This window comes from Triticum aestivum, chromosome 6A, assembly GCF_018294505.1.
Source record: "Triticum aestivum cultivar Chinese Spring chromosome 6A, IWGSC CS RefSeq v2.1, whole genome shotgun sequence".
NCBI lineage: Eukaryota > Viridiplantae > Streptophyta > Magnoliopsida > Poales > Poaceae > Triticum > Triticum aestivum.
This window is the reverse complement of record NC_057809.1, coordinates 565,877,735-565,949,823: the sequence shown is the minus strand read 5'-3', so window position 1 is coordinate 565,949,823 and position 72,089 is coordinate 565,877,735. Positions and strand designations below refer to the sequence as shown.

At 46.4% G+C, this 72,089-nt stretch overlaps 2 protein-coding genes across 3 annotated transcripts; one reads left to right on the top strand and one right to left on the bottom strand.

The window, feature by feature from the left end:
• Positions 1–19,436: 19,436 nt before the first annotated feature.
• Positions 19,437–21,565, top strand: LOC123128564 (E3 ubiquitin-protein ligase RZF1). The gene is made up of 3 exons (XM_044548600.1): positions 19,437–20,844; positions 21,079–21,174; positions 21,275–21,565. Exons 1-2 carry the CDS (start codon positions 19,902–19,904, stop codon positions 21,114–21,116), a joined length of 981 nt encoding a protein of 326 aa, XP_044404535.1. The 5' UTR covers positions 19,437–19,901; the 3' UTR covers positions 21,117–21,174; positions 21,275–21,565.
• On the bottom strand, positions 21,516–26,250 carry LOC123128566 (prolyl-tRNA synthetase associated domain-containing protein 1). 2 transcript variants are annotated; one of them, XM_044548601.1, is made up of 12 exons: positions 26,083–26,250; positions 25,626–25,685; positions 25,480–25,533; positions 25,331–25,391; positions 25,170–25,246; positions 24,589–24,638; positions 24,129–24,211; positions 23,801–23,871; positions 23,577–23,727; positions 22,564–22,700; positions 22,390–22,488; positions 21,516–21,774 (listed from the first exon to the last, which is right to left on the bottom strand). In XM_044548601.1, exons 1-12 carry the CDS (start codon positions 26,119–26,121, stop codon positions 21,679–21,681), a joined length of 978 nt encoding a protein of 325 aa, XP_044404536.1. In that variant the 5' UTR covers positions 26,122–26,250; the 3' UTR covers positions 21,516–21,678. The 2 variants fall into 2 exon arrangements, with proteins under 2 accessions (XP_044404536.1, XP_044404537.1); XM_044548602.1 differs by having other exon boundaries at positions 22,564–22,697.
• Between the last annotated feature and the right edge of the window lie 45,839 nt (positions 26,251–72,089).

Sequence of the window (72,089 nt, the reverse complement as noted above, 5' to 3'; positions counted from 1 at the left end):
GACCATATGAGATGTTCCAAGAGTTGAAGTTAATATTTCAAGTAAAATACCCGAGTTGAGAGATATGAAGTCTCCAACAAGTTCTATAGCTGAAAGATGGAGGAGAATAGCTCAAGCAGTGAGCATGTGCTCAGATTGTCTAGGTACTACAATCGCTTGAATCAAGTGGGAGTTAATCTTCCAGATAAAATAGTGATTGACAGAATTCTCTAGTCACCGTCACCAAGTTAGTAGAACTTCGTGATGAACTATAATATGCAAGGGATGACAAAAGTAATTCCCAAGCTCTTCGTGATGCTGAAATCTACGAAGGTAGAAATCAAGAAAAACATCAAGTATTGATGGTTAACAAGACCACTAGTTTCAAGAAAAGGGCAAAGGGAAAGAAAGGGAACTTCAAGAAGAACGGCAAGCAAGTTGCTGCTCAAGTGAAGAAGCCCAAGTCTGGACCTAAGCCTGAGACTAAGTGCTTCCACTGCAAAGGGACTGGTCACTAGAAGCGGAATTACCCCAAGTAATTGGCGGATAATAAGGATGGCAAAGTGAACATAGGTATATTGATATACATGTTATTGATGTGTACTTTACTAGTGTTCGTAGCAACCCCTCCGTATTTGATACTGGTTCAGTTGCTAAGAGTAGTAACTCGAAACGGGAGTTGCAGAATGAACAGAGACTAGTTAAGGGTGAAGTGACGATGTGTGTTGGAAGTGGCTCCAAGATTGATATGATCATCATCGCACACTCCCTATACTTTCGGGATTAGTGTTGAACCTAAATAAGTGTTAGTTGGTGTTTGCGTTGAGCATAAAAATATGATTGGATCATGTTTATTGCAATACGGTTATTCATGTAAGTTAGAGAATAATTGTTGTTCTGCTTACATGAATAAAACCTTCTATGGTCATACACCCAATGAAAATGGTTTGTTGGATCTCGATCATGGTGATACACATATTCATAATATTGAAGCCAAAAGATGCAAAGTTAATAAAGATAGTGCAACTTATTTGTGGCACTGCCGTTTAGGTCATATTGGTGTAAAGCGCATGAAGAAAATCCATGCTAATGGGTTTTTGGAATCACTTGATTATGAATCAGTTGACGCTTGCAAACCATGCCTCATGGGCAAGATGACTAAGACTCCGTTCCCCGGAACAATGGAGCGAGCAACAGATTTGTTGGAAATCATACATACTGATGTATGTGGTCTGATGAATATTGAGGCTCGTGGCATGTATCATTATTTTCTGATCTTCACAGATGATTTGAGCAGATATGAGTATATCTACTTGATGAAACACAAGTCTGAAATATTTGAAAAGTTCAAAGAATTTCAGAGTGATGTGGAGAATCATCGTAACAAAAATAAAAGTTTCTACGATATGATCGCAGAAGTAAAATATTTGAGTTACGAGTTTGGCCTTCAGTTAAAGCAATGTGAAATAGTTTCACTACTCACGCCACCTAGAACACCACAGTGTAATGGTGTGTCCGAACGTCATAACCGTACTTTATTAGATATAGTGCGATCTATGATGTCTCTTACCGATCTACCACTGTCGTTTTGGGGTTATGCATTAGAGACAGCTACATTCACGTTAAAAAGGGCACCATCTAAATCCGTTGAGACGACACCATATGTACTCTGGTTTGGCGAGAAACCTAAGTTGTCGTTTCTTAAAGTTTGGGACTACAATGCTTATGTGAAAAAGTTTCAACATGATAAGCTCGAACCCAAATCGGAGAAGTAAATCTTCATAGGATACCCAAAAGAAAATGCTGGGTACACCTTCTATCACAGATCCGAAGGTAAGTTATTCATTGCTGAGAATGGATCATTTCTAGAGAAGGAGTTTCTCTCCAAAGAAGTGAGTGGGAGGAAAGTAGAACTTGATGAGGTAACTGTACTTGCTCCCTTATTGGAAAGTAGTTCATCACAGAAATCTGTTCCTGTGACTACAACACCGATTAGTGAAGAAGCTAATGATGATGATCATGTAACTTTAGATCAAGTTACTACCGAACCTCGTACGTAAACCAGAGTGAGATCCGCACCAGAGTGGTACGGTAATCATGTTCTGTAGGTCATGTTACTTGACCATGACGAGCCTACGAACTATGAGGAAGCGATGATGAGCCTAGATTCCGTGAAATGGCTTGAGGCCATGAAATCTGAGATGAGATCCATGTATGAGAACAAAGTATGGACTTTGATTGACTTGCCCAATGATCGGTGAGCCATTGAGATTAAATGGATCCTCAAGAGGAAGACGGACGCTGATAGTAGTGTTACTATCTACAAAGCTAGAATTGTCGCAAAAAGTTTTTCGACAAGTTCAAGGTGTTGACTACGATGAGAGTTTCTCACTCGTATTTATGCTTAAGTCTGTCCGAATCATGTTAGCAATTGCCGCATTTTATGAAATCTGGCAAATGGATAAACAAAACTGTATTCCTTAATGGATTTATTAAAGAAGAGTTGTATATGATGCAACCGGAAGGTTTTGTCAATCCTAAAGGTACTAACAAAATATGCAAGCTCCAGCGATCCATCTATGGACTGGTGCAAGCATCTCAGAGATGGAATATACGCTTTGATAAGTTGATCAAAGCATATAGTTTTATACAGACTTGCGGTGAAGCCTGTATTTACAAGAAAGTGAGTGGGAGCACTACAGCATTTCTGATAAGTATATGTGAAAGACATATTGTTGATCGGAGATAATGTAGAATTATTCTACAAAGCATAAAGGAATATTTGAAAGGAGTTTTTCAAAGAAAGACCTCGGTGAAGCTGCTTACATATTGAGCATCAAGATCTATAGAGATAGATCAAGATGCTTGATAAGTTTTGCAATGAGTACATACCTTGACAAGATTTTGAAGTAGTTCAAAATGGAACAGTCAAAGAAGAAGTTCTTGCATGTGTTACAAGGTGTGAAGTTGAGTAAGACTCAAAACCCGACCACGATAGAAGATAGAGAGAGAATGAAAGTCATTCCCTATGCCTTAGCCATAGGTTCTATAAAGTATGCCATGCTGTGTACCAGACCTATTGTATACCCTGCCCTGAGTTTGGCAAGGGAGTACAATAGTGATCTAGGAGTAGATCACTGGACATTGGTCAAAATTATCCTTAGTGGAATAAGGATATGTTTCTCGATTATGGAGGTGACAAAAGGTTCGTCGTAAAGGGTTACGTCGATGCAAGTTTTGACACTGATCCAGATGACTCTAAGTCTCAATCTGGATACATATTGAAAGTGGGAGCAATTAGCTAGAGTAGCTCCATGCAGAGCATTGTTGACATAGAAATTTGCAAAATACTTACGGATCTGAATGTGGCAGACCCGTTGACTAAACTTCTCTCACAAGCAAAACATGATCACACCTCAGTACTCTTTGGGTGTTAATCACATAGCGATGTGAACTAGATTATTGACTCTAGTAAACCCTTTGGGTGTTGGTCACATGTCGATGTGAACTATGGGTGTTAATCACATGGTGATGTGAACTATTGATGTTAAATCACATGGCGATGTGAACTAGATTATTGACTCTAGTGCAAGTGGGAGACTGAAGGAAATATGCCCTAGAGGCAATAATAAAGCTATTATTTATTTCCTTATATCATGATAAATGTTTATTATTCATGCTAGAATTGTATTAACCGGAAACATAATACATGTGTGAATACATAGACAAACAGAGTGTCACTAGTATGCCTCTACTTGACTAGCTCGTTGATCAAAGATGGTTATGTTTCCTAACCATAGACATGAGTTGTCATTTGATTAACGGGATCACATCATTAGGAGAATGATGTGATTGACTTGACCCATTCCGTTAGCATAGCACTTGATCGTTTAGTTTGTTGCTATTGCTTTCTTCATGACTTATACATGTTCCTATGACTATGAGATTATGCAACTCCCGTTTACCGGAGGAACACTTTGTGTGCCACCAAACGTCACAACGTAACTGGGTGATTATATAGGTGCTCTATAGGTGTCTCTGAAGGTACTTGTTGGGTTGGCGTATTTCGAGATTAGGATTTGTCACTCCGATTGTCGGAGAGGTATCTCTGGGCCCTCTCGGTAATGCACATCACTTAAGCCTTGCAAGCATTGCAACTAATGAGTTAGTTGCAGGATGATGTATTACGGAACGAGTAAAGAGACTTGCCGGTAACGAGATTGAACTAGGTATTGAGATACCGACGATCGAATCTCGGGCAAGTAACATATCGATGACAAAGGGAACAATGTATGTTGTTATGCGGTCTGACCGATAAAGATCTTCGTAGAATATGTGGGAGCCAATATGAGCATCCAGGTTCCGCTATTGGTTATTGACCGGAGACATGTCTCGGTCATGTCTACATTGTTCTCGAACCCGTAGGGTCCACACGCTTAACGTTACGATGACAGTTTCATTATGAGTTTATATATTTTGATGTACCGAAGGTTGTTTGGAGTCCCGGATATGATCACGGACATGACAAGGAGTCTCGAAATGGTCGAGACATAAAGATCGATATATTGGACGGCTATATTCGGACACCGGAAGTGTTTCGGGTGATTTCGGAGAAAACCGGAGTGCCGGAAGGGTTACCGGAACCCCCCGAGGAAGTATTGGGCCTTAGTGGGCCTGAGGGGAGAGAGAGGGCAGCAACCCAGGAGGTGGCGCGCCCCCTCCCATAGGGAGTCTGAATTGGACTAGGGGAGGGGGCGCGGCCCCTCTTTCCCTCTCCCTCTCCCTCTCTTTCCTTCCCCCCTTCTCTCTTCCTAGTTGGACTAGGAAAGGGGAGTCCTACTCCTACTAGGAGGAGGACTCCCCCCTCCTTGGCGCACCTCAAGGGCCGGCCGGCCTCTCCCCCTTGCTCCTTTATATACAGGGGCAGGGGGGCACCTCTAGACACACAAGTTGATCTTCGTGATCGTTCTCTTAGCCGTGTGCGGTGCCCCCCTCCACCATAATCCTCGATAATATTGTAGCGGTGCTTAGGCGAAGCCCTGCGACGGTAGAACATCAAGATCGTCACCATGCCATCGTGCTGACGGAACTCTTCCCCGACATTCTGCTGGATCGGAGTCCGGGGATCGTCATCGAGCTGAACGTGTGCTAGAACTCGGAGGTGACATAGTTTCGGTGCTTGATCGGTCGGGCCGTGAAGACGTACAACTACATCAACCGCGTTGTGCTAACGCTTCTGCTTCCAGTCTACGAGGGTACGTAGACAACACTCTCCCCTCTCGTTGATATGCATCACCATGATCATGTGTGTGCGTAGGAAATTTTTTGAAATTACTACGTTTCCCAACAGATCGTATCTTCTATACGACTCATGCTCGACCTTTCAGTCTTCCGTGTTCCGAGGCCATGTATGTACATGCTAGGCTCGTCAAGTCAACCTGAGTGTATTGCGTGTGTAAATCTGGCTTACACCCGTTGTATTCGAACGTTAGAATCTATCACACCCGATCATCACGTGGTGCTTCGAAACAACAAACCTTCGCAACGGTGCACAGTTAGGGGGGACACTTTTTTGAAATTATTACGAGGGATCATCTTATTTAAGCTACCGTCGTTCTAAGCAAATAAGATGCAAAACATGATAAACATCACATGCAATCAAATAGTGACATGATATGGCCAATATCATTTGCTCCTTTTGATCTCCATCTTCGGGGCTTCATGATCACCATTGTCACCGGCATGACACCATGATCTCCATCATCATGATCTCCATCATCGTGTCTTCTTGAAGTTGTCTCGTCATATATTACTTCTACTACTATGGCTAATGCTTTAGCAATAAAGTAAAGTAATTACATGACGTTTATGTTGACACGTAGGTCATAAATAAGTTAAGACAACTCCTATGGCTCCTGTCGGTTGTCATACTCATCGACATGCAAGTCGTGATTCCTAGTACAAGAACATGATCAATCTCATACATCACATATATCATTCATCACATCCTTTTGGCCATATCACATCACACGACACATGCTGCAAAAACAAGTTAGACGTCCTCTAATTGTTGTTGCAAGTTTTTACGTGGCTGCTATAGGTTTCTAGTAAGAACGTTTCTTACCTACGCCAAAACCACAACGTGATATGCCAATTTCTATTTACCCTTCATAAGGACCCTTTTCATCGAATCCGATCCGACTAAAGTGCGAGAGACAGACACCCGCTAGCCACCTTATGCAACTAGTGCATGTCAATCGGTGGAACCAGTCTCACGTAAGCGTACGTGTAAGGTCGGTCCAGGCCGCTTCATCCCACGATGCCGCCAAATCAAGATAAGACTAGTAACGGCAAGTAAATTGACAATATCGACGCCCACAACTACTTTGTGTTCTACTCGTGCATAGAAACTACGCATAGACCTAGCTCATGATGCCACTGTTGGGGAACGTAGCAGAATTTTAAAATTTTCTACGCATCACCAAGATCAATCTATGGAGTCATCTAGCAATGAGGGAGAGGGGAGTGCATCTACATACCCTTGTAGATCGCGCGCGGAAGCGTTCAAGAGAACGGGGTTGATGTAGTCGTACTCGTCGTGATCCAAATCACCGATGACCTAATGCCGAACGGACGGCACCTCCGTGTTCAACACACGTACGGTTGGGAAGACGTCTCCTCCAACTTGATCCAGCAAGGGGGAAGAAGAGGTTGATGGAGATCCAGCAGCACAACAGCGTGATGGTGGAAACCACGCCAATCTCGGCAGGGCTTCGCCGAGCACTGCGAGAAGGAGAGGTGTCACGGGAGGGAAAGGGAGGCGCCAGGGGTTAGGGTGCGGCCGCCCTCCCTCCCCCCCCCCCCCACTATTTATAGGACCCCTAGGGGGGCGCCGGCCCTACGAGATGCCATCTCCAAGGAGGGCGGCGGCCAAGGGGGGTGGAGTGCCCCCCAAGCCAAGTGGGGCGCCCCCACCCCTAGGGTTTCCAACCCTAGGGGCAGGGGAGGCCCATGGGGGCGCACAAGCCCATCTAGGGCTGGTTCCCCTCCCACTTCAGCCCATGGGGCCCTCCGCGATAGGTGTCCCCTCCCGGTGGACCCCCGGGACCCTTCCGGTGGTCCCGGTACAATACCGATTACCCCGAAAACCTTCCCGATGGCCGAAACATGACTTCCTATATATAAATCTTCACCTCCGGACCATTCCGGAACTCCTCATGACATCCGGGATCTCATCCGGGACTCTGAACAACTTTCGGGTTACCGTATACTAATATCTCAACAACCCTAGTGTCACCGAACCTTAAGTGTGTAGACCCTACGGGTTCGGGAGACACACAGACATGACCGAGACGACTCTCCGGTCAATAACCAACAGCGGGATCTGGATACCCATGTTGGCTCCCACATGCTCCTCGATGATCTCATCGGATGAACCATGATGTCGAGGATTCGATCAATCCCGTATACAATTCCCTTTGTCAATCGGTACGTTACTTGCCTAAGACCCGATCGTCGGTATCCCAATACCTCGTTCAATCTCGTTACCGGCAAGTCACTTTACTCATACCGTAATGCATGATCCCGTGAACAACCACTTGGTCACATTGAGCTCATTATGATGATGCATTACCGAGTGGGCCCAGAGATACCTCTCCGTCATACGGAGTGACAAATCCCAGTCTCGATTCGTGCCAACCCAACAAACACTTTCGGAGATACCCGTAGTGTACCTTTATAGTCACCCAGTTACGTTGTGACGTTTGGCACACCCAAAGCACTCCTACGGTATCCAAGAGTTTCACAATCTCATGGTCTAAGGAAATGATACTTGACATTCGGAAAAGCTCAAGCAAACGAACTACACGATCTTTAAGCTATGCTTAGGATTGGGTCTTGTCCATCACATCATTCTCCTAATGATGTGATCTCGTTATCAATGACATCCAATGTCCATACTCAGGAAACCATGACTATCTTTTGATCAATGAACTAGTCAACTAGAGGCTCACTAGGGACGTGTTGTGGTCTATGTATTCACACATGTATTACGATTTCCGGATAACACAATTATAGCATGAACAATAGACAATTATCATGAACAAAGAAATATAATAATAACCATTTTATTATTGCCTCTAGGGCATATTTCCAACATGACAGTTAACATGAGCAAAAGTGCAGCCATCCCAATATGTTGCTCCCAGAAAGAGATGGACATGGTATGTGGGACTCTGGGCTGCCCAATGGGAGGTTTCCCATGCACATACTTTTTTTGGAAAAGGGGGGTCTCCCCGGCCTCTGCATCAGCATGATGCATACGGCCATCTTATTAACCAAAAAAATAAGTTCCAACAAGGTCTCAAAGTCTCCAAAAGTGAGAAAATAAAAAAGGCTCACACAGAACCAAAAAGGCTAGAAACACCAACTAGCCAGAAGAAGGATGCCACAACCGGCTGGCTAAAAATAGATAGGAAAACTAATTGCCTATCCTATTACATGACCTCCATCCAAACTGGTTGAAGATATCCCGAGCTACCATCTCCCAGCGGATAGATCCAGTAACCAAACGCTCCCTGGCCTCCGTTGGAGTGAGTAGGGACTAGGAACGGATCAGCGTCGTAGCTCTGAAGATAACCTGCAAAAAATGAATGTTTGTTGTCCTGTTAAAAACCAAATCATTCCTGCAATTCCAGAGCGCCCACACCAAGGCGCAGTCTCCTACACGAATATGTCGCGCTAACCCGGGCTCTACCCCGTTAAGCCACGTTCCAAATAATGTGTTGACTGTACTCGGTGGAGAAATATTAAAAGCAATATGGACTGTCCTCCATAAAACTTTAGCTAGTGGGCAATCAAGAAAAGGTGTTTAATCGTTTCATCCTGATCACAGAAACTACACCTAGTAGGTCCTGTCCAATTACGCTTTGTCAAGTTGTCCTTGGTTAAAATAACTTGTTTGTGTAGAAACCACATAAACACTTTAATTTTCAAAGGAACTTTGACAGCCCACACATGTTTGGAACTAGGAATCGAGCTTGAATTGATCACATCAACATACATTGATTTAACTGTAAATTCACCCGACCTAGTGAGCTTCCAGCGTACATTGTCGGGTTATTGGGAAAGTTGAACATCCATGAGTCTCCTTACTAGATGTAGCCATTCTTCCCAACGATTGCCCACTAGCGCCCGTCTGAACTGAATATTAAGGGGGATTGATTGAAATACCATTGCAACAAAAACCTCACGTCGTTAAACAATACGATAAACCGACGTGTATTGAATGGCTAGGGGTACCTCTCTGAGCCAAGTATCCTCCCAGAATCTCGTATTGGCTCCATTACCAACAATAAACTTTGTCCTATTAAACAAGGAAAGCTTTACTTTCATAAGCCCTTTCCAAAAGGGTGAATCCGTTGGTCGTACTGTGACCTGAGACAAAGTTTTGGTTTGAAGATACTTACTACGAAGGATTTGTGCCCAAGTGGCGTCAGTTCTGCTAGATAACTTCCACAACCACTTGCTGAGAAGACACCTGTTCTTGACTTCAAGATTCTCAATCCCAAGACCCCCTTGGTCCTTCGGTCTACAGATGATATCCCATTTGGCTAAATGGTATTTGCTTTTTAGCTCATCACCCTGCCAGAAGAATCGGGATCGATAAAAGTCAAGTCTTTTCCTAACACCAACTGGGACTTCGAAAAACGACAAAAGAAACATAGGCATACTCATGAGAACCGAATTAATCAGAATTAAGCGGCCTCCGTATGACATGAGCTTGCCCTTCCAGCAACTCAGTTTCTTTTCAAATCGGTCCTCGATACACTTCCATTCTCTGTTTGTCAGCTTACAATGGTGGATTGGAATTCCTAAGTATGTGAAAGGCAAAGCCCCCAAATCACACCCAAACAATTGCTTGTAGGCCTCTTGTTCATCATTGGCTCTACCAAAGTAGAACAATTCGCTTTTATGAAAGTTAATCTTTAACCCAGTCAATTGTTCAAATAAGCATAACACCAGCTTCATATTTCTCGCTTTTACCAAGTCGTGCTCCATAAAGATGATTGTATCATCGGCGTACTAGAGGATGGACACCCCTCCATCAACGAGATGAGGTACCAAGCCTCCCACTTGACCAGCCTCCTTAGCCCTTCCTATCAAAATTGCCAACATATCCACTACAATGTTGAACAGAATAGGAGACATCGGATCCCCTTGTCTTAGGCCCTTGTGTGTCTAGAAGTAATGACCGATCTCGTCATTAACTTTAATTCCAACACTCCCTTTTTGCGTATAAGATTCAACCTGGCGTTGCCAGACTTCATCGAAACCTTTCATACGCAACGCCTGTTGTAGGAATGGCCATTTTACTTTATCGTACGCTTTCTCGAAATCCACCTTAAAAATCACTGCATCCAATTTTTTCGAGTGGATTTCATGGAGCGTTTCATGCAGAACCACCACCCCTTCCAGGATGTTTCTATTTGGCATGAAAGCAGTTTGGGAATGTTGTACCACAGAATGCGCAATCTGTGTGAGCCGATTTGTCCCAACCTTGGTAAAATTTTTGAAACTAACATTGAGAAGGCAGATCGGCCTGAACTGCTCGATTCTCACAGCATCTGTCTTCTTAGGAAGCAGTGTTATTGTTCCAAAGTTTAAGTGAAATAATTGAAGCCGTCCAGAGAAAAGATCATGGAACATTGGAAGTAAATCCCCCTTAATAATATGCCAACATTTTTTGTAAAACTCCGTCGGGAATCCATCCGGCCCGGGAGCCTTATTGTTTTTCATCTGCATAATGGCATCGAAAACCTCCTTCTCCAAGAAAGGGGCAACCAGAATATATTGTCATTAGCAGTTAGTTGAGGCACATCCTCAGTCCTGGACTCATCGAGGGACACACGACTATCCTCCGGAGGTCCAAATAACTGCTTATAATACTCGGTGATGTAAAGTTTCAGGTTGTCCTGCCCTACAATTGTTCCTTCATCTTGCTCAAGCTGGAAAATTCTCTTCTTTCTGTGCTTGCCATTAGCAATCAAATGAAAGAATTGAGTGTTCGCGTCCCCCTAGACCACTTTACGAACTTTAGCTCGCAACACCCACTTCAACTCTTCTTCGCGGAGAAGTTCTTTCAACCTCATCTCCGCATCCAGCTTAACCTGGAGCTCTGCAGGTTGCAAGATCGTGGATTCGGCTCTAATATCGAGGGACTGAATCAGAGACAGGAGCCTGTCCTTTTCAATCTTATAAATCCCACTAAGGTGTTTAGCCCATCCCCGTAGGAAACTTCTCAAATGTCTAATCTTATTCTGCCACCGCTCGACAGAAGTCTTGCCTCCTCTATCTTTAGCCCATTCCCTGGCTATTAGATCGAAGAATCCTTCTCGTTCAAACCAAGCAAGTTCGAAAGAAAAGGTGTTTTTGTTTCCCACATGGTTTGGCTCATCTGATATACCGCGCGAGAGAGCCTGAACCCTTACAAGAGGGAACTTATGTTCCCACTCGACGCTCGCAAGGACTCGATCCAACTTCTCATAAGTCGGATCTGGCAAAGCGTTGGCCCAGGTAAATTATTGACCAGAAAGCTCTGTCTCTCTCAGATCCAAGCTTTCAATGATGGTGTTAAACATAAACGACCATCTGCCGTCAAAATTATCGTTATTCTTTTCCTCTCTCCTCCTAATAATGTTGAAATCACCCCCAACCAGAATTGGGAGTTGCTCAGAACCGCAAATTCGAACCAAGTCCGCCAAAAACTCCAGTTTGAACTCAGGTTGGGCGGCACCATAAACCGCCACCAGATCCCAGTTAAACCCATCAGCTTTAGACCTAACCCGAAATTTAACCGCGAAGTCACCCATCACTACACTTTGGACTTCCAGTGAATCACATCTCCCTCCAAGCAGGATCCCCCCGGATCTTCCTCGCGGGGGAAGGCAATGCCAATCAAACTTGACACCCCCTGATAGCGTGTTAAGAAACCGAGTCGCAAAATTATCTCTACCAGTTTCAGAGAGAGCAATGAAATCTAATTGATGCTCCAGAGTCGCCTCAGCGAGAAACCTTCTTTTAGCCAAGTCCTTCAGACCTCTGCTATTCCAAAAGATTCCTTTCATATGTCATCGTGAAATTTTTTGGCCGTCCGAATCCTAGCACTTCTATGAATCGCAGACGTGGGATACACCTTCCGCTTCCACTTACGTTTGGGTTTGGTATGGTCCTCCATCCGGTCCTCATAACCGGGCTCTGGCGGTTTATTCACTACATCCTCTAGGCTAGCCTCCTCCTCCTTGGATTCAGTAGTGGATGGCGCAAGGTCCGCACACAAATTATCAAGCACTCTCACCCCAACGCATCAATCTCAGCGTCATTCATAGTTCTTACTGCCAAAGTTTTAAATAGCGGGCTACGCCATTTAGCGGCGGCTCGACCAGCAGCTAAAAAAGGCTATAGCAGAGCTATAGCGGGCTATGCCCTCATTTAGCTATTTTACTAAATAATGAAAAGAAGAAGATAATAGCACACCATATAACTGGAGAAGGTTCAATATAGTACATAGCAACAAAAGGCAAACTTGCACATCACAGGAGTAGGTTCAGTCCAGCACATAACAACAAAAGGCACACTCGCACAGTAGATATCTCATACCTTACACATATTTCAGTCTAACAACTAGCAGGACTTGCACATAACAAAAGTAAGATGGCAAACTACAGACAAACCGCCATACAATTGCAGTGCATCAATCTGAATCAGCAGAGGCATAGTTAGACTCATCTCGAGCTTGATCATCTTCTGATTCCAAAGAGGAAGAACAAAGCATGGGATCTTCTTCAATGCTATTAAGAAGAGAGTGAATGCTCTTCTTCCTCTTCTTGTTGGCTACTGCAGGTCTCTTTCTTTTTCTTCCTTGTGCTTGTGATGTTGAAGTCTCTTGTTGAGCTTGGGCTTCATTACCTAAATGTTCGCCGGCATTGTCATCAGGAACGATCCCAGTAATGAACTCATTGTCTTCATCCTCCAGAATATAATTGGTGACCTTCTCTATGGGGTCTCTGTTCTTATTTTCTCTCTGATGCTGCAGCCTCGCGTTGAATTTGACAAAGACAAGATCCCTCAACCTATCACTGAGTAGTCTGTTACGTTTTTTTGTATGAACCTACATAGTGAAGGAAAATTGAGTGTAGGTGAAAAGAAATCAAGGAACACATGGTCACATGTGAGAACAGAAATCAACTATTTTGTACAGTTCTAGAGTTATAGTTTCCTTTCTTACTTGTTCAAATGTTGACCAGTTTCTCTCACAAGCTGAGGAGTTGTATGTCAATGTGAGGATCTTTCTAACCAATTTCTTCAGCTTGGGGTGCGCTTGTGCCATGATTCAACCACCATTTTATTGCATCAAGTCATTCACAGATTATTAGTTATATACTTAGACATATACAAAATGAGAAACAAAGAAAGTTTGAAACTGGTTTAAAACAAATTGCACTAACCTGGATCAAAAATTTTGTTTCTTCTCTGTCGTGTGGCAATGTCTGTTCCAAAAGATTGAGCCTCTTCTTCATACATGTTGAGTTCATCCATAATCTCCTCTTGCAACGTCTCATCTTGAATCATCCTTGTAATGCAATGGATGATGGCTGCTCTGAATGATCCATCATTCTCAATTGCATTCTTGTTTGGATAGTAATAGTAGGGATTGAGAAAGTACCCAGCCAAATGTAGTGGCGTCTTGAGTTTGTTGTCCCACCTCTTGTCAATGATATCTATAACAGCTTTGAAACGACTCTCATCATTGTCAAATCTCAAAGAGATTTCCTTTTTTGCATCTAGCATACAACCATGGAAGATTCCCATCACTGGCACATCACTATCCATCCTTCTCAGCACATTAGCCATTGGCTCAAAGAAATTGACAGCAGTGTCAACACCTTTCCAAAAGGAATCAGTTTGCACAACTTTTAGAGCCTTCTTACCCTTGTCCTTCTTTAAGTACCCCATGTCATTTAGCTCCTCTGATCTGAATAGTTTAAGCAACTCCTTCTTGTTATCTTGCAAACTTTTTAGATTCAGATAAGCCGTGGCAAATCTAGTAACACCAGCACGGACCAAGTCTCTTCCAAGTGTTTTCCTCATCAAAGCCAAAACCCTCGTATGAGCATACAAGAACACGGTAACTTGCCTAGCTTGGACAATTGTTTTCTCAACTAGAGTCAGCTTCCCAATATCTTCCAACATGAGATCAATACAATGGGCTGCACATCCAGACCAAAAAATGTTTGGTCTCTTTGCTTTCATTAGACTTGCAGCTGCTGTATTAACACTAGCATTGCGAGTCACCACTTGGACAACCTTTTCCGGCACTATATCTTCAATACACCTGTCTACAAGCTCATAGATGTATTTCCCATTTTTTGACATCCGAGCAATCAACCGAATCCGTAAATAAGACCCCATGTGCGCTGTGAACAACTAGGTTCATTACTCCTCTGACTTTCTTATCTGTATATGCATCGGTCATTACCGTACAACCTGTCTGCTCCCATGCTTTCTTATGGTTCTTGAATGAGTCAAGCACCTTCTTCTTTATTTTCTGCAGGAATGGGCCACTCATCTCATAGGCACTAGGTCCTTGAAGGTCCTTGCCAAAACGTCCAATGGCCACAAGCATACTCGCAAAGCTAGGAAGTGTCACAGTGTTGTGTGGAATGCCAGCTTCATAGAAAAACTGACAGATGTACCCACAAGCTCTATTCTTCCTCTCTTCTGTCTTCTGAGATGACAACTTTGATTGAACCTTTATGCTAAGAGTTTGCCCTTGATTCCTCTTGACACATTCTTCTACACTTGACATGCAGAACTTGTCCATAGGGCCACCTTGGGATCTGCTTCTGCTTTGTGTTGACAACACAATATCATTGTCACTGTCGTCATCACTCTCCTCTTCTCCCTCCGAGTGATCTAAGTTAACTGAACTTCTTATCTTTTCCAATTCTGTGATTTTCTTATCCTTCGCATCATTACTCTTTAGGAGCAAAACCTTCATCTCCTCCTTCACATCCTGAGGAACCTTCTGGCATGGTGTAGCAATGCACTTCTTAATGCCAGCAAGGTGATACTTTACCCTTGTTACGCCGCTAGTTAATATCTTGTCACAGAAAATGCATTGCAGAGCGTATGTTCTATTAGGATCTGGCATGGTACAGTACTTCCGTGCAGCACCATTTGATGCAACAGCACGAGCTGCTGCTGTTTGTGGTACGGAGGCTGTGCTTGAGATACCTGCACCTATGAAACAAAAAAAACAAAATTAAGTTAGGCAGAATAGAAATCAAACATAGCATCAGCCGCACTGAAACAATAATGTTTAATCTACTACAAAGTACAAACTCTACACAGGGGGCACAAACAACTCTCTAGGTAAATCAACATTTAATATATTCAGAGATTCAGTGCATATATGATTTCCCAAAACTAGATAAACCTAGGATGGAATTCGTATACATTCACAAGCTATGAGTATTTGTTTTCTTAGTCTTCATTGTCACTCCAAGTTTAGAGATTCAGAAATTTCTCGGACAACAAGCAAGCACGCACATATAAGTATATAGCCAATATTTTGCATATAACAGAGATCCCATTACAATGAAGCTTGAAGAAGAGTAGAAAAAAGGACAGATTTGAGGATAGAAATTGCATGTCGATGGGGTCTGCTGACTCATTGCAGGCTAGGACGTTGCTGCTTGGAGAAGATGGCTGAAGAGGGGGCGTCACTGGGAAAGGGCCGTCAGAGAAGGAGGTGTCGAGGTCGTGCGCACTCGGGAGAGAAGCCGCCGCTGGGAGAAGCAGGCGTCCCCGCGAGGAGGGGTTCGCCGGCAAAGGGGGCGTCGCTGGGAGAGGGGGAGTCAATGAGCCATCGCCGTCCCTGCTTAGTTGCCACCGCCGCTAGCCTCCATAGCAGATATTTTGGGGAGGAAAAGGGATACGGGAGGGTAGGAGTGCGGATGGTGGTTAGGGTAAAAGGGACACGAGGGGGCTTCACGCGTGCGATTTCCAATTTGGGCTGAAATTTTGGGCCGGGATCGCAGGAAAAAAATGCTAAACGCTAAATTTTCATAGCGCTATTGGCAATAGCGGCACTATTAGCGGGCTTTCTTGGCCGGCCCTAAATTGACCTAGCTGTAGCGGGGAGGGTCCAAAAACGCTATAGCTGGACTATAGCGCAGCTATAGCCCGCTATTTAAAACTTTGCTTACTGCTGCTAGGTTTCGAATAGTTTCTAAAGCGCGTTCCGCTTCCAAATCAAGGAGATCATTAACCGAGTTGGAGATTTCACTATTAGTACTCCCTAGCGAAACTCCTAATTGGTTTGCATTATTTATAATCTCATCCTTTGAAAAATGCAAAATAGAATTGGACAAGTTGACGGACATTCCGGTGGTGACCTCAATGTCACAAAGCTTGGCCGGCCTCATAGCGCACCTTTGCTGCATGTCATCAACCTCCGGGTGGTCCTGGAGACGAGAACTAACCCGTCGCCCCATAGATACCAGGTCGGGGATCCCACCAAAGGCAATAACCTCCTCCCGAGTAGTGCCACTCAGAGGAGGTGGTGGCGGAGGGCTCCCAAGGCGTATGGACGGATAGCCGGGGGAGGGAGGCGCCGGCGCCGCCTGCCCGAGCACCCACCCCGCCCCAACCCTCAAGCCTACTTGGGCTTGCCACTAACTCTGAGGAAACAGATGGCAGAATAGCTTCAAAGGATTGTGGACCAACTTGCAACATGCTTGCCAAACTGGAAGGCGGCCATGATGCCCAAAAGTGGTTGGCTCATCCTAATTACATCCATGCTATGCTCCATCCCGATCCACTCGATGCTTGCACTGGATTTGCCACCAAAGACGCTAACGGCCCTTGTCAAAATCTGTCGAGGATTCTTGTGGTGTGGGAAACAAGAGGCGAATGGTGGACACTGTGCAGTGGCATGGAACTTGGTGTGTACGCCAAAGTGGGCAGGTGGCCTCGGCATTCTGAACCTACATTGGCTCAACAAGGCACTACGGGCGAGATGGCCATGGCTGCAAAGATCAGACAGCTTTAGGTCGTGGGCAGAGTTCAACATACCGGTGCCGAAGGAATCCATGGCCCTATTCCGCGCAGCAACTCATGTCATAGTGGGAAATGGCAGGACCGCTTTATTCTGGGAGGAAAGATGGATCGATGGGCAGAGAATATGTGAGCTTGCTCCGGCAGTATATGAGAGGGTCTCGAGGCGTACGCGAAGGACACGGACTATTCTGGCAGCGAAGTAACCATACATGGGCCAGGGACGTCGGACCGGACCTCACAGCTGGTGAGCTCGAGGAATTCCTAAGACTATGGCACAAGATATCTACACTCCATCTCATGGAGGACTCTGAGGAGACGGTGCGCTGGGGTTGGGAGAAGCATGGACAGTTCTCGGCACGTTTTGCTTATGGCGCAAGGTTCATGGGATTGGAGGCCTCGCCGACGGTGCCCTTCACTTCGCAATCGCGAGCCCCCCTCAAGTGTCGATTGTACGCTTGGCTTGCCTTCAAGAATCGATGTTGGGCATCGGATAGACTCGCGCGATGAGGGCTCCCACACCAAGATGCATGCCCGCTTTGCGATCAAGAGGAGAAGACCATACAACATCTACTAATCAACTGTGCATTCGCACGACGGGTGTGGCATTGGTTCGTGGAGGGTACTGGTAGACAAGGCTTCGCCCCTAGGATAGACGAATCGTTGGAGGAGTGGTGCATCAGGCAGGAGCAAGACCGACAGCACCGGAAACCCACACGCGCTAAATGCCTAGTTGGCATGTGGATGATATGGAAACACCGCAGCAATGTCGTTTTCAACAGAGCAACGCCGTCTGTAGCGACCTGCATTAGACAGATCAAAGAGGAGGGAAGCTGGTGGGTGAAGGCTGGCCTGATCCAAGAGACGGAGGGCTTACCGTGGGTGGCTCCTGAGTAGTTAGATGCGTGAGTTGGGTGGAGTTAGGCAAAGCCTAACTGTAAATATCTGTACAGATGAACACTTTGGGGAGTCTTTCCCTCTCTTCTATAATAAATGATATGCATGTTTGTGCGTATTTGAGAAAAAAAATAACAATTCGGATTTTACTGTTCACTTGAGCTTATTTGAGCTCGAGCTAAGATACTTCGCGTCCCTTTAATGGGTGTTTACCTTGTAATATTTTTTGTGCTTCACACTTGTTATAATGGCTCATTGAATTTGCTACTTTGACCCGTCATTTATTTATTTATTTTCATTTAAAGAAGCACACATGCAGTTTCACCGAAAAAAGAAACAAATAGTTACTCCTTCCATCTGACTATAAATTTAACTAATAAAATAAAACTATATGCTTCAAAAATTATACCATGGGAATCCTCTTTGACCCGTTTCATAGGCTATTTCTCCTCGCTTTGGGGCGGGGTGCGCTTATGGGGAGGTCGTCGGGCTTGCAGTTTTGTTTGAGTTTGTCCCGTTTCGTAGGCCATTGCTCATCATTTTGGGGTGTTGACATGATTTTCACATTTTGGGAAAGTAGATGGTTACCCGTCAAAACCATGTTGGCACAAAAAACATCTGTAATAGACCAAGAAATGAAAAGTAGACGATTAATGGTCAAAACCATGTCGGCACAAAAACCATCTGTAATAGCCCAAGGGATGAAAAGTAGACGGTTAACAGTCAAAAAAATGTCGGCGCAAAAACCAACCGTAATAACTCAAAGGATGAAAATTAGATTGTTTCGATAGACGAGGGGCTTGGTTTTCCTTGTATTGGAGTTGAGGGACAATTTATAGACTATCAGTAAAGTTGAGGGATGAAAATGTACTTTTCTCTATAAAAAACAATGGACTAGTAAAATGGTGGTTGTTGCAACGGGCAACAATGTAGGTAAATAATTAAATAAATGATACAAATACAATCTTCAAAACATAGACATGCCATATGATAATCATGTTTATGCAATTTTATTGAACAGACGGTGAATAATTAATCAATACCATAATTTTGTGGACCAATCAATGATTCGAGAACAAATTTCACACAAGAAAGGTATCATACAACATTTGCGTTTAAGAAATTCCATAGACCAACAAATACAGAATTATTTGATACCATGATTGGTTCAATTACTCTCCGTGAAATACGATTACCAAGCCATAATTTAAACACACATGACTCCAAAAAAACAGCTGGATCAACCGGTTTTGTCCATATGTTTGCATAACTGTCTTATTAGCTTATAAAACCGCTGAGGCCGCCGGTTCCGGATTTTTCTGGTCCGACCGGTGGTCCGGTCTGTTTTTTAAAACTATGATCCTTATCCGGTTGTCTTTTTCCTTTCTATTTTTTAGCAACCTGATACGGTAATTCGTGGCACTCCTCCCGCGGTGGCCCAAAGGCTAGAGCCATTTCTGGGCTTCAGCCCATCCTAGCCTGTTTCAGCAGAGCGGGCGCGAGCTCGCTCGGTTGCTCTCGGCGTTTCCTTCCTTCCCCTCCTCCACGCCCCAAACCGAGCCGTCCACAGTTACTTCCCGCCACCGCCACCGCCACCTCCTCGCTCCGCCCTTCATCCTCCTCTTCCTCCTGGCCGGCAAGCAACCACAACCAGCTCCCCCTCCCCGAGGTTTGCACCACGCACAAGCCACAGCACAGCCTCGCTTGCACACCACCAGCCAAAGCAAAGTGGCAATCGCCGCGGAATCGCTTTCTTCTCCCCGCAAAGCCATCCTTTAATTCCCGCCCGTGTCACGATCTCTCGCAGTGCCTTCCTTTAAAACCATGCAATCCTCCTGCTCCATGCACTCCGACGACGCGGTCTGTCAACTTCCCAAGACCTTGCCAGCACTCAACCTAGCGGGACGATGATGCCTGTGTACGGCGGCGGTGGCGGGGGGCAGGCGCGGCAGCGGACGTGCCGCATGTACTGGTGCTACGAGTGCGCGCGGGCGCTCCGCATCATCTCCTACCCGGCCACCGACGTCTTCTGCCCGCGCTGCTACGGCCGCTTCCTCCACGAGATCGACCCGCCGCCGCGCCCAGCGCTCCCCCCGCCGGGCTACTTCCCGCACCACTTCGCGCCGCACCCGTACCCGCACCCGCACTACCACGACGGGAACCCGCGCCGGTGGGTCGTGTACGGCGCCGCGCCCACGGTGCCCGGGCGCCCGTTCCGGCAGCTGCCTCCGCCGGTGCGGGAGCCGACGCGGGTCCATGCGCCGGCCCCGACGCCCCCGCCTCGCCGGCGCATGCCCTCCCCGCCGCCGGCGCCGGTGGCGCGGCGGCCGGCCACGCCCCCGGCCATCGACCCGGGGGACTACTTCACGGGGGGCGACCTCAACCGCCTGGTGGAGGAGCTGACCCAGAACGACCGGCCGGGCCCGGCGCCGGCCCCCACGTCGGCCATCGACTCGCTCCCGACGGTGCGGATCGCCGCGCAGCACCTGTCGGACGACGGCGGGTCGCAGTGCCCCGTGTGCAAGGAGGAGTTCGAGCTCGGGGAGGCGGCGCGGCAGCTGCCGTGCAAGCACGTGTACCACTCGGACTGCATCGTGCCCTGGCTCCGCCTCCACAACTCGTGCCCCGTCTGCCGCTTCAAGCTGCCCGGCACCGGCGCCGCCTCCAGCACACGTCGCCCCAGCGGCAGCAACGGTGCAAGAAACAGAGACAGGGAGAGGGAGCCGGCGACGACGGTGAGGTGGGGGCCGTTGTCGTGGATGGTGCCGGCGCGCGGGACGGAGGACGCGGACGACGGGTGGGAGTACGGCCGGCGCGGACACGGCAGGCCCGAGGATGGCGACGCCGGCGGTAATGACCTGTCGGCCCTCCAGTCTTTCGTTCTCGTCGCCACTTGCGTTTTCTTCTTCTCCTTCTTCGCCTAACAAGACCTATACTGTGATAACTGACAACTCTAATGTACTCCTAGTAATAATAATCAATGGAAGAACAGATAACGAGTTTATTTGCATTCTTGACTTTCTTTGTTGGACTATATAACAGCATGCTTGTTTTAAGTTGTTTTCTTCTGAATTTTTCTTTCAGCTTTCTACGCGTGGTGGCGCTCTCTGTTTCTCCTCTAGCCGTTTCCAGCCGGGATGCCAGTCCCTACGCCAAAGACAACCTGAACCTGTTTGCTCAGTTAAGTCATCTGATCGATGCCGTGCTTGCAACTCATCAGAACACTGCCCCTGCAAATACGCGCTTACTGACTTGACATTTTGTTGGCTGTTACTGGCAGGTAAAGCATGACAGCCGCTGTAAATATTTCAACGGCAATGGTGGATGTACCGGAGAAGCAGAGCACACTGGAAATAAAATAGGAGAATGTAATAGTGCAAAGAACGGCCAAAATGTAATCGTGCCACCCACAATGTAAACGATACAAAGAGTTGTGATTTTCATTTTTAGCTCAGTTGAGCGGATTTATCTAGCGGCTGAAGCAATCTGCGCAGCAATCTCAAAGCAATACGTGAAAGCAATTGAGCAAATCCAAAAGAAAAGAACTATCACAAAGGCTTAAGGTGATACATTCGATCGAATCATTCAACATAATAAGTATGTATGGTATGGTTTGATTTTACTCCGAGGGGCATACAAAAATCGACTGAATCAGCTCACTGTCTCCTATATCAATGTAACCGACTATTTCCGGGAGGGCATCCCACCTAAACCCGACTTGAGCATGGTATCAAAGCCAGCATGAAATCCTGCAGTGTATGCTGCGTTTTTGAACATATTCTGCATTAAAAACATTTGCATTAGACATTTGCCGTAGCAACGTATACATTATGCACCAAATATCGACCTCCCCTGTTTATTTGTTACACTCCCTCCATCCGGAATTACTTGACGCTCAAGCGGATGTATCTAGCACTAAAATACGTCTAGACACATCCAGTTGAGCGCCATGCAATTCCGGACGGAGGAAGTATTATATAGGGGCAAATTAGCATTCTGGATCAGGTTAATCAAAATCTAAACTGCAATAATACTACCACAAAATCATACAAGCAAGGGGAGCTAATTTTATCTTGCGACACCAAATGAGCTAATTTTCACAAATACAATTCAGACACCAGGAGGTTAATCTTAGATCAGCAGATCACTGCAAATGTTCACAGGTCTCGAGGAGATTCCAGGTTAATTCATCATATAGCCTTTTAGCACAACTGCACAAGGACGGAGGTAACTTGGGCATGAGTGAGGCTTTCAAGCTAACATTGGGATTTTTCCATGGAAAAAGCATAATGAGATGTATTTCTACCAGGAGATTCAATTTTCTCTACTCTATGCTTGCTTCAAGATATTACTAAGAATTGCTAACTACTAACAAATATCACAAGAGAAACTAACCGTTACACTCTCCAGATCTGGAGCAGCTCGTCGTTTAAAGTCATCTAATTTTAAAATTTGAGTAAGCTCTTCCTGTTTAATATTCAATTTCTTTGATGCCTGCAAGAGAATACTTATCAACACAAGGGGCAGGCATCATATACGAAAACTAACATGGTAAGGTCACTAGATTACCTCAGACAGGAACAATGGGAAGATGACCTCAAGCACATCACTTGCAAATATCTCAACATTTGCGCCATTATTAGTAGGAACTTTACTCTCTGAACTTTCTGCCCCCTTCTTCTGAACTTTGGGCTTAGCCTTCACTTCTGATGAAGAACATGCCATGTCATATTTACCGTTGAAAGTTGAAACTTGAAAAGCTCCATAAAGCTTATAAATACATAATGGATGTCTAAAAGCTTGGATAAACAACAAGGAACGAAAAATGATGTTTACTCCCTGTACAGTATTCAATATTCCCATCCTAGAAAATTATAATTGACATGCTACTGTTGGTTTGTCTCTATCCTGATAAAAAATGTGTAACAGGTGGTGTATTCTCTTGCTGGTAGCCAGACAATGGTCTATGACAAACAGGGTGCTTGTTTGCTCTGATGGCAGCAACAAACATTGTCTTGGCAGCTCTCAACCCTAGTTCTACAGCCATATCAAGTGTTTGTTCATTCTTTTTTTTTATGTCATGCTCTTAGGCATAGTTCAGAACTTCAGATTTCCCAACATGACTTGGGCATAGTTCAGAACTTCAGATTTCCCAGCATGACTAACTATGATACTTGTGCTACACAGTACCATCACGTATCTCCATAGCAAGATGACCAACAGGCCAGGTCAAATAAATTTGGTTGATTCAATAGAACACCATAAAACTGAAACTGCAAAAATGAGTGAGTACAATGACGAAGATGTTACATCACAATACTACACAGCACCATTACGTTTCTCCATGTTATTTTTTAGTACTTCCTCCGTTCGGAATTACTTGTCTCGGATATGGATGTATCTAGAACTAAAATACATCTAGATACATTCATTTCTGCGACAAGTAATTCCGAACGGAGGGAGTACATGCTACAGAAATGCTTTGCTCGCACTCATTAACAACCACACCAATCAACGGCAGGCATAGCAAGATGACCAACAGGCCAGGTACAATGAGGAAGATGTTACATGTCAATACTCACCTGGTAGACATGTTTTCTCTTTGGGTACGTTGACTTGAGGAGCATCTTTAGGAGTCGGATTCTCAACTGATTCTTCTGAGGAACAGAATGCACCAGAAGGCACAAGATCTGCTAGATCAGGGGGATTATCTTTACCTACCACTGGTGAGGCCTGAACCAAAACAATAATGTTAGTCGCTCTCAATTATTTCTAAGAAATCATAGACTGATGATCCAAAGATTACCTCCAAGTCTACATAAGCTGGTTGCTTCCCAATGGAGAGGAGAAACTTGTCCAGGTTGCTTGAACTGAGGGCTGAGATGAAGTAATCAGGAATTAGCAAGTGCATAAATAAAAGATTTCGGTGTCAAGTGTCCCTTAATTGTTTGCAGAGCGCATAATATTAGCCAGGTAAAGAAACATCATCTGTGCAACCTTCGCACAAGTGTGCATCATGGGAAGGCAACACAACAGTGTGTGATTCAGTAACTATAGTATGTATTTATTAACAATAATACATGAAAGCGATGAAACATTTTAAGTGAAGGAAGTGATGGTAGTATCTGTCATACCAATAGTCACATCATTTGTCAGTGGATGGAAGTAGCAGCTCTGTTTAGACTTGAACCCTTGGTCCAGTAATAATGAGACGGCACTGCCATAAATTGCATGAATCAGTAACAACATATTATACTTGGGAGTGCAATAAAAATAAAGATACCTATCAAACAGTAAGTGAACACACAAAAATCAAAGCACATTGAAATAAGCTTGCATATGGCTTTAAATATTTCAGCAGGTTTCTAATATTCAAACTTAACCATGGGGAATGGAGTAGAAAGGTCTGCCATGCTCATGATGACATAATGGCACGGACCATCATAGCGATGAACCATTTACTGTTTAGGGAAGCGGGAATTGGACAGCTCTCACTATCCCCATCAATCTGTCAAAATTATGGCTTGAAAGTAGAAACAAGATTATGGCTAGCAGAGGGAGAGGGAATGGTACAGTCAAAGCAAGCTACCATACCTCGCGGACTCATTGAATAGCGCAAACGGAGTAACACATCCTAACGGTACCTGGGCATAATCAAGGAGCAAAGACCACATTAACATAAAAAAACATAGATTTTTAAAGTAGAACAAGTGAGCTAACCAACAAGTAGGGTGCAATTATGCATTAAGTCAATTTAGTACTCCCTCTGTAAACTAATATAAGAGCGTTTAGATCACTACTTTAGTATTCTAAACGCTCTTATATTAGTTTACGGAGGGAGTACTGACTAACAAATGATGTGATTTCGAGACATCTTGCTTTCTGAGCTCAACGCTATTAACTATAGAAGTAAAGTTTTTTTTTTCAAATTCTCATACTTGAAGAAAGTAAACCTCCAATGGTAAACAACATTACGGCACACACATGTTGTAACGATGGCAATTTAAACAATGAAAAGATCTTCTAAATTAAGCAAAATATTGTATCATCCCTTCTTGACAGGTTTTTCAGTGAACCTCACAAACTACCAGGGAAGTACTTATGCCACATAAGATCCAAAATTATGGAACCAAGAAGAACAGTGGTGCCTAAAACAGCATCATAAGCAGGCAGACCTGAAGCACTTGACACAAATTCTCCTCAGGAGCCATCCGCACGCCACCTTTTCCCAAACCAAGACGCTGGGACAGAACTGCTCATTTTAGAGAAAAGAGATTAATTGTCCTGATGCCCAAATAAGCTAGAAAAAACTGCAATCATCAGTAGATTCACCTACTTTTCATGTCAACTTTGGTGTCAGCAAGTGCAGAAACGATATACAACCGGTGCTTCTTGTCCTGAAACCCACAACTCATATCAATACATAAATACTCAGTCTATCAGGCTTCCTAGAATTAACCGTTCATTAGTTGCCAACAAGCATACCTTCAGAAGTAGATTCTTAGTCAACGCGCCTCCGAAATTTCCCACATGTTTGGCCTGTCATAACAGAAGTTCAGTTAGCAATCACATTACATCATATCGAACGGAAGCCATCGCAGAACCAAATACGGACTCGGTGGTTCACAAACCTGCTCCTCGACCGTCAGCACAACCGGGTGGTCGTAGCGCTTGAAATCGATCTTAAGCTCCTGCAGAAAAACAAGACAGCAAGCTTAGCCGTAGGCCCTAGCTTCGTTGTAAGTTTTGTACACTGCTAGAAACCAAGCATTGTATGTTGGAAGTCACCGGGGGACGCAGCATATCGTCGTGGTCACGCGATATAGCTAGTGGTGGATTTAAAACCCTAACCCCTTCGCTGACACCGCAAAACTAAATTTCAGCAACCAACGACGCCTTCTCGCGCCAGGATTTCTAACCCAGCTAGCTTCCGCACTAAATCTGTATCGACTGCAGCACCTCGTCGGCGCTACAGCCAGGGGCGGCAGGCAGGGGGAACGAGGCCCAGTCCAGCCGATCTCCGCGACCGGGAGGTGGCTACGCAGGGGAGGGGCAACCGGAGAAGGAAGGGAGCGAGAGAGCACGGACCTCGAGGCGCGCGAGGAGCTCGTCCTTGGTGCGACCCATGGCTGGCGGCGGCGGCGGCTGCGAGGCGAGCAGGGAAAGCCGGGACTGCTAGAGCTGGGAGCGTGTCGGATGCGCATGCGGATGCGCGGATGCTATGGGCGACGCGGGTCGGGTGCGGGCAGCGCATACGGTCGGGACCCGAACCGCAATCCATACACTTTTTTGGAAAATTTATCGTCTCTTTCTTTTTTTACTGTACTACCTTGCTCTCCACATCGTGTGTCCGACGGATGCTCCAATTAATAATTAATCTCGTGTGATAACCAGCTGTTTTACATGACAGCGAGGGAGCTCCGTTCTGTTGCTTTTGACTGGGAACCCTACTCGATGGTGACCGCAGCATCGATCTCAGCTCACATGGATTCAGTTAACAGTTCAACTCTCGCGGGAATCAGGGGAATTACCCCGTAGATTAGGTTTTCATGGCATTTAAGAAAGGAAACTGTTTGGGGACGGTGCACCGGCCGAACATTGGGTCGGACGCATCCACGCACGCTTCGCCTCAGTAATACACCAAACGACACGTATGAAACGGGGCCACTCTCGCAGCCTTCAACCTTGTGCGGATCTCGCCCCCATGACGCCGCATCTCTACCCGTCTCCTCCTTCAACGCGGATCTCCTCCATTGCAGCGCGTGGAGCAGCTCGCCGTCGCCCATGGATGTAGGTTGCGGCCCCGCTCGTCTTCGCACCTCCTTTTTCTTCCTTCTCCCTCTCTTCCTTCTCCTCCGCCTCCTCTCTCCCTTTTTTGATGCAACCGGCGACAGGCCAAACGACAGGAGGACCGAGGTGCCTGTGCTACAACCATGGCGACCCAGAGGAGCTGCAACCGCGGCACTGGAAAAAGTTGCAAACGGCGTTTTCCTGTGCTACAACCATGGACACAAAAAGCTACGTCCAGTAGATAAAAAAGCTTCAACCAGACAACGGAATATAGGAAAAGTTACAACCGTTTTGCAAAAAAGCTTCAACCTGTAGATGAAAAAGCTTCAACCAGAGATTGAGAAATCTTCCTCGACGATGGCTATGACGTCTCTCCATTTTTTTGCTACAACTGCAGAGTTAAAAGCTGCAACCCCGGCGATGTAGAATGCTTAAACCGGCCTTGCAAAAAGCTTCAACGGCGAGCTACGACGAGCGGCTACGGCGGAGCTGCATCGTCATCGCCGTCGCAGGGGTCACAGGTAAGACATGAAGTTTGAAGCTTTTTTCACTGCCGGTTGTAGCTTTTTGTAACCGTTGTTTGAAGCTTTTTGTTGACATCCATGACTTTCGTCGTCTACGGTTGAAACTTTTTCCATCGACGAACGAAGCTTTTTTGCTCGTCAGATGAAGCTTTTTTTTGTCACCGGTTGCAACATTTCGTGGTCGTCCATTGCTTTCGTCGTATACCGGTTGAAACTTTTTTCATCGTCGACTGAAGCTTTTTTTGTTACCGGCTGTAGCTTTTTGGTAGCCGATTGCAGCACTAGGCATCTCTCCAGACGCTCAATTTTCGCCAGAAACTGGGCAAGAGAGCTACGGCAGGCAAACTCGGCGGTGCTACGACGGCGGCGACTAGGTGCTGCAACTACAGAGAGATCGGGGGGCGGGGGGGCGTGCTGCAATCCAGTGGCGTGATTCAACCACGGCGCTCGCCTGACGAGGAGTGGCAAGCGCCACACGCGCAGGTGTTGTCGGGGCCGCCACCGCCGACGAGCACGACTGCTGCAGCTTGAGAAGGACTGCTCGACGACGGGAAGTGGTGCTGCCCACTGGACGATGCATGTCTTTTTTCCTCCGCTGCTCGCGTGCGGGGGTGGAACGTTGAGGAAGATCAAGAAGCGATCCGATGGCTCGGGGAAGCTAGATCTGACGGGCAGGGTGCAAGCGGCCCGAATTTGGGTCGGCGCACCGGCGCAGATCACTACCCTTTAAGAAAATAAGACAAGTGTAACGCTCTAACGGTTAGCAAGTACTTGATTCATCCGGATTTATTAGTCCACTCATATTTTGTGTCACATTTTGACAACAAATTTAACTAGCAAAATATAAGTCATGTGCCAAAAAAAGACTATCATTGAAAAATTATTTCAAATATGAATCTAACCATATAATTATTTATGACATACAACTTAAATTTTACTTTTCAAATATAGCAAAATAGAATATGACATAATAAATCCAGATGGAGAGAGTACTTCGTAATGGACTAATGCAGTTCATGAGGCATCATTACATGGTTGATCTCGTGATTTTTTATGACACCTTGAGAGAGGCAGGGGTTTCTGCATTTCATTAAGAAGAAGAGAATCGCCCGAAAACCTGACACACACACACACACGACACACCCCCTACCACATGGTTGATTAAGGGACAACCGTGCAATAACCCCGACCACATGGTTGATTAAGGGACGATCGTGCAAAAATTCCGACCATATAATTGATAAAGGGATAATCATGCAAAGACCCCACAAGCATGACCAACCAGGCCACCCACAAAGCGCCAGAATGGCACCAACACGGAGCAAAGCCACAACTCCGCCTCATAGGGCCACTGCCACACCATAGCCCGGGGCCGCTACCCCCGCATCCAACTAGCAAACTCGAGATCGTCATCTCAACTTCCTCCACCCGGCCGACAAGACCAAAAATAGCAAGACAATAGCATGACCATAAGACGCGGGCTAGGCCTCCAAAGGTAACGCCCCCAAGAGGGGAAACAATGAACGCACCGTCTGAAGGAAATATGCCCTAGAGGCAATAATAAAGTTGTTATTTAATTTCCTTATATCATGATAAATGTTTATTATTCATGCTAGAATTGTATTAACCGGAAACTTAGTACATGTGTGAATACATAGACAAACAGAGTGTCCCTATTATGCTTCTACTTGACTAGCTCATTAATCAAAGATGGTTAAGTTTCCTGACCATAGACATGTGTTGTCATTTGATGAACGGGATCACATCATTAGAGAATGATGTGATGGACAAAACCCATCCGTTAGCTTAGCATTATGATCGTTTAGTTTTATTGCTATTGCTTTCATCATGACTTATACATATTCATCTAACTATGAGATTATGCAACTCCCGAATACCGGAGGAACACCTTGTGTGCTATCAAACGTCACAACGTAACTGGATGATTATAAAGATTCTCTACATGTGTCTCCGAAGGTGTTTGTTGAGTTGGCATAGATCAAGATTAGGATTTGTCACTCCGTGTATCGGAGAGGTATCTCTGGGCCCTCACGGTAATGCACATCACTATAAGCCTTGCAAGCAATGTGAATAATGAGTTAGTTGCGGGATGATGCATTACAGAACAAGTAAAGAGATTTGCCGGTAACGAAATTGAACTAGGTATGATGATACTGACGATCGAATCTCAGGCAAGTAACATACCGATGACAAAGGGAATAACGTATGTTGTTATGCGGTTTGACCGATAAAGATCTTCGTAGAATATGTAGGAGCCAATATGAGCATCTAGGTTACGCTATTGGTTATTGACCGGAGATGTGTCTCGTTAATGTCTACATAGTTCTCGAACCCTTAGGGTCCGCACGCTTAACGTTCGATGACGATTTGTATTATGAGTTATGTGTTTTGGTGACCGGAGTTTGTTCGGAGTTCCGTATGAGATCACAGACATGACGAGGTGTCTCGAAATGGTCGAGAGGTAAAGATTCATATATTGGAAGGTTATATTCGGACATCGGAATGGTTCCGAGTAATTCGGGTATTTTCTGGAGTACCGAGGGGTTACCGGAACCCCCCGGGGAAGTATTGGGCCAACATGGGCCTAAGGGAGAGAGAGGGAAGCCCGCGGGGGGTGGCCACGTGCCCCCCTCCTAGGGAGTCCGGATAGGACAAGGAGGAGGGGGCGGTGCCCCCCTTCCCTTTCCCTCTTCCTCTCCCTCTCCTTCCTATTCCCTCCGGTGGAGAAAGGAAAGGAGGGGAATCCTACTTGGACTAGGAGTCCAAGTAGGACTCCCCCAATGGCGCGCCCCTCCTGGCCTCTGGCCTCCTCCTCCCCCCTTTATATACGGGGGCGGGGGCACCCCAAAGGCACACCAAGAAATCTCTTAGCCGTGTGCGGTGCCCCCCTTCACAGTTTACTCCTCCGGTCATAGCGTCATAGTGCTTAGGCGAAGCCCTACGTGGATCACATCACCATCACCGTCACCATGCCGTCGTGCTGTCGGAACTCTCCCTCGACCCTCTACTGTATCAACAGCTCGAGGGACGTCATCGAGCTGAACGTGTGCTGAACACAGAGGTGCCGTACGTTCGGTATTATGATTGGTTGGATCGTGAAGACGTTCGACTACATCAACCGCATTAACCCAACGCTTTCATTTTCGGTCTACGAGGGTACGTGGACACACTCTCCCCCTCTCGTTGCTATGCTTCTCCTAGATAGATCTTGCGTGATCGTAGGAATTTTTTTGAAATTGCATGCTACGTTCCCCAATAGTGGTATCCGAGCCAGGTCTATGCGTAGATGATATGCACGAGTAGAACACAAAGAGTTGTGGGTGATAATAGTCATACTGCTTACTGTTGGGGAACGTAGTAATTTCAAAAAAAATCCTATGCACAAACATGATCATGGTGATGCATAGCAACGAGAGGGGAGAGTGTTGTCTACGTACCCTCGTAGACCGAAAGCGGAAGCGTTAGCACAATGCGGTTGATGTAGTCGTACGTCTTCACGATCCGACCGATCCAAGTACCGAACGTACGACACCTCCGAGTTCAGCACACGTTCAGCTCGATGACATCCCGCGAACTCCGATCTAGCAGAGCTTCACGGGAGAGTTCCGTCGGCACGACGGTGTGGTGACGATGATGATGTTGCTACCGACGCAAGGCTTCGCCTAAGACCGCTAGGATATGATCGAAGCGGAATATGGTGGAGGGGGGCACCGCACACGGCTAAGAGATCAAGAGATCAATTGTTGTGTCTAGAGGTGCCCCCTGCCCCGTATATAAAGGACCAGGGGGGAGGAGGTGGCCGGCCAGGGAAGGGCGCTCTAGGGAGGAGTCCTACTCCCACCGGGAGTAGGACTCCCTCTCTTCCTTGTTGGAGTAGGAGGGGAAAGGAAGGGAAGGAGAGAGAGGAAGGAAAGGGGGCGCCGCCCCCCCTCCTTGTCCAATTCGGACTAGAGGGGGAGGGGTGTGCGGCTTGCCCTAGCCGCCCCTCCTCTTCTCCACTAAAGCCCATCTTGGCCCATTAAACTCCCCGGGGGGTTCCGGTAACCCCCCGGTACTCCGGTATATGTCTGAAACTCCCCGAAACCATTCCGGTGTCCGAACATAGTCGTCCAATATATCGATCTTTATGTCTCAACCATTTCGAGACTCCTCATCATGTCCATGATCACATCCGGGACTCCGAACAACCTTCGGTACATCAAAACACAAAAAATCATAATACAATCGTCACCGAAACTTTAAGCGTGCGGACCCTACGGGTTCGAGAACTATGTAGACATGACCGAGACATGTCTCCGGTCAATAACCAATAGCGGAACCTGGATGCTCATATTGGCTCCTACATGTTCTACGAAGATATTTATCAGTCAAACCGCATAACAACATATGTTGTTCCCTTTGTCATGGTATGTTACTTGCCCGAGATTCGATCGTGGTATCTCAATACCTAGTTCAATCTCGTTACCGGCAAGTCTCTTTACTCGTTCCGTAATACATCATACCGCAACTAACTCATTAGTTACAATGCTTGCAAGGCTTATAGTGATGTGCATTACCGAGTGGGCCCAGAGATACCTCTCTGACAATCCGAGTGACAAATCCTAATCTCGAAATACGCCAACCCAACAAGTACCTTCGGAGACACCTGTAGAGCACCTTTATAATCACCCAGTTACGTTGTGATGTTTGGTAGCATACAAAGTGTTCCTCCGGTAAACATGAGTTGCATAATCTCATAGTCATAGGAACATGTATAAGTCATGAAGAAAGCAATAGCAACATACTAAATGATCAAGTGCTAAGCTAACGGAATGGGTCAAGTCAATCACATCATTCTCCTAATTATGTGATCCCGTTAATCAAATGACAACTCATGTCTATGGCTAGGAAACATAACCATCTTTGATTAACGAGCTAGTCAAGTAGAGGCATACTAGTGACACTCTGTTTGTCTATGTATTCACACATGTATCATGTTTCCGGTTAATACAATTCTAGCATGAATAATAAACATTTATCATGATATAAGGAAATAAATAATAACTTTATTATTGCCTCTAGGGCATATTTCCTTCAGTCTCCCACTTGCACTAGAGTCAATAATCTAGATTACACAGTAATGATTCTAACACCCATGGAGTCTTGGTGTTGATCATGTTTTTCTCGTGAGAGAGGCTTAGTCAACGGGTCTGCAACATTCAGATCCGTATGTATCTTGGAAATCTCTATGTCTCCCACCTGGACTTGATCCCGGATGGAGTTGAAGCGTCTCTTGATGTGCTTGGTTCTCTTGTGAAATCTGGATTCCTTTGCCAAGGCAATTGCACCAGTATTGTCACAAAAGATTTTCATTGGTCCCGATGCACTAGGTATGACACCTAGATCGGATATGAACTCCTTCATCCAGACTCCTTCATTTGCTGCTTCCGAAGCAGCAATGTACTCCGCTTCACATGTAGCTCCCGCCATGACGCTTTGTTTAGAACCGCTCCAACTGACAGCTCCACCGTTTAATATAAACACGTATCCGGTTTGCGATTTAGAATCGTCTGGATCAGTGTCAACGCTTGCATCAACGTAACCATTTACGATGAGCTCTTTTTCACCTCCATAAACGAGAAACATATCCTTAGTCCTTTTCAGGTATTTCAGGATGTTCTTGACCGTTGTCCAGTGATCCACTCCTGGATTACATTGGTACCTCCCTGCTAAACTAATAGCAAGGCACACATCAGGTCTGGTACACAACATTGATATCTACTACACAACCTTCTTCTTGTAGACGTTGTTGGGCCTCCAAGTGTAGAGGTTTGTAGGACAGTAGCAAATTTCCCTCAAGTGGATGACCTAAGGTTTATCAATCCATGGGAGGCATAGGATGAAGATGGTCTCTCTCAAACAACCCTGCAACCAAATAACAAAGAGTCTCTTGTGTCCCCAACACACCCAATACAATGGTAAATTGTATAGGTGCACTAGTTCGGCGAAGAGATGGTGATACAAGTGGTATATGGATGGTAGATAAAGGTTTTTGTAATCTGAAAAATATAAAAACAGTAAGGTAACTAATGATAAAAGTGATCACGAATGGTATTGCACTATGTTGAAACAAGGCCTAGGGTTCATACTTTCACTAGTGCAAGTTCTCTCAACAATAATAACGTAATTGGATCATATAACTTTCCCTCAACATGCAACAAAGAGTCACTCCAAAGTCACTAATAGCAGAGAACAAACGAAGAGATTATGGTAGGGTACGAAACCACCTCAAAGTTATTCTTTCTGATCGATCTACTCAAGAGTCCGTAGTAAAATAACATGAAGTTATTCTTTCCGTTCAATCTATCATAGAGTTCATACTAGAATAACACCTTAAGATACAAATCAACCAAAACCCTAATGTCACCTAGATACTCCAATGTCACCTCAAGTATCCGTGGGTATGATTATACGATATGCATCACACAATCTCAGATTCATCTATTCAACCAACATAAAGAACTTCAAAGAGTGCCCCAAAGTTTCTACCAGAGAGTCAAGACGAAAACGTGTGCCAACCCCTATGCATAGGTTCATGGGCGGAACCCGCAAGTTGATCACCAAAACATACATCAAGTGGATCACGTGATATCCCATTGTCACCACAGATAAGCACGACAAGACATACATCAAGTGTTCTCAAATCCTTAAAGACTCAATCCGATAAGATAACTTCAAAAGGAAAACTCAATTCATCACAAGAGAGTAGAGGGGGAGAAACATCATAAGATACAACTATAATAGCAAAGCTCGTGATACATCAAGATCGTGCCAACTCAAGAACACGAGAGAGAGAGAGAGAGATCAAACACATAGCTACTGGTACATACCCTCAGCCGCGAGGGAGAAATACTCCCTCCTCATCATGGAGAGCACCGGGATGATGAAGATGGCCACCGGAGAGGGATTCCCCCTTCGACAGGGTGCCAGAACGGGTCTAGATTGGTTTTCGGTGGCTACGGAGGCTTCTGGCGGCGGAACTCCCGATCTATTCTGCTCCTTGAAGTTTTATGTGGATATATATAGGAGGAAGAAGTACGTCAGTGGATCTCTGGGCTGTCCACGAGGAAGGGGGCGCGCACAGGGGGGTGGGCGCGCCCCCACCCTCGTGGGCAGCACGAGACTCTTCTGGTCCATCTCCGATACTCTGTGGGCTTCTTCTGGTCCAAAAATAAGTTTCGTGAAGTTTCAGGTCAATTGGACTGCTTTTGATTTTCCTTTTCCGCGATACTCTAAAACAAGGAAAAAAACAGAAACTGGCACTGAGCTCTAGGTTAATAGGTTAGTCCCAAAAATCATATAAAATAGCATATAAATGCATATAAAACATCCAAGGTTGATAATATAATATCATGGAACAATAAAAAATTATAGATACGTTGGAGACGTATCAAGCATTGCATACATGATAGAGCCTATGGCTAAAGCATAGGGAACATCTTTCATTTTCTCTCTATCATCTGAAGTGGTTGGGCATTGAGTCCTACTCAATTTCACACCTTGTAACACAAGCAAGAACCCTTTCTTTGCTTGATCCATTTTGAACTTCTTCAAAACTTTGTCAAGGTATGTGCTTTGTGAAAGTCCAATTAAGCGTCTTGATCTATCTCTATAGATCTTGATGCCCAATATGTAAGCAGCTTCACCGAGGTCCTTCATTGAAAAACTCTTATTCAAGTATCCTTTTATGCTATCCAGAAATTCTATATTATTTCCAATCAACAATATGTCATCCACATATAAGATTAGAAATGCTACAGAGCTCCCACTCACTTTCTTGTAAATACATGCTTCTCCAAAAGTCTGTATAAAACCATATGCTTTGATCACACTATCAAAGCGTTTATTCCAACTCCGAGAGGCTTGCACCAGTCCATAAATGGATCGCTGGAGCTTGCACACTTTGTTAGCACCCTTTGGATCGATAAAACCTTTAGGTTGCATTATATACAACTCTTCTTCCAGAAATCCATTCAGGAATGCAGTCTTTACATCCATTTGCCAAATTTCATAATCATAAAATGCGGCAATTGCTAACATGATTCGGACGGACTTAAGCATCGCTACGGGTGAGAAGGTCTCATCGTAGTCAACTCCTTGAACTTGTCGAAAACGTTTTGCAACAAGTCGAGCTTTGTAGACAGTAACATTACCGTCAGCGTCTGTCTTCTTCTTGAAGATCCATTTATTCTCGATGGCTTGCCGATCATCGGGCAAGTCAACCAAAGTCCACACTTTCTTCTCATACATGGATCCCATCTCAGATTTCATGGCCTCAAGCCATTTAGCGGAATCTGGGCTGATCATCGCTTCCTCATAGTTCGTAGGCTCGTCATGGTCTAGTAACATGACCTCCAGAACAGGATTACCGTACCATCCTGGTGCGGATCTCACTCTGGTTAACCTACGAGGTTCAGTAGCAACTTGATCTAAAGTTTCATGATCATCATCATTAACTTCCTCACTAATCGGTGTAGGTGTCACAGGAACCGGTTTCTGTGATGAACTACTTTCCAATAAGGGAGCAGGTACAGTTACCTCATCAAGTTCTACTTTCCTCCCACTCACTTCTTTCGAGAGAAACTCCTTCTCTAGAAAGGATCCAAATTTAGCAACAAAAGTCTTGCCTTCAAAAGGAAAACTCAATTCATCACAAGAGAGTAGAGGGGGAGAAACATCATAAGATACAACTATAATAGCAAAGCTCGTGATACATCAAGATCGTGCCAACTCAAGAACACGAGAGAGAGAGAGAGAGATCAAACACATAGCTACCGGTACATACCCTCAGCCGCGAGGGAGAACTACTCCCTCCTCATTATGGAGAGCGCCGGGATGATGAAGATGGCCACCGGAGAGGGATTCCCCCCTCCGACAGGGTGCCGGAACGGGTCTAGATTGGTTTTTGGTGGCTACGGAGGCTTCTGGCGGCGGAACTCCCGATCTATTCTGCTCCTTGAAGTTTTATATGGATATATATAGAAGGAAGAAGTACGTCGGTGGATCTCTGGGCTGTCCGCGAGGAAGGGGGCGCGCACAGGGGGTGGGCGCGCCCCCACCCTCGTGGGCAGCCCGAGACTCTTCTAGTCCATCTCCGATACTCTATGGGCTTCTTCTGGTCCAAAAATAAGTTTCGTGAAGTTTCAGGTCAATTGGACTGCTTTTGATTTTCCTTTTCTACGATACTCTAAAACAAGGAAAAAAAACAGAAACTGGCACTAGGCTCTAGGTTAATAGGTTAGTCCCAAAAATCATATAAAATAGCATATAAATGCATATAAAACATCCAAGGTTGATAATATAATAGCATGGAACAATCAAAAATTATAGATACGTTGGAGACGTATCAGCATCCCAAGCTTAATTCCTGCTCGTCCTCGAGTAGGTAAATGATAAAAACAGATTTTTTTTGAGGTGGAATGCTACCTAACATATTTATCCATGTAGTTCTCTTTATTGTGGCAAGAATATTCAGATCCATAAGATTCAAGACAAAAGTTTAATATTGACATAAAAATAATAATACTTCAAGCATACTAACCAAGCAATTATGTCTTCTCAAAATAACATGGCCAAAGAAAGCTATCCCTACAAAATCATATAGTCTGGCTATGCTCTATCTTCACCACACAAAATATTTAAATCATGCACAACCCCGATGACAAGCCAAGCAATTGTTTCATACTTTTGATGTTCTCAAAACTTTTTAATCCTCACGCAATACATGAGCATGAGCCATGGACATAGCACTATAGGTGGAATAGAATGGTGGTTGTGGAGAAGACAAAAAGGGAGAAGATAGTCTCACACCAACTAGGCGTATCAACGGGCTATGGAGATTCCCATCAATAGATATCAATGTGAGTGAGGTGGGATTGCCATGCAACGGATGCACTAGAGCTATAAGTGTATGAAAGCTCAAAAAGAAACTAAGTGGGTGTGCATCCAACTCGCTTGCTCACGAAGACCTAGGGCATTTTGAGGAAGCCTGTCATTGGAATATACAAGCCAAGTTCTATAATGAAAATTTCCCACTAGTATATGAAAGTAACAACATAAGAGACTCCCTATCATGAAGATCATGGTGCTACTTTGAAGCACAAGTGTGTAAAAGGATAGTAGCATTGTCCCTTCTCTCTTTTTCTCTCATTTTTTATTTAGGCCTTTTCTCCTTTTTATGGCCTCTCTCCCTTTTTTTAGTCCGGAGTCTCATCCCGACTTGTGGGGGAATCATAGTCTCCATCATCCTTTCCTCACTGGGACAATGCTCTAATAATGATGATCATCACACTTTTATTTACTTACAACTCAAGAGTTACAATTCGATACTTAGAACAAAATATGACTCTATATGAATGCCTCCGGCGGTGTACCGGGATGTGCAATGAATCAAGAGTGACATGTATGGAAGAATTATGAATGGTGGCTTTGCCACAAATACGATGTCAACTACATGATCATGCAAAGCAATATGACAATGATGGAGCGTGTCATAATAAATGGAACGGTGGTAAGTTGCATGGAAATATATCATGGAATGGCTATGGAAATGCCATGATAGGTAGGTATGGTGGCTATTTTGAGGAAGGTGTATGGTACCGGCGAAAGTTGCGCGATACTAGAGAGGCTAGCAATGGTGGAAGGGTGAGAGTGCGTATAATCCATGGACTCAACATTAGTCATAAAGAACTCACATACTTATAGAAAAAATCTATTAGTTATCGAAACAAAGTACTACGCACATGCTCCTAGGGGGATAGATTGGTAGGAAAAGACCATCGCTCGTCCCCGACCGCCACTCATAAGGAAGACAATCAATAAATAAATCATGCTCCGACTTCATCACATAACGGTTCACCATACGTGCATGCTACGGGAATCACGAACTTTAACATGAGTATCTCTCAAATTCACAACTACTCAACTAGCATGACTCTAATATCACCATCTTCATATCTCAAAACAATCATCAAGTATCAAACTTCTCATAGTATTCAATGCACTTTATATGAAAGTTTTTATTATATCCCTCTTGGATGCCCATCATATTAGGACTAAATTCATAACCAAAGCAAATTACCATGCTGTTTAGGACTCTCAAAATAATATAAGTGACGCATGAGAGTTCATCTATTTCTATAAAATAAAACCACCACCGTGCTCTAAAAAGATATAAGTGAAGCACTAGAGCAAATGATAAACTACTCTGAAAGATATAAGTGAAGATCAATGAGTAGTCAAATAATTATGCAACTATGTGAAGACTATCTAACATTTAATAATTTCAGATCTTGGTATTTTATTCAAACAGCAAGCAAACAAAAGAAAATAAAATGATGCTCCAAGCAAAACACATATCATGTGGTGAATAAAAATATAGCTCCAAGTAAAGTTACCGATGAACGAAGACGGAAGAGGGGATGCCTTCCGGGGCATCCCCAAGCTTAGGCTTTTTGGTGTCCTTGAATATTACCTTGGGGTTCCTTGGGCAACCCCAAGTTTAGGCTCTTGCCACTCCTTGTTCCATAATCCATCAAATCTTTACCCAAAACTTGAAAACTTCACAACACAAAACTTAAATAGAAAATCTCGTGAGCTCCGTTAGCGAAAGAAAACAAAACACCACTTCAAGGTACTGTAATGAACTCATTCATAATTTATATTGGTGTTAAACCTACTGTATTCCAACTTCTCTATAGTTTATAAACTCTTTTACTAGCCATAGATTCATCAAAATAAGCAAACAACACACGAAAAACAGAATCTGTCAAAAACAGAACAGTCTGTAGCAATCTGTAACTAACACAAACTTATGGAACCCCAAAAATTCTAGAATAAATTTTTGGACGTGAATAATTTATATATTAATCATCTGCAAAAAGAATTAACTAAATCGCACTCTCCAGTAAAAAATGGCAGCAAATCTCGTGAGCGCTAAAGTTTCTGCTTTTTACAGCATGATCACAAAGACTTTCCCCAAGTCTTCCCAACGGTTCTACTTGGCACAAACACTAACTAAAACATAAAAACTCAATCATAACAGATGCTAGATAAATTATTTATTTCTAAACAGGAGCAAAAATCAAGGAACAAAAATAAAGTTGGGTTGCCTCCTAACAAGCGCTATCGTTTAACGCCCCTAGCTAGGCATGATGATTTCAATGATGCTCGCATAAAAGATAGGAATTGAAACATAATGGGAGCATCATGAAGAATATGACTAGCACATTTAAGTCTATATGCATAGGGATTTTGTGAGCAAACAACTTATGGTAACAAGAATCAACTTGCATAGGAAGGTAAAACAAGCATAGCTTCAAGATTTTCAATACATAGAGAGGAAACTTGATATTGTTGCAACTCCTACAAGCATATATTCCTTCCTCATAATAATTTTCAGTAGCATCACGAACGAATTAAACAATATAATCATCACATAAAGCACTCTTTTCATGATGCATAAACATAGAATTTTTATTACTCTCCACATAAGAAAATTTCTTCTCATGAATAGTAGTGGGAGCAAACTCAACAAAAGAACTATCATGGGATTGAAAATTGATATCAAGATGACAAGTTTCATTGTTATCATTATTCTTTAAAGCATACATGTTATCACAATAATCATCATAGATAGGAGGCATGATTTCATCATAATAAATTTGCACATCAAAACTTGGGAGACTACAAATATCATCTTCATTAAACATAGCTTCCCCAAACTTGTGGCTTTGCATATCATTAGCATCATAGATATTCAAGGAATTCGTACTAACAACATTGCAATCATGCTCATCATTCAAATATTTAGTGCCAAACATTCTAATGCATTCTTCTTGTAACACTTTGGCACAATTATCAGAATCCTTATTTTCATGAAACACATTAAAAAGATGAAGCATATGAGGTATCCTCAATTCCATTTTTTATAATTTTCTTTTATAAACTAAACTAGTGATAAAACAAGAAACTAAAAGATTCGATTGCAAGATCTAAAAATATACCTTCAAGTTCTAACCTCCCCGGCAACGGCGCCAGAAAAGAGCTTGATGTCTACTACACAACCTTCTTCTTGTAGACGTTGTTGGGCCTCCAAGTGTAGAGGTTTGTAGGACAGTAGCAAATTTCCCTCAAGTGGATGACCTAAGGTTTATCAATCCGTGGGAGGCATAGGATGAAGATGGTCTCTCTCAAACAACCCTGCAACCAAATAACAAAGACTCTCTTGTGTCCCCAACACACCCAATACAATGGTAAATTGTATAGGTGCACTAGTTCGGCGAAGAGATGGTGATACAAGTGGTATATGGATGGTAGATAAAGGTTTTTGTAATCTGAAAATATAAAAACAGTAAGGTAACTAATGATAAAAGTGATCACAAACGGTATTGCACTGTGTTGAAACAAGGCCTAGGGTTCATACTTTCACTAGTGCAAGTTCTCTCAACAATAATAACGTAATTGGATCATATAACTTTTCCTCAACATGCAACAAAGAGTCACTCCAAATTCACTAATAGCAGAGAACAAACGAAGAGATTATGGTAGGGTACGAAACCACCTCAAAGTTATTCTTTCTGATCGATCTACTCAAGAGTCCGTAGTAAAATAACATGAAGCTATTCTTTCCGTTTGATCTATCATAGAGTTCGTACTAGAATAACACCTTAAGATACAAATCAACCAAAACCCTAATGTCACCTAGATACTCCAATGTCACCTCATGTATCCGTGGGTATGATTATACGATATGCATCACACAATCTTAGATTCATCTATTCAACCAACATAAAGAACTTCAAAGAGTGCCCCAAAGTTTCTACCAGAGAGTCAAGACGAAAACGTGTGCCAACCCCTATGCATAGGTTCATGGGCGGAACCCGCAAGTTGATCACCAAAACATACATCAAGTGGATCACGTGATATCCCATTGTCACCACAGATAAGCACGACAAGACATACATCAAGTGTTCTCAAATCCTTAAAGACTCAATCCGATAAGATAACTTCAAAAGGAAAACTCAATTCATCACAAGAGAGTAGAGGGGGAGAAACATCATAAGATACAACTATAATAGCAAAGCTCGTGATACATCAAGATCGTGCCAACTCAAGAACACGAGAGAGAGAGAGAGAGAGATCAAACACATAGCTACTGGTACATACCCTCAGCCGCGAGGGAGAAATACTCCCTCCTCATCATGGAGAGCACCGGGATGATGAAGATGGCCACCGGAGAGGGATTCCCCCTTCGACAGGGTGCCAGAACGGGTCTAGATTGGTTTTCGGTGGCTACGGAGGCTTCTGGCGGCGGAACTCCCGATCTATTCTGCTCCTTGAAGTTTTATGTGGATATATATAGGAGGAAGAAGTACGTCAGTGGATCTCTGGGCTGTCCACGAGGAAGGGGGCGCGCACAGGGGGGTGGGCGCGCCCCCACCCTCGTGGGCAGCACGAGACTCTTCTGGTCCATCTCCGATACTCTGTGGGCTTCTTCTGGTCCAAAAATAAGTTTCGTGAAGTTTCAGGTCAATTGGACTGCTTTTGATTTTCCTTTTCCGCGATACTCTAAAACAAGGAAAAAAACAGAAACTGGCACTGAGCTCTAGGTTAATAGGTTAGTCCCAAAAATCATATAAAATAGCATATAAATGCATATAAAACATCCAAGGTTGATAATATAATATCATGGAACAATAAAAAATTATAGATACGTTGGAGACGTATCAAGCATTGCATACATGATAGAGCCTATGGCTAAAGCATAGGGAACATCTTTCATTTTCTCTCTATCATCTGAAGTGGTTGGGCATTGAGTCCTACTCAATTTCACACCTTGTAACACAAGCAAGAACCCTTTCTTTGCTTGATCCATTTTGAACTTCTTCAAAACTTTGTCAAGGTATGTGCTTTGTGAAAGTCCAATTAAGCGTCTTGATCTATCTCTATAGATCTTGATGCCCAATATGTAAGCAGCTTCACCGAGGTCCTTCATTGAAAAACTCTTATTCAAGTATCCTTTTATGCTATCCAGAAATTCTATATTATTTCCAATCAACAATATGTCATCCACATATAAGATTAGAAATTCTACAGAGCTCCCACTCACTTTCTTGTAAATACATGCTTCTCCAAAAGTCTGTATAAAACCATATGCTTTGATCACACTATCAAAGCGTTTATTCCAACTCCGAGAGGCTTGCACCAGTCCATAAATGGATCGCTGGAGCTTGCACACTTTGTTAACACCCTTTGGATCGATAAAACCTTTAGGTTGCATTATATACAACTCTTCTTCCAGAAATCCATTCAGGAATGCAGTCTTTATATCCATTTGCCAAATTTCATAATCATAAAATGCGGCAATTGCTAACATGATTCGGACGGACTTAAGCATCGCTACGGGTGAGAAGGTCTCATCGTAGTCAACTCCTTGAACTTGTCGAAAACGTTTTGCAACAAGTCGAGCTTTGTAGACAGTAACATTACCGTCAGCGTCTGTCTTCTTCTTGAAGATCCATTTATTCTCGATGGCTTGCCGATCATCGGGCAAGTCAACCAAAGTCCACACTTTCTTCTCATACATGGATCCCATCTCAGATTTCATGGCCTCAAGCCATTTAGCGGAATCTGGGCTGATCATCGCTTCCTCATAGTTCGTAGGCTCGTCATGGTCTAGTAACATGACCTCCAGAACAGGATTACCGTACCATCCTAGTGCGGATCTCACTCTGGTTAACCTACGAGGTTCAGTAGCAACTTGATCTAAAGTTTCATGATCATCATCATTAACTTCCTCACTAATCGGTGTAGGTGTCACAGGAACCGGTTTCTGTGATGAACTACTTTCCAATAAGGGAGCAGGTACAGTTACCTCATCAAGTTCTACTTTCCTCCCACTCACTTCTTTCGAGAGAAACTCCTTCTCTAGAAAGGATCCAAATTTAGCAACAAAAGTCTTGCCTTCAAATCTGTGATAGAAGGTGTACCCAACAGTTTCCTTTGGGTATCCTATGAAGACACATTTCTCCGATTTGGGTTCGAGCTTATCAGGTTGAAGTTTTTTCACATAAGCATCGCAGCCCCAAACTTTAAGAAACGACAACTTTGGTTTCTTGCCAAACCACAGTTCATAAGGCGTCGTCTCAACGGATTTTGATGGCGCCCTATTTAACGTGAATGCAACCGTCTCTAAAGCATAACCCCAAAATGATAGCGGTAAGTCAGTAAGAGACATCATAGATCGCACCATATCTAGTAAAGTACGATTACAACGTTCGGACACACCATTACGCTATGGTGTTCCGGGTGGCGTGAGTTGCGAAACTATTCCGCATTGTTTCAAATGTAGACCAAACTCGTAACTCAAATATTCTCCTCCACGATCAGATCGTAGAAACTTTATTTTCTTGTTACGATGATTTTCCACTTCACTCTGAAATTCTTTGAACTTTTCAAATGTTTCAGACTTATGTTTCATTAAGTAGATATACCCATATCTGCTTAAATCATCTGCGAAGGTGAGAAAATAACGATACCTGTCGCGAGCTTCAATATTCATCGGACCACATACATCAGTATGTATGATCTCCAACAAATATGTTGCTCGCTCCATTGTTCTGGAGAACGGCGTTTTAGTCATCTTGCCCATGAGGCATGGTTCGCAAGTACCAAGTGATTCATAATCAAGTGATTCCAAAAGTACATCAGTATGGAGTTTCTTCATGCGCTTTATACCAATATGACCTAAACGACAGTGCCATAAATAAGTTGTACTATCATTATCAACTCTACATCTTTTGGATTCAATATTATGAATATGTGTATCACTACTATCGAGATTTAATATAAATAGACCACTCTTCAAGGGTGCATGACCATAAAAGATATTACTCATATAAATAGAACAACCATTATTCTCCGATTTAAATGAATAACCGTCTCGCATCAAACAAGATCCAGATATAATGTTCATGCTCAACGCTGGCACCAAATAACAATTATTTAGGTCTAAAACTAATCCCGAAGGTAGATGTAGAGGTAGCGTGCCGACCGCGATCACATCGACTTTGGAACCATTTCCCACGCGCATCGTCACATCATCCTTAGCCAATCTTCGCTTAATCCATAGCCCCTGTTTCGAGTTGCAAATATTAGCAACAAAACCAGTATCAAATACCCAGGTGCTACTGCGAGCATTAGTAAGGTACACATCAATAACATGTATATCACATATACCTTTGTTCACCTTGCCATCCTTCTTATCCGCCAAATACTTGGGGCAGTTCCGCTTCCAGTGACCAGTCTTGTTGGGGATATAACTATCAGTTATGACCCGCCCAGGAGGGGCCGGGTCAGCCCCAATGGCGGGTCACGAAGGAAGCCCAGTAAACACTCAAGGCGATAGTTTATTAAACCTTATAGAAGGCATAAAGGCCCGGAGGCGGCTGAAGGCCCAATATTGTAAACCGTCGTATATAAGTGAATACTTGTAAGGAAAGGCATGTAAAAGAAGTCACCGAGCCGGACACGTTGTATGAGCCGGCCGGGACTCTGTAGGCCACTAGGCGTTAACCCATGTATATAAGGGGACGACCCGGTGGCGGCTTAGGGCAAGAAACAAGAGATCGATAACCAAGCCGGTGAACTAGCCTCTTGGTGATCGAAACCACAGCAATACCAACACAACTAGACGTAGGCTTTTACCTTCATCGTAAGGGGCCGAACTAGTATAAAACCTCTCGTGTCCTTTGTCCCGATTAACCCCTTTAAGCTTCCTAGTTGCGATGGCCCTACGACTAAGTCCTTTTGCTAGGACATCTGTCGTGACAATTCCATGACAAGTCTGCTTGCAGTAGAAGCACTCAGTCTCAGGCTTAGGTCCAGACTTGGGTTTCTTCTCTTGAGCAGCAACTTGTTTGTTGTTCTTCTTGAAGTTCCCCTTCTTCTTCCCTTTGCCCTTTTTCTTGAAACAAGTGGTCTTGTTGACCATCAACACTTGATGCTCCTTCTTGATTTCTACCTCCGCAACCTTTAGCATTGCGAAGAGCTCGGGAATTGTCTTATCATCCCTTGCATATTATAGTTCATCACGAAGCTCTTGTAGCTTGGTGACAGTGATTGAAGAATTCTGTCAATGACACTATCATCCAGAAGATTAACTCCCAGTTGAATCAAGTGATTGTTATACCCAGACATTCTAAGTATATGTTCACTGACAGAACTATTCTCCTCCATCTTGCAGCTGTAAAACTTATTGGAGACTTCATATCTCTCAATCCGGGCATTTGCTTGAAATATTAACTTCAACTCCTGGAACATCTTGTCGGTGTACTAGAGTAGGGGTACCCTAGTATCCCGAACTTGTGCACGGGCAGTCGCAGCATCCCGCGGCAAGGCTTGTCAGGTGACCGCCAAGGTCCTCCGTGGTTCCTTTGGAGCCATTCAAGGACAAAGTATCCAAGCCAAGGAGAAAAGACCCCAGCAAGAGGAGCTTGCCGGGAAGGCCAACCAAGGCATCTCAAGGAACTTGCCGCGATGCGCCACACGTCCCGGCAAGGCCCGGTGAGCGACAAGCTCTCGGACGCGACAAGACAACGACCGCGGCAAGGCGCTTGCCGCGGCAAGCCACCACTCTGTGCCCGCGCTCCAGCACATCCACCAACGTGTCGCTCTGGGACCCTTCCAGGCGTACGTGGCGGGAGTCTGTGCAGCCAGCGGTGCGCGGTGGCAAGCGGCACTGACAAGATTGCCATCGTGGCGAGCGGTGGCGTCCCTGGCGGTCCCTCTCTCACTATTTAGGCGACGTAGACGGGCATTTAATGCCCTTGTCCCCTGCCGTCAGGGTTAGGTATGATACACTGTAGCAGGTAGCTGTACCAACCGCAACACCTTTCCATTTTTACCCTTGTCTACGTTGCCACCTGTCGGTGACCCCTTGAGCATATAAAAGGAGGCCCATGCGCAACGTAGAGGGGGGGGGGAGGAGAAGAACACTCACGCTCGGTCTCGTTAGCAGCTGGGGTGTACTGTAGCACTCCGCGCTCTCGAGCAAGAACTCAATACAAACCACAAAGCAGGAGTAGGGTTTTACGCATCCGTGCGGCCCGAACCTGGGTTAACTGCTCGTGTGCTTCGCCTCGATCCGCTCTTCGTGCGACCCTCGCCCCCGCCGAACCGAAAGGGACTCGGTCCGCCGGTCCCATAGGTGCTCGTGGATTAGTCCCCCGGCATCTTTGGCGCGCCAGGTAGGGGAGTCGAGGTTGTGTGAACCAGATCCGGCGTTCACACGAGCTAGATCTTCATCATCTTCATCGACATGCCGCCGAAGAAGAAGGCTTCGGAGGCGGTTGCTCCGTCCGCGCCGAACCCACCACCGCTGGAGCAAACGGCTGATGGGGCAGATGCCGGTGGAAGAACGGGCGTCGACGAGGGAGCTCATGGTGCTGCCAGGTCCAAGGACAAGGCTGCGCTGCCCATCGGCGGCGTAGCCGGCTCCCACAACGACCGGGCGCACTCCAAGACCTCGGCGTCCGTACATGCACCGCGCCCATCTCAGGAGGCGCGGGACCGGCAGCGTCATGGTACTCACGGTACCATGCATTTGCTAGACCAAGATCGAGCTGGTGGATCTCGGAGTGCTCAAGACCAGCATGCACGCCAACATGCTGGCACGAGCGAGGCATGGTCGCCTGGATGGGATACTGCTCCTTCTAACGTAGTTAGAAGTCCGAGCATATCTCGCTCCTCGCACCGTTCGCCACCTCCACCCGCCACTCCAGCAGAAGCTTTGGCGCGAGCTCAACTGCTCCTGGACTACCCTCCAACGGCAGACAAGATCGACGACTGGAGGGCCACCATTCAGAGTCTCATCGGCTTCGCCAACGGCGACACTCAATGGCAGCCGAGCACGTCGCAGCCGCGGCAAGTCAGCCAGGCACGAGCCGGTGGCGACAAGACCGGTGGGGGTGCAACCACTGTGCACTCTCCGCCCCGAAGGCCAAGATCGCCAACTCGCCGGATCCACCTCGACAGCGACTCCACCGCGTCATCAGGTCCACGAGCTCGTCGCGATCAGCGCCAAGTTCTTCACGAACGACAGCAAGAAGACGCTCGTACTCGCATCGAGCGCCAAAGAGAAGCGCAACGTCAATCGGACCAGCGCGCTGGGCCCTCTGTCGACATGCATGCGCCAGGGGAACCAGGCGACTTGCCGTACGCGGTAGGTTGCCCTGCGTTTACTCGTGAGCTGCGGCAAGTCCAGTGGCCCAGCATGAAGAATTTCAAGCCAGACGTACCAGAGAAGTACGACGGCAAGTCGCATCCGTCGGAGTTCCTCAGCATCTACACCATCACGGTGCAGGCTGCCGGGGGGCGGGACGACAAGATCCTTGCCAACTACTTCCCGCTGGTGCTCAAGCCCAACGTCAGGTCCTGGCTCATGCACTTGCCGGACGACTCCATATCCTCCTGGGCAGACCTATGCCATCAGTTTGTCGGCGCCTTTACAGGCGGCCACAAACCCCATGGCCAAGAGAGTGACCTTCATCTGCTCGCCCAGAAGGAAGGAGAGCCCCTGCGCAAGTACATTCAGAGATTCAGCCGTGTACAGCACAACATCCCAGATGTCCACCCTGCCGCGGTCATCAGCGCGTTCCACCAGAACGTTCGTAACCGCAGGATGCGGGAGGAGATGGCGATATGCAAGATCCGAGACGTCAGTGAGCTGTATGCCCTGGCCGACAAGTGTGCACGTGCTGAGGAAGGGAGGAAACTCCCCGGAGAGAATACAAGAGCGGGAGGATCTGACAGCGAGGATGCTGCCCCAGCAAAGAAAAACCGGCGGCGAAACAACAGAAAGAAGAAAGGCAAAGATGTGCTAGTCATTGAGCAGTCCGGCAACGAAGGTGGCGCCAAGAAAGTCAAAGCTGGTAGCTCCGGCAAGGAGATTGCCGCATGCACCAATTGCCAGACTGTGGCGGTCGCCGACAAGCAGGACGGCACCGACAAGCAGTACTACAAGATCCACCGCACCAAGGGCCATGACCTCCAGAGCTGCAAGAAGGTCGAGCAGCTTGTCCAGCAGCAAAAGGCTGAATACGAGCAACGCGACAAGGAGAGGGCCCAAGGAGGCGCTGGAGAATCCGGCAAGAAGCGCGCCGGCCGGGGAGGACGCCGCGGCAAGGCCAAGCAGCGGCAAGGAGACAGACCTCCCCGCGGCCGTGACAAGGATGAAGATGACGACGACGACGAAGACATGGATGATGTCGAGACCAGTGAGCAGGAGTTCCAGAAAGCCACAGAGGTCTTGTGCGTTGACGGTGGTGCTTCTCTGCATACTTTGCACCGCCAACTCAAGCAGTGGGTGCGGGAAGTCAATGCGGCGGAACCACCTGTCGAGTCACGCAAGCTTCTGAAATGGTCCAGCACGCCTATCATCTTTGATATTGAGGACCACCCTGATCGCATAACTGCGGTCCGGTGCTTGCCGATGTTTGTTTCACCAACTATCCGCAACCTTAAGGTCACTAAGATTCTAGTTGACGGCGGGGCCGGCTTGAACCTGATCTCCTCCACTGTACTCCAGAAACTCCAGATCCCTGACAGTGAGCTTGAAGAGACCGGCACATTCCAAGGAATCAACCCGGGAAGGAGCAAGCCGAAGGGGAAGGTCACGTTGCCAGTAACATTTGGCAGCGAGGTGAACTTCAGGACTGAGAGGGTCACTTTTGACGTTGCCGATTTTCCATTGCCTTACAATGGGATATTCGGCCGTCCAGCACTCGCCAAGTTCATGGCAGCCTCTCACTACGCATACAACATGCCGAAGATGCCAGGCCCGATAAGCGTCATCTCTGTCCCTGGCGACAAGAAGGATGCTCTTATCTGCGCCGACAAGATCTACTGGGAAGCGGCAGCGGCAACAGATCGCAAATCACCTACCGTTGAAGCTCCCGGGGGGAAGAAGAAGACCAAGTCCGGCAAGAGTTCTGATGCCCACTCCGGCAAGTGCACCTCTTCGGAGTGCTGCGCCGCCGTCGAGGACGCACCATCGAGCTCCACCGGCAAGTGTAAGAAGACAATGGCAGCTCCGCCAGGAACCAAGAAGGTGTCCGCCAAGGAGGACGGCACTGGTGGTACCTTCACCATCAGTGCCACTCTCGACCCTAAATAGGAAAGCGCGCTCATTGCTTTCCTGCGGGCGAACGTCGACGTGTTTGCATGGCAACCGTCTGACATCCCCGGTGTTCCCAGGAAAGTAATTGAGCACCATCCTGCCGTTTGTCCTCATGCGTGGCCCGCCAAGCAGAAGGTCAGGAAGCAAGTAGTGGAGCGCCAAGAATTCATCGCAGAAGAGATCAAGAAGTTGGAAGCAGCAGGCCTTGTCAGAGGAGTGCTCCATCCTACGTGGTTGGCCAATCCTGTAGTCGTGCGCAAGGTGAACGGGAAATGGAGACTTTGTATCGACTTTACCGATGTTAACAAAGCTTGTCCCAAAGACCCATTTCCTTTGCCGCGCATTGACCAGATTGTTGACTCCACGGCCGGATGTGACTTGCTTTCATTTCTTGACGCATACTCAGGATACCATCAGATCTTCATGGCAGAAGAGGATGAGGAGAAGACCGCATTCATCACTCCATGTGGCACGTACTGTTTCATACGGATGCCTTTCGGTTTAAAAAATGCTGGTTCAACATTTGCAAGAGTAGTCCATGTCGCTCTTGAGCCACAAATACACAGAAATGTGGAAGCCTACATGGATGACATAGTGGTCAAGAGCAAGGACAAGGCAACTCTGATTCAAGATTTAGACGAGACCTTTGCAAATCTGCGCAAGATCAGCCTCAAACTCAACCCCGAGAAGTGTGTGTTTGGAGTCCCCTCCGGCAAGCTTCTCGGGTTCTTCGTGTCTCAGCGGGGAATCGAAGCCAATCCCGACAAGATCAAGGCCATTGAGTAGATTGAAGCACCAAAGCGCGTCAAGGATGTATAAAGACTTGCCGGTTGCATGGCTGCTCTCAACAGGTTTAGCTCTAGGTCTGCTGAGCGCACCCTGCCGTTTTTCAAAATATTGAAAAAGGCAGGTCCAATGAAATGGACTCCGGAAGCGGAGGCTGCGCTGCAAGACTTGAAGAGATACCTGTCCTCCGCTCCAACACTTGTCGCACCTAAGCCACAAGAGAAGTTGCTACTGTATATAGCGGCAACCAATCAAGTGGTTAGTGTTGCGTTAGTAGCAGAGAGGGAGGCAGATGACGAGCCAGCAACTACGGCAGGCGCATCCAGCGACAAGCAGGGGGCTTCCCTGACAAGCTCTGGTCCCGACAAGGATGGATCTGCGCAGATGCGTGAGGAGATACAGAAGAGAATGGTACAACGCCCAGTTTACTTTGTCAGTTCCCTTCTCCAGGGGGCTAGGTCAAGGTACCCTGGCGTGCAGAAATTGCTTTTTGGCCTTCTCATGGCCTCGAGAAAGCTGCGCCATTACTTCCAAGCACATGAGATCACAGTTGTCACTCGTTTTCCGCTGAAGAGGATACTACAGAATCCAGAAGCGACAGGCAGGATTGTTGAGTGGGCACTGGAACTATCAAGCTTTGACCTCAAGTTTGAGAGTACTTCAACTATCCAAAGCAGAGCATTGGCAGAATTCATAGCAGAATGGACGCCAACACCAGATGAAGAAATTCCGGAAACGAGCATCCCCGTCGAGGAAGCAAGCAAAGAGTGGCTGATGTACTTTGATGGTGCCTTTTCGCTGCAAGGCGCCGGCGCTGGCGTGCTGCTTGTCGCACCCACCGGAGAGCACCTCAAGTACGTAGTCCAGATGCACTTTCCCAAGGAGCAAGCAACAAACAATACTGCAGAGTATGAAGGCTTGCTTGCCGGTCTCAGGATCGCGGCAGACCTTGGGATCAAGAAGCTCATTGTCAGGGGTGACTCGCAGCTTGTCGTCCGCCAAGTGAACAAGAGCTATCAAAGTCCGTTGATGGAAGCCTACATCGACGAAGTGAGAAAGCTAGAAGAGCACTTTGACGGCCTACAGATGGAGCATGTTCCAAGAGCTCAGAACGCCATTGCCGACGGCCTATCAAAGTGCGCCGCACTTAAGTTACCTGTGGAACCAGGGATCTTTGTGCTCAAGCTGACTCAACCGTCTGTAATACCATCAACTGGACAGAGCAAGAAGAGGAAGTTGATTTCTGGTGAATATTTTCTGGCAGAGCTTCCCGAAGCTGCTGCCAAGAAGGTCCCCAAGATCAACGCCAAGAGCGTTGAGGAGCAGTCTGCTCCGGCAAGCCCTAGGGTTTGTTCCGTTGAAGCAGAAGCTCCCGACAAGTTTTGCTCCGGCAAGCTTGCCGGGGAACGTCAAGCTCCGGCAGAGCCGCAGGTTCTCGCCCTAGAAGCAGATGTTCCCGCAGCAGCAGATTTGCCTTTAGTCCTTGTTGTCGAGCCACAAGCTCCAGCATGGGCACAGCAGATTGTCCGTTTCCTTCAGACAGAAGAACTTCCCGAAGAGCAAGAAGAAGCGGAAAGAGTAGCCCGGCAGTCAAGTATGTACCAGTTTGTCGACAACACACTGTATAGAAGAAGACTCAACGGTGTGAAATTGAAGTGTATTCACCGGGAAGATGGACAAAAGCTGTTGGCAGAGATACATGGAGGCATATGTGGTCACCACATTGGCGCAAGAGCACTTGCCGACAAAGCATTCCGGCAAGGTTTCTTTTGGCCGACAGCCCTCCAGGATGCAACTGCACAAGTAACCAAGTGTGAAGCGTGCCAGTTCCATTCCAAGCAGATACACCAACCAGCTCAAGCTCTCCAGACGATCCCTTTATCCTGGCCATTTTCGGTCTGGGGGCTCGACATCCTTGGCCCCTTTCCTCGAGCAGTCGGGGGCTTTGAGTACTTGTACGTTGCAATCGACAAGTTCAAAAAGTGGCCGGAAGTGGAAGCAGTGAGGAAGGTGACAGCACAGTCAGCAGTCAAGTTCTTCAGGTCGATTGTCTGCCGCTTCGGGATCCCTAACAGGATAATCACCGACAACGGTATGCAATTCACGAGCCGCACCTTCATGCAGTACGTCCAAGATCTTGGCGCCAAGGTCTGCTTCGCTTCTGTTGCTCACCCGAGAAGCAACGGTCAAGCGGAGAGGGCAAATGCTGAAGTGCTGCGTGGGCTCAAGACCAGGACTTTCGACAGGCTGCACAAGTGCGAAAGAAACTGGATCGAGGAGCTGCCGGTGGTTCTTTGGTCGATCAGGACGACGCCAAATCGAGCCACTGGCCAGACACCTTTCGCTCTAGTCTATGGAGCAGAGGCAGTTCTCCCCACGGAACTCGTATACGGGTCACCTCGAGTGCTCGCTTATGATGAGCTTAAGCAAGAGCAGCTGCGACAAGATGACGCGCTGCTCCTTGAGGAAGACCGTCTTCAGGCTGCTGTACGAGCTGCTCGCTACCAGCAAGCTTTGCACCGCTACCATAGCCGCAAAGTTAACGCCAGAAGTCTCGAGGAAGGCGACCTTGTTCTTCGGCGTGTTCAGTCCGCCAAGAATTCCAACAAGTTGACGCCGAAGTGGGAAGGCCCTTACCGGGTGAAACGAGTCACTAGGCCTGGCGCAGTCCGCCTTGAGACCGAAGATAGCATTCCGGTGAGCAATTCCTGGAACATTGAGCATCTTCCTAAGTTTTACCCGTAAGGTGCGGTTGCCGGAACCTGTTCCGGCAACCACCTTTTGTACAAGTCTTGCCGCTGTTGCATGTAATCCTTTGTACAAAGCCGGGCGCAGACCCCGTGCATAAGTAAAGCTCATATGCTCCGCACATCTTGTCAATTTCATGCTTTCTACTTTTTGCATATGTGATCTGACACTTTGTGCAGCATCTACTCCCCGGTAAGCAATAACGAGCCATAAGGCTCCATATCTTTATTTTCTCCTCTTTCTTTTTTCTCAAGGAAAGGAAGGTTCCCTCGCCCACAAGTTTGCCAGGGGGGAAAGGAGAAGATAATGGTATGGACCAAGCGTCGTTCAAGAAAGCTTCGCCTTACCGGGAAGCAAACAACAGAAAATCTAAGTTGCCAAAGTTTGAGCAATCAGATTTTTAAAATTTTTAAGTTATCTCCCTTGAACGACCGCACTTTGTATGGAAAACCTGTGCGTGGAGGAACCAACTCGTAGCTAGTTGCGCCCTTTTTTGTTTCGAGTCCGCTCAACAACTTAAGTGAGCTACAACTAGTTGCGACAAGGTTTCTTGTCGGTAGCGGCACCGCCAGCAGGCTGCTGACGTCCCGCACTCGGCGCTCGCGGCTAAGGTGCCTGCACCGGCAAGTTCCCTAAAAGCGTAGGGCAAAAACATACAAAGGGAGGAATCAAGTAAAGGGAATAACATTGCAATCATTACCCGGAATAGAGTTATATTACAAGATAGCTTGTCGTGGCTCTAACAGATTGTTCTTATAACATGACCAGCAGCGACAAGAAAAGAAGAAAACGGGCGGCCTAGTCTAAGCGATCGCCCTCAATCCTCTTGATCCCACTCACCTTGTCCACAATGGGTGCGACAAGGGTCTTGAGCGCCTCCAAATCAGCATCCGGCGGCAGGGTCTTGAGGACGTTGGTGAGGTTGAGGCTCGGGTTGCGGAAGGCCACCTTCACCAACACCTTTTGAAGAGCTCCCGCGCAGATCTTGCGCGACTCGTCGGCCAACTGCTTTGGGATCTTCTCCCGGAGCCGCTGGAGGGCCGTCGCCACGCCTTTGAAGAACAAGGTGAGCTTGGCGTTGGGTTGGAGGTTCTCATCAGAGGGATATCCGAGATCCTCCGCCCCCAGCTGCGCTAGCTCCCTGTCGATATCTGCGGCAGCTTTCACGAGACCCTCCGTCCAGTGCTCCACATTCTCCCTAAAAGCATTCTAGGCGGCGGCAGCACTCGCCAGCAGCGCCTTGTCGGCCTTGATCTCCTCCTTCAAGGCCGCCTCCTGCCCCCTGGCGTCGTCCAGCGTCTTGGTCAAAGTGGTCAGCTTCAACTCAAGATCTGCGTTGGAGTCCTTGGCGGCGCTAAGCTTTTTGCCCTTCTCGGCGAGACGAACCTGCAGCTCTGAGTTGCTGTGGGTGTCCTTCTCCCGCTCACGCTTGAGCGCGGCAAGCTCTTCACCACTCGCCTTGAGATCGGCCTCCAGCTGCGCCACCTTCGTCTCCAGCTCCTTCTTGGCGGCCTCGGCAACTGGGGCAGCATCCTCCGCTTGCTTGAGGGCTCCGCCGAATGTTCGCTCGCGCACGGCAAGCTCCTCCTCGTGGGCGTCAAGGTTGACCTTCCGCTGCACCAGCACGCCCTCCTGCGCAGACAGCTTTTCAGCGGCAAGCCGCCGTTGCTCTTCGACTTCAGCCTTCTCGATGAAGAAGGCCTTCTACTCTTCGGCGAGTTGCTCCCGCTCCTCTGCCAGGGACCGGAGAGCTTCCTGGTTGAGGCCCCGGAGCTCCTCCGCGCGCTTCTCGATGTCCGCTCCTGCCTTCGCGACAAGCACCTCGCGGGATTCCAGCTTGGCTTGCCGCGCGCGGTAGAGCGACAACAGCTTCCGCAGCAGTCGCTCCTCCTCAGGCTCGCCGCTGCTGCTGCTCGGCGCATCAACTAGCGTCAGCCCAGCGGAGGCGAGCACCTCTCCATCAAAGCTCTCTCCCTCGACCGGCGCCCTGGAGCTTGACGCCCAGGGGAGGTTGATGAAGACGCCATCGCCGGCCTTCAAGTAGACGCCTGGCTGGGGCTCTTCGGAGCCTGGCGCTGTGGCAGCGGCGGACGGGTCGGCGGTCGATGTAGCGCCTGGCGCTCCTGCGGCCTCAGGGCCGTCAGTGCGATCGCCAGACCCCTCGCCAGCTGCTGCGGCAGCAGCTTTGGCGGCCTCGTCGCCGGCGGGATCATCGGCGCCGGCTGCTTCTTCAGTGGCAGCGGCGTCGTCGGCAGCAACCTCGGTCTCCATCGGCTCCGCAGCAGATGGGTCTGATGGCCGCAAAAGTGAGAAAAATCAAGCAAATACCCAAAAAGAAGAAGAACCCAAGGGAAGCTTTGAAGAGAAGATTGCCTGTACTGGGTTCGGCAGTCGTAGTCTCCGCCGCTGGGGGGACGCTGGTGCTGTCCCTTGCCGGAGAACTCTCCCTTGCCGGAGGACTCTCCCTTGGCATTTCGGGGGCGGCCTCCGGGCGCTCCTGGTGGGGCTGCTCTGCTCCTACACAAACCAACAGTCAGATGTCAGCAAAGAAAGAGTATCCATGCGCGCCTAACAGCGGAAAGCGAACCATATACTTACGCTGGGGGCTGCTCTGGAGAACAGTTGTCGGGTCCGGCAAGGTTGGCTCGGACGCACCCCCTGCTGTCGCGGTGGGTTCGTCCTCGATGACAATCACCGGGACCTTGGCTCTCTTCGCTGCTCTCTGGGCCAGAGTCCTGAAAAGGAATAAGTTCAGAGTAAAGCAAATGAGATACGAGACAAAACAGCAAGAATTGAAGAACTACAAGTACGACAAGAGAATCTTACTCTTCTTCTTCCTCGTCGGAGCTGAACGCAGAGAATTCAAAGTCCGGCTCACGTCCGGCGCGAGGAGGCGGAGGAGTAGTTTCCCTTGGCCGCTTGGCGGGAACAGTGGCGGTGGTCTGAGACGACCCTGCTCCGGCTGCCGCCGCGGCGTGAGAAGCGGCAGGAGCAGAAGCGGTGGTCCGGGTGGACCCCGCTCCAGTTGCTGCAGCAGCGTGAGGTGCTCCCGCGGCAACAGTGCTTGCCGCGGTGGAGCGTGTCGCGCTGCGCAGTGGCTGTTGACTCGCCCGCCGCTCCGCTACGTCCCCGGCCTTGCGGAGACGCCTTCTTGGTGGGGATGGAGGCTCTGCTTGCGGCGAGCCGCCTAAAGATGAATAGGAAGAGGAGTTGATCTCCAGCGAGCCGCTCATATCCTCGGCGGGCTCGTTCGACTCGATGCCATGCCCGGCAAGTTCTTTCTCGCCGACGGGCTCCTCTCGCTCGGCACGGCTTGCCGCCTCTGCTGCATCTGCCTCCTCCACGGTGAATCCAAATTCGCCCGCGGCTGCAGCTGCCGCCGCCTCTTCCAGCCTAGTGGCGATGCATGTCATCTCCGCATCAGTGGTGTCGCGGGTGAGGCTATCCTTTTCATCGGAGCGGACCGGCACTTCTACCAAGCCGTCAAAAAACTCCTGCACGACGTTGTCTGCAGGCTCTTGCCAAGTTGGGACAATTCCATGCGAATCATAGAGCGGCATCATTGCACGGATGCGGTCGAGCACGGAGTTGTTGCACAGCGGAACGACACCCTGCGGCAACCTGAACACTTCGGGATGTTGAGGGTCGTACTTGAACAGCTCCTGGAGCATCGCGTTAAGCTCCAGAATAGTGAAGTTGAGGCCCGGAAGCAGCCTCATGATATCCACCGCATTCTTGAATTCCCAGGCGGGTCTCCCCCGTTCCTGCAGGGGGGCGATGCGGCGGCGAAGAAAATCTGCACCAACAGCGCCTACAGTGAGCCCGGCAAGCCTGAGGCGTTGGATCCGGGTGACGGCAATCCTCAGCCTATCGTCTTCCGGGGCCACGTCACTCCAATCGCTGCCGCGTGCTACTGGGGCTTGGCGCCGGGCGGTAAACGGCTGCGGGTTCTCCTCGTCAATCCAGCACCAGTCTGCTCTCCATTCCTCCCACTTGCCATGGAACTCTCCCTCCAGATAAGTGTCCTTCTTGCCAGCCCTTGAGATCCAGGCGATTCCGCCGGATAAAGGCTCTCCTCTCTCTACTCGGGGCATAAAGAAGTGGCGAAAAAGGGCTACATTGGGATGGACTCCGACAAAGTTTTCGCAGAGATGTGCGAAAACTGCCATGGTCAGAACGGCATTGGGGGTGAAGTCAAGGAGGTGGAACCTGTAGGTGTTCATAATATCGCAGAAAAACTCAGAGAAAGGCGGGCAGAGCCCGCAGTAGAAGAACAAGGCGAAGAAAGGATATCCATTTGGAGCCATTTTCCAAGCGGCGGCTGGAAGTACCTTCGTGCGCGGATGCGCTCGCGTCTCCGTCGACCAGAAGAGGTAGTAATTCTCCCTCAGCTCCCTCGCGGCGAGCTTGGGGGGGGGGGAGATTGCCCGCTCCTTTCGCAGCGCCGCAAGCCGCTGCGCCTCGGTCGACTTCACAACCTTCCCTTTGTCGGCTCTCGGAGCCATGGCGGAAGTGGTGGAGGAGGTCGACGGCGTTGGTGGTGCTGGTGGCGATGGGAGGCGGGGCGCTGCTATCTTTCAGCTTTGGAAAGACGAGGCGGGGCGAACTACCCCTGTTTCCCCTGCTTATAAAGAGGAAGGGGGCGGACGTTCCGCCTTTCCGAATAAAGAAACCACCCACGATCTCTCCCACGACGCCGCATTCAACGCATACCGTTCGGGGAGGGCACGGTGGATACGGGGAGAGATACGGCGTAACCCAGGCCGCGCGTGCCCGTGCCCTGTTTTGGGCCTGGCCCAACAGCGCTCGGCACCGTGTATGGCCCAGGCCCGGGGGCTCCTATCGGTGTACTAGAGTAGGGGTACCCTAGTATCCCGAACTTGTGCACGGGCAGTCGCAGCATCCCGCGGCAAGGCTTGCCGGGTGACCGCCAAGGTCCTCCATGGTTCCTTTGGAGCCATTCAAGGACAAAGTATCCAAGCCAAGGAGACAAGACCCTGGCAAGAGGAGCTTGCCAGGAAGGCCAACCAAGGCATGGCAAAGTATCCAAGCCAAGGAGACAAGACCCCGGCAAGAGGAGCTTGCCGGGAAGGCCAACCAAGGCATCTCAAGGAACTTGCCGCGATGCGCCACGCGTCCCGGCAAGGCCCGGTGAGCGACAAGCTCCCGGACGCGACAAGACAACGACAGCGGCAAGGCGCTTGCCGCGGCAAGCCACCACTCTGTGCCCGCGCTCCAGCACATCCACCAACGTGTCGCTCTGGGACCCTTCCAGGCGTATGGGAGGCTGTGCAGCCAGCGGTGCGCGGTGGCAAGCGGCACTGACAAGATTGCCATCATGGCGAGCGGTGGCGTCCTTGGCGGTCCCTCTCGCGCTATTTAGGTGACGCAGACGGGCATTTAATGCCCTTGTCCCCTGCCGTCAGGGTTAGGTATGATACACTGTAACAGGTAGTTGTACCAACCGCAACACCTTTCCATTTTTACCCTTGTCTACGTTGCCACCTGTCGGTGACCCCTTAAGCATATAAAAGGAGGCCCATGCGCAACGTAGAGGGGGGAGGAGAAGAACACTCACGCTCGGTCTCGTTAGCAGCTGGGGTGTACTGTAGCACTCCGCGCTCCCGAGCAAGAACTCAATACAAACCACAAAGCAGGAGTAGGGTTTTACGCATCCATGCGGCCCGAACCTGGGCAAACTGCTCGTGTGCTTCGCCTCGATCCGCTCTTCGTGCGACCCTCGCCCCCGCCGAACCGAAAGGGACTCGGTCTGCCGGTCCCATAGGTGCTCGTGGATTAGTCCCCTGGCACATCTCATATGCTCCATGACGTTCAAAACATCGTTGAAGTCCCGGTTCTAAGCCGTAAAGCATGGCACACTGAACTATCGAGTAGTCATCAGCTTTGCTCTACCAGACGTTCATAACATCTGGTGTTGCTCCTGCAGCAGGTTTGGCACCTAGCGGTGCTTCTAGGACGTAATTCTTTTGTGCAGCAATGAGGATAATCCTCAAGTTACGGACCCAGTCTGTGTAATTTCCACCATCATCTTTCAACTTTACTTTCTCAAGGAACACATTAAAATTCAACGGAACAACAGCACGGGCCATCTATCTGCAACAACATAGACATGCAAAATACTATCAGGTACTAAGTTCATGATAAATTAAAGTTTAGTTAATCAAATTATTTAAAGAACTCCCACTTAGATAGGCATCCCTCTAATCTTCTAAGTTATCACATGATCCATATCAACTAAACCATGTTCGATCATCACGTGAGATGGAGTAGTTTTAATGGTGAACATCACTATGTTGATCATATCTACTATATGATTGATGCTCGACCTTTCGGTCTCGATGTTCCGAGGCCATATCTGCATATGCTAGGCTCGTCAAGTTTAACCTGAGTATTCCGCGTGTGCAACTGTTTTGCATCCGTTGTATTTGAACGTAGAGCTTATCACACCCGATCATCACGTGGTGTCTCAGCACGAAGAACTTTCGCAATGGTGCATACTCAGGGAGAACACTTATACCTTGAAATTTAGTGAGAGATCATCTTATAATGCTACCGTCGATCTAAGAAAAATAAGATGCATAAAAGATAAACATCACATGCAATCAATATAAGTGATATGATATGGCTATCATCATCTTGTGCTTGTGATCTCCATCTCCGAAGCACCGTCATGATCACCATCGTCACCGGCGCGACACCTTGATCTCCATCGTAGCATCGTTTTCGTCTCGCCAACTGTTGCTTCTACGACTATCGCTACCGCTTAGTGATAAAGTAAAGCAATTACAGGGCGATTGCATTGCATACAATAAAGCGACAACCATATGGCTCCTGCCAGTTACCGTTAACTCAGTTACAAAACATGATCATCTCATACAATAAAATTTAGCATCATGCCTTGACCATATCACATCACAACATGCCCTGCAAAAACAAGTTAGACGTCCTCTACTTTGTTGTTGCAAGTTTTACGTGGCTGCTACGGGCTGAGCAAGAACCGTTCTTACCTACACATCAAAACCACAATGATAGTTCGTCAAGTTAGTGTTGTTTTAACCTTCTCAAGGACCGGGCGTAGCCACACTCGGTTCAACTAAAGTTGGAGAAACTGACACCCGCCAGCCACCTGTGTGCAAAGCACGTCGGTAGAACTAGTCTCGTGTAAGCGTATGCGTAATGTCGGTCTGGGCTGCTTCATCCAACAATACCGCCGAACCAAAGTATGACATGCTGGTAAGCAGTATGACTTGTATCGCCCACAACTCACTTGTGTTCTACTCGTGCATATAACATCTACGCATAAAACCTGGCTCGGATGCCACTGTTGGGGAACGTAGTAATTTCAAAAAATTCCTACGCACAAACAGGATCATGGTGATGCATAGCAACGAGAGGTGAGAGTGTTGTCTACGTACCCTCATAGACCGAAAGCGGAAGCGTTAGCACAACGCGGTTGATGTAGTCATACGTCTTCACGATCCGGCCAATCCAAGTACCGAACGTACGGCACCTCCGAGTTCAACACACGTTCAGCTCGATGACGTCCCGTGAACTCCGATCCAACAGAGCTTCACGGAGAGTTCCATCAGCACGACGGCGTGGTGACGGTGATGATATTGCTACCGACGCAAGGCTTCGCCTAAGCACCGCTACGATATGATCGAGGTGGAATTTGGTGGAGGGGGGCACCGCACACGGCTAAGAGATCAAGAGATCAATTGTTGTGTCTAGACGTGCCCCCTGCCCCCGTATATAAAGGACCAGGGGGAGGAGGCGGCCGGCCAGGGGAGGGCACGCCAGGGATGAGTCCTACTCCCACCGGGAGTAGGACTCCCTCTTTTCCTAGTTGGAGTAGGAGGGGGAAAGGAAGGGAGGGAGAGAGAGGAAGGAAAGGGGGGCGCCGCCCCCCTCCTTGTCCAATTCGCACTAGAGGGGGAGGGGGCGTGCAGCCTGCCCTAGCCGCCCCTCCTCTTCTCCACTAAACCCATCTTGGCCCATTGAACTCCCCGGGGGGGGGGGGTGTTCCGGTAACCCCCCGGTACTCCGGTATAGGTCTGAAACTCCCCGAAACCATTCCGGTGTCCGAACATAGTCGTACAATATATCGATCTTTATGTCTCGACCATTTCGAGACTCCTCGTCATGTCCATGATCACATCCGATACTCCGAACTACCTTTAGTACATCAAAACACAAAAACTCATAATACAATCATCACCGGAACTTTAAGCGTGCGGACCCTACGGGTTCGAGAGCTATGTAGACATGACCGAGACATGTCTCCGGTCAATAACCAATAGCGGAACCTGGATGCTCATATTGGCTCCTACATATTCTACGAATATATTTATCGGTCAAACCGCATAACAACATACGTTGTTCCCTATGTCATCGGTATGTTACTTGCCCGAGATTCGATCGTTGGTATCTCAATACCTAGTTCAATCTCGTTACCGGCAAGTCTCTTTACTCGTTCCGTAATACATCATACCGCAACTAACTCATTAGTTACAATGCTTGCAAGGCTTATAGTGATGTGCATTACCGAGTGGGCCCAGAGATACCTCTCCGATAATCGGAGTGACAAATCCTAATCTCGAAATACGCCAACCCAACAAGTACCTTCGGAGACACCTGTAGAGCACCTTTATAATCACCTAGTTACGTTGTGACGTTTGGTAGCACACAAAATGTTCCTCCGGTAAACGGGAGTTGCATAATCTCATAGTCATAGGAACATGTATAAGTCATGAAGAAAGCAATAGCAACATACTAAACGATCAAGTGCTAAGCTAACGGAATGGTTCAAATCAATCACATCATTCTCCTAATGATGTGGTCCCGTTAATCAAATGACAACTCATGTCTATGGCTAGGAAACATAACCATCTTTGATTAATGAGCTAGTCAAGTAGAGGCGTACTAGTGACACTCTGTTTGTCTATGTATTCACACATGTATCATGTTTCCGGTTAATACAATTCTAGCATGAATAATAAACATTTATCATGATATAAGGAAATAAATAATAACTTTATTATTACCTCTAGGGCATATTTCCTTCACTTACCACCAACGTCTTACTTTGATTCGGCGGTATTGTTGGATGAAGCGGCCCGGACCGACGTTACATGACCGCGTTCATGAGACTGGTTCAACCGAGGTGCTTTGCACACAGGTGGCTGGCGGGGGTCTGTTTCTCCAACTTTAGTTGAATCGAGTTTGACTATGGCCGGTCCTTGTTGAAGGTTCAAACAGCACACTTGACGAAAAATCGTTGTTGTTTTGATGCGTAGGTAAGAACGGTTCTTACTAGAAGCCCATAGCAGCCACGTAAAACTTGCAACAACAGAGTAGAGGACGTCTAACTTGTTTTTGCATGAGCATGTTGTGATGTGATATGGTCAAGATGTGATGAGATGTAAATTGTTGTATGAGATGATCATGTTCTGTAAAAGTTATCGACAACTGGTAGGAGCCTTATGGTTGTCGCTTTTTTGTATGAAATGCAATCGCCATGTAATTGCTTTACTTTATCACTAAGCGGTAGCGATAGTCATAGAAGCAATAGTTGGCGAGACGACAACGACGCTACGATGGAGATCAAGGTGTCAAGCCGGTGACGATGGAGATCATGACGGTGCTTTGGAGATGGAGATCAAAGGCACACGATAATGATGGCCATATCATGTCATATATTTTGATTACATGTGATGTTTATCCTTTATGCATCTTATTTTACTTAGAATGGCGGTAGCATTATAAGATGATCCCTCACTAAATTTCAAGGTATAAGTGTTCTCCCTGAGTATGCACCTTTGCTACAGTTCGTCATGCCGAGACACCATGTGATGATCGGGTGTGATAAGCTCTACGTTCACATACAACGGGTGCAAGCCAGTTTTGCACGTGCAAAATACTCGGGTTAAACTTGACGAGCCTAGCATATGCAGATATGGCCTCGGAACACTGAGACCGAAAGGTCGAACGTGAATCATATAGTAAATATGATCAACATAGTGATGTTTGATATGTCTCCAACATATTTATAATTTTTGATTGCTCCATGCTATATTATCTACTGTTTTGGACATTATTGGGCTTTATTATCCACTTTTATATTATTTTTGGGACTAACCTATTAACCGGAGGCCCAACCCAGAATTGCTGTTTCTTTGCCTGTTTTAGGGTTTCGAAGAAAAGGAATATCAAACGGAGTCCAAACAGAATGAAACCTTCGGGAACGTGATTTTCTCAATGAACAAGACCCGGGAGACTTGGACCCTACGTCAAGACACAAAAGAGGAGGCCACGAGGTAGGAGGGCGCGCCTGCCTCCCCCAGGCGCGCCCTCCACCCTCGTGGGCCCCTTGTTGCTCCACCGACGTACTCCTTCCTCCTATATATACCTGCGTAGCCCCAAATGATCAGATACGGAGCCAAAAACCTAATTCCACCGCCGCAACTTTCTGTATCCATGAGATCCCATCTTGGGGCCTGTTCCGGAGCTCCGCCGGAGGGGGCATCGATCATGGAGGGCTTCTACATCAACACCATAGCCTCTCCAATGAAGTGTGAGTAGTTTACTTCAGACCTACGGGTCCATAGTTAGTAGCTAGATGGCTTCTTCTCTCTTTTTGGATCTCAATACAATGTTCCCCCCCTCTCTTGTGGAGAACTATTCGATGTAATCTTCTTTTTGCGGTGTGTTTTTTGAGACCGATGAATTGTGGGTTTATGATCAAGTCTATCTATGAACAATATTTGAATCTTCTTTGAATTCTTTTATGTATGATTGGTTATATTTGCAAGTCTCTTTGAATTATCAGTTTGGTTTGGCCTACTAGATTGATCTTTCTTGCAATGGGAGAAGTGCTTAGCTTTGGGTTCAATCTTGCGGTGTCCTTTCCCAGTGACAGTAGGGGCAGCAAGGCACGTATTGTATTGTTGCCATCGAGGATAACAAGATGGGGTTTTCTTCATATTGCATGAGTCTATCCCTCTACATCATGTCATCTTGCTTAAGGCGTTACTCTGTTTTTAACTTAATACTCTAGATGCATGCTGGATAGCGGTTGAGGAGTGGAGTAATAGTAGTAGATGCAGGCAGGAGTCGGTCTACTTGTCTCGGATGTGATTCCTATATACATGATCATACCTAGGTATTCTCATAACTATGCTCAATTCTGTCAATTGCTCAATAGTAATTTGTTCACCCACCATAGAATACTTATGCTCTCGAGAGAAGCCACTAGTGAAACCTATGGCCCCCGGGTCTATCTTCATCATATTAATCTCTTACTACTTAGTTATTTCCTTTGCTTTTTTACTTTGCCTTTATTTTACTTTGCATCTTTATCATAAAATACCAAAAATATTATCTTATCATATCTACTAGATCTCACTCTCGTAAGTGGCCGTGTAGGGATTGACAACCACTATTCGCGTTGCTTGCGAGGATTTATTTGTTTTGTGCAGGTACGAGGGACTTGCGCGTAGCCTCATACTGGATTGATACCTTGGTTCTCAAAAACTGAAGGAAATACTTACGCTACTTTGCTGCATCATCCCTTCCTCTTCGGGGAAAACCAACACAATGCTCAAGAGGTAGCAAGAAGGATTTCTGGCGCCGTTGCCGGGGACGTCTACGCAAAAGTCAACATACCAAGTACCCATCACATACCCTTATCTCCCGCATTACATTATTTGCCATTTGCCTCTCGTTTTCCTCTCCCCCACTTCACCCTTGCCGTTTTATTCGCCCTCTCTCTCTATCCTCCCTCTCTTTCGCTGTTTGCCTCTTTTTGCCTGCTTGCTTTTTGTTTGCTTGTGTGTTAGTTTGTTTGCTTGTCGGTATGGCTAGTCCCTTATCTTCTCCGTTGTCTCCCGAGAGTGAAATTCTAAATTTTAAGCAAAGGGAGGGAGAAAATCTAAAAGATGCTTGGTATAGAATTTGCAATGCTCAAAATAGATCTACTAGGAAGCAATCTACTTCCGTTCTCCTTCGCAATTTTTATGTAGGCATTACTCCTTGGCACAGATATGTTCTTGATACTATTACCGGAGGGAACTTCTTGGGTAGCCATACTTTTGATTCTTATAATGCTATGATAGATTTATTTGGCTCACCCCCTCTTTTGGTTAATGGAATTGTATTAACTTTGGAGCATGTAATGCAAAGGCTTGAAATTATTGAAAATAAGGTTGCTACCGTAGAGTTAATTGAAAATTTGGATAACAAGATCCACAGCCAAATCTCTCGATATGGATCTAAAGTAGGAGTTACTTTGAAAAATATTAAAGAAAAGGAACCCATAGTTAATGAGAAAATAAATCACGATTCCACTAGGATTGATAAACTTGAGGATATTATTACCAACTTGGGAACCGCCTTTTCTTCTTAAAGAATACTCCAAGTACTCCCACTAAAATTGCCAAGCTTATGTATGTTCCTAAAAATAAGGGTGAATCATCTAGTAAGGAAACTGCGGATCTCAAATCTATAAGTATTCATCCCAATCTTTTTGATATCATAAAGGAACCATTTGTTACAAATGAATTTTTCGATATTGTGCCTAAAAGTTTGATAATTAATATAAATAAATAAATTCCTAAAGATGTTAGATGTCTAATTGAAGAATTTCCTACCAAAGATGGCAATACCTAGATCCATTCTTGCCTTTTATGCCTAGCTAGGGGCGTTAAACGATAGCGCTTGTTGGGAGGCAACCCAATTTTATTTTTATTCCTTGATTTTTTTCTCCTGTTTAGTAATAAATAATTTATCTAGCCTCTGTTTTGGTTGTGTTTTTTGTGTTTAATTAGTGTTTGTGCCAAGTAGAACCGTTGGGAAGACTTGGCGAAAGTCTTGTTGAACTTGCTGTAAAAAACAGAAACTTTAGCGCTCACGAGAACTGCTGCCATTTTTATTAGGAGAGTGCTATTTAGTTAATTATTTTTTCAGATGATTAATAGATAAATTCCTCACGTCCATCAATTTATTTTAGAATTTTTGGGGTTCCAGATCTTGCGCTAGCTACAGATTACTACAGACTGTTCTGTTTTTGACAGATTCTGTTTTTCGTGTGTTGTTTGCTTATTTTGATGAATCTATGGCTAGTAAAATAGTTTATAAACCATAGAGAAGTTGGAAAACAGTAGGTATAAGACCAATATAAATAAAATATGACTTCATTACAGTACCTTGAAGTGGTCTTTTATTTTCTTTCGCTAACGGAGCTCACGAGATTTTCTACTTTAAGTTTTGTGTTGTGAAGTTTTCAAGTTTTGGGTAAAGATTTGGTGGATTATGGAACAAGTAGTGGCAAGAGCCTAAGCTTGGGGATGCCCATGGCACCCCCAAGATAATCTAAGGACACCTAAAAGCCAAAGCTTGGGGATGCCCCGGAAGGCATCCCCTTTTTCGTCTACTTCTATCGGTAACTTTACTTGGAACTATATTTTTATTCACCACATGATATGTGTTTGCTTGGAGCGTCTTGTATTATTTGAGTCTTTGCCTTTTAGTTTACCACAATCATCCTTGCTGTACACACATTTTGAGAGAGCCATACATGATTTGTAATTTGTTAGAATACTCTATGTGCTTCGCTTATATCTTTTGAGTTAAGTAGTTTTGCTCTAGTACTTCACTTATATCTTGTAGAGAATGGTGGTGGATTTGTTTTATAGAAACTATTGATCTCTCATGCTTCACTTAGATTATTTTGAGAGTCTTAATAGCATGGTGATTTTCTTAAAATCCTAATATGCTAGGTATTCAAGAATAATAAAATTCTCTTATGAGTGTGTTGAATACTATGAGAAGTTTGATACTTGATAATTGTTTTGAGATATAAAGATGGTGATATTAAAGTCATGCTAGTTGAGTAGTTGTGAATTTGATAAATGCTTGTGTTGAAGCTTGTGATTCTCGTAGCATGCACGTATGGTGAACCGTTATGTGATGAAGTCGGAGCATGATTTATTTATTGATTGTCTTCCTTATGAGTGGCGGTCGGGGACGAGCGATGGTCTTTTCCTACCAATCTATCCCCCTAGGAGCATGCCCATAATACTTTGCTTTGATAACTTGTAGATTTTTGCAATAAGTATATGAGTTCTTTATGACTAATGTTGAGTCCATGGATTATACGCACTCTCACCCTTCCACCTTTGCTAGCCTCTCTAATACCGCACACCTTTCGCCGGTATCATACACCCACCATATACCTTTCTCAAAACAGCCACCATACCTACCTATTATGGCATTTCCATAGCCATTCCGAGATATATTGCCATGCAACTTTCCACCGTTCCGCTCCATCATTGTCATATTGCTTAGCATGATCATGTAGTTGACATCGTATTTGTGGCAAAGCCACCATTCATAATTCTTTCATACGTGTCACTCTTGATTCATTGCATATCCCTGTACACCGCCGGAGGCATTCATATAGAGTCATATTTTGTTCTAAGTATCGAGTTGTAATTGTGGAGTTGTAAGAAAAATAAAAGTGTGATGATCATCATTATTAGAGCATTGTCCCAGTGAGGAAAGGATGATGGAGACTATGATTCCCCCACAAGTCGGGATGAGACTCCGGACGAAAAAATAAAAAAAATAGAAAGAAAAGAGGCCATAAAAAATAGAAAATGCCCAAATTAAGAAAATGAGAGAAAAAGAGAGAAGGGACAATGTTACTATCCTTTTACCACACTTGTGCTTCAAAGTAGCACCATGATATTCATAGTAGAGAGTCTCTCATGTTATCACCTTCATATACTAGTGGGAATTTTTCAATATAGAACTTGGCTTGTATATCCCAATGATGGGCTTCCTCAAAATGCCCTAGGTCTTCATGAGCAAGCAAGTTGGATGCACATCCACTTAGTTTCTTTTTGAGCTTTCATATACTTATAGCTCTAGTGCATCCGTTGCATGGCAATCCCTACTCACTCACATTGATATCTATTGATGGGCATCTCCATAGCCCGTTGATACGCCTAGTTGATGTGAGACTATCTTCTCCCTTTTTGTCTTCTCCACAACCACCATTATATTCCACCTATAGTGCTATATCCATGGCTCACGCTCATGTATTGTGTGAAGATTGAAAAAGTTAGAGAATGTCAAAAGTATGAAACAATTGCTTGGCTTGTCATCGGGGTTGTGCATGATTTAAATATTTTGTGTGGTGAAGATGGAGCATAGCCAGACTATATGATTTTGTAGGGATAACTCTCTTTAGCCATGTTATTTTGAGAAGACATAATTTCTTTGTTATTATGCTTGAAGTATTATTATTTTTATGTCAATATTAAACTTTTGTATTGAATCTTTTGGATCTGAATATTCATACCACAATTAAGAAGAATTACATTAAAATTATGCCAAGTAGCACTCCGCATCAAAAATTCTGTTTTTATCATTTACCTACTCGAGGACGAGAAGGAATTAAGCTTGGGGATGCTTGATACGTCTCCAATGTATCTATAATTTTTGATTGCTCCATGGTATATTATCTACTGTTTTGGACATTATTGGGCTTTATTATCCACTTTTATATTATTTTTGGGACTAACCTATTAACCGGAGGCCCGACCCAGAAATGCTGTTTGTTTGGCCGTTTTAGGGTTTCGAAGAAAAGGAATATCATACGGAGTCCAAACAGAATGAAACCTTCGGGAACATGATTTTCTCAACGAACGAGACCCGGGAGACTTGGACCCTACGTCAAGACACAAAAGAGGAGGCCGCGAGGTAGGGGGCGTGCCTGCCTCCCCTAGGCGCGCCCTCCACCCTCGTGGGCCCCCTGTTGCTCCACCGACATACTCCTTCCTCCTATATATACCTACTTACCCCCAAACGATCAGATACGGAGGCAAAAACCTAATTCCACCACCGCAACTTTCTGTATCCACGAGATCCCATCTTGGGGCCTCTTCCGGAGCTCCGCCGGAGGGGGCATCAATCACGAAGGGCTTCTACATCAACACCATAGCCTATCCGATGAAGTGTGAGTAGTTTACTTCATACCTACGGGTCCATAGTTAGTAGCTAGATGGATTCTTCTCTCTTTTTGGATCTCAATACAATGTTCTCCCCCTCTCTTGTGGAGAACTATTCGATGTAATCTTCTTTTTGCGGTGTGTTTGTTGAGACCGATGAATTGTGGGTTTATGATCAAGTCTATCTATGAACAATATTTGAATCTTCTTTGAATTCTTTTATGTATGATTGGTTATCTTTGCAAGTCTCTTTGAATTATCAGTTTGGTTTGGCCTACTAGATTGATCTTTCTTGCAATGGGAGAAGTGCTTAGCTTTGGGTTCAATCTTGCGGTGTCCTTTCCCAGTGACAGTAGGGGCAGCAAGGCACGTATTGTATTGTTGCCATCGAGGATAATAAGATGGGGGTTTTCTTCATATTGCATGAGTCTATCCCTCTACATCATGTCATCTTGCTTAAGGCGTTACTCTGTTTTTAACTTAATACTCTAGATGCATGCTGGATAGCGGTCGATGAGTGGAGTAATAGTAGTAGATGCAGGCAAGAGTCGGTCTACTTGTCTCGGACATGATGCCTATATACATGATCATACCTAGATATTCTCATAACTGTGCTCAATTCTGTCAATTGCTCAACAATAATTTGTTCACCCACCATAGAATACTTATGCTCTCGAGAGAAGCCACTAGTGAAACCTATGGCCCCCGGGTCTATCTTCATCATATTAATCTCTTACTACTTAGTTATTTCCTTTGCTTTTTTTACTTTGCCTTTATTTTACTTTGCATCTTTATCATAAAAATACCAAAAATATTATCTTATCATATCTATCAGATCTCACTCTCGTAAGTGGCCATGTAGGGATTGACAACCCCTATTCGCGTTGGTTGCGAGGATTTATTTGTTTTGTGCAGGTACGAGGGACTTGCGCATAGCCTCCTACTGGATTGATACCTTGGTTCTCAAAAACTGAGGGAAATACTTACGCTACTTTGCTGCATCATCCCTTCCTCTTCGGGGAAAACCAACGCAGTGCTCAAGAGGTAGCAATGTTCACCATTGAAAACTACTCCATCTCGCATGATGATTGGACATGGTTTAGTTGATATGGATCACGTGATCATTTACATGACTAGAGGGATGTCTATCTAAGTGGGAGTTCTTTAGTAATATGATTAATTGAACTTTAATTTATCATGAACTTGGTACCTGATAGTTTTTGCATATCTATGTTGTTGTAGATCAATGGCCTGTGCTACCGTTCCCTTGAATTTTAATGCGTTCCTAGATAAAGCTAACTTGAGAATTATCCTCATTGTTCCACAGAAGAATTACGTCCTGGAAGCACCGCTAGGGGCAAGACCTGCTTCAGGAGCAACTCCGGACGTTATGAACGTCTGGCAGAGCAAAGCTGATGACTACTCGATAGTTCAGTGTGCCATGCTTTATGGCTTAGAATCGGGACTTCAAAGACGTTTTGAACGTCATGGAGCATATGAGATGTTCCAGGAGTTGAAGTTAATATTTCAAGCAAATGCCCGAGTTGAATGATATGAAGTCTCCAACAAGTTCTACAGCTGCAAAATGGAGGAGAATAGTTCTATCAGTGAACACATACTTAGAATGTCTGGGTACCATAACCACTTAACTCAGCTAGGAGTTAATCTTCCTGATGATAGTGTCATTGACAGAGTTCTTCAATCACTGCCACCAAGCTATAAAGGCTTCGTGATGAACTATAATATGCAAGGGATGGAAAAGACAATTCCCGAGCTCTTCGCGATGCTAAAGGCCGCAGAGGTAGAAATCAAGAAGGAGCATCAAGTGTTGATGGTTAACAAGACCAATAATTTCAAGAAAAAAGGGTAAATGGAAGAAGGGGAACTTCAAGAAGAATAGCAAGCAAGTTGCTGCTCCCGGGAAGAAGCCCAAGTCTGGAGCTAAGCCTGAAACTGAGTGCTTCTATTGCAAAGGGACTGGTTGTCGGCGTCCTGGGAATGGGGGGTCCCCAGACTTGCCTGCCTGCGGCCCATGGCGTGGCTCCACCGTCGGCCCTGTATGGCCCATCTTTATCAGCGAACACTCAAGACCCTTGCGAGGGGCCAAGCCTCGTGAGGTGGACGACGCAAGACCTTCTCGGGGGCGGCCTCACCAGGCTGGCTCGCGAGGGGCGGAGAGATCAAGGTGGGGGGCACCTCGCGAAGTCCCTGTGACGCAAGCCATGATGACCAAGGCCAGGCGAACACCAGGCGGGCGTGAGCGCGCAGTGTCCTCGTTTCCTCTTTGGTGCTAAAGGGACAGGTGCAGGCGAGGAGTCCCGAGGCATCATGCAAACGTTTCCATATCGGTGCAACAAGACCAAGACCAGCAGGATGGCAGGACGGAGGTCACCGTGGAGCCCAGGACGGCGTCACCACCAGAGCCTTTGGCAGGCGAAGACCACCTTTTGTCAGGATAGCTTGTACTAGTTGTCTCCCTTCAAATTTGGCCGCTGTTGGATCCCTTCCCGCAAACATTTGGGAAGAGGACCAGGGCCTCTATAAATAGGACTAGCCACCACCGTAGGGATAATCTCGACGGATCTGGGAACAAGACCCATTCCACCCAGGCCACTCCACAAGCTTATCGAGCTCAAGAACACCTCTCCTCAGGAGGTTGTTCATCCCTTGTACTTGTTCATCCTCAGCCCAAGAGGCAATCCACCACACCACACTGGAGTAGGGTATTACACCAAAACGGTGGCCCGAACCAGTATAAACCCTATGTCCTTTGTTTTGTGAGTTTGTCGCGCTGAGCTTTGAGATTGTGGTGAGAGCGTGAGCTAGGGGGGGAGATCTTCGTGCGCACCCTAGAGTTCGAACCTCAAGGGTTTTTTTAGAACCCGAAATCCGACATTTGGCATGCCAGGTAGGGGGTGCGCCGAAGCTCTCCTCTCTGCTTGCTTCATCCAGCTCCATGGTAGACGATGTCCCTCTAGC

Bases quoted from the DNA above. Each gene is read 5' to 3' on its own strand.
- LOC123128564 (XM_044548600.1), top strand. From the start codon at position 19,902: ATGATGCCTGTGTACGGCGGCGGTGGCGGGGGGCAGGCGCGGCAGCGG. The intron at 20,845-21,078 runs GTAATGACCTGT...TTTTTCTTTCAG, and splicing joins CGAGGATGGCGACGCCGGCG to CTTTCTACGCGTGGTGGCGC.
- LOC123128566 (XM_044548601.1), bottom strand. From the start codon at position 26,121: ATGGGTCGCACCAAGGACGAGCTCCTCGCGCGCCTCGAG. The intron at 25,686-26,082 runs GTCCGTGCTCTC...GTTTTTCTGCAG, and splicing joins AGCTCCTCGCGCGCCTCGAG to GAGCTTAAGATCGATTTCAA. The intron at 25,392-25,479 runs GTATGCTTGTTG...TGTGGGTTTCAG, and splicing joins CTAAGAATCTACTTCTGAAG to GACAAGAAGCACCGGTTGTA.